Source organism: Gossypium hirsutum, chromosome A01 (assembly GCF_007990345.1).
Source record: "Gossypium hirsutum isolate 1008001.06 chromosome A01, Gossypium_hirsutum_v2.1, whole genome shotgun sequence".
NCBI lineage: Eukaryota > Viridiplantae > Streptophyta > Magnoliopsida > Malvales > Malvaceae > Gossypium > Gossypium hirsutum.
In genome coordinates this window covers 14,922,079-14,994,167 of record NC_053424.1, presented here as the reverse complement: position 1 = coordinate 14,994,167, position 72,089 = coordinate 14,922,079, and the positions used below count along the sequence as shown (strand labels likewise).

The following is a 72,089-nucleotide window of genomic DNA, read 5'->3' as shown; positions in this document are numbered from 1 at the left end:
TATATATTGTACATAGTATCTCAATTTTATTTCTTCGCTTGATCTATTTTATTTGTGTTGATTTCAATTAATCTGAAATAATTGAAAGGCAAGTCTTACGATTTTATAATTCTTTCATTTCATGAAGACATAAGTTAAGCTTAGTGATTGCAGCTTAGTCTTGAATAAAGGAATAAAAATCAAATTGGTAAGGGTCGACATGTCTTTGTTACTAAAAGCATTTAGTCTAAATTTTGCTATTATAAATAAGTTGTTGAATTTAATTTGAACAATATGTATACTTAAGTAGCATAATTATCAGATTTCTTGTTTTTGAGCATAAGTATTTTTCTATCCATAATTTTGTGAAAATTTTTTTCTAAAGGAATTTTTCAAAGGTGTTTCCCAGAAATTCTTTTCAAAATTTGTGTATTACTCGGTATGAGCAATGAATTAAGTTTGGGGGTGTGGAAACACAAAAATTTATATACTTTTTCATACCCAATTTTTCTTAAATTCATGCAAATCCAGTTAAATTCTTGTCAAAAAATAATTAAATATTATAAATCATGTTAAAAATATGAACATGGTGAATTTATTTAATTTTATACTTAATTTTGATTAATTTTGACTATTTTAGACAGATTCGTGCAAAGGGCGAAAATTGGCTCGGCTGACACTGCTGAAAGCACAAAACCGAGAAGCAATTTGAAGTATCGAGGCACTTTAATTTCTAGCCTAAGACGATCCAAAAATGTGTATTAATTCATAATTTAATTAATTTTAATTTATTCCCCAATTAATTTGGGTTAAATAAATTATTTTTAATTAATTATGGAGAAAGGGTCCAGTTGAACCGCACTGGTCGAACCAAATTGAGTGAACCGAACCAGCCACTAAATGGGCAGCCCAGAACCATCCATATGCTGACCCAAATCAGCATTTTGGCTGATTAAATATGCTTGCAAAAAAAAGGCCCTCAAAAGACTTCTAAATTGCATTCAAACCCCACCTTAATTTATGGCTTTGTAGATTTGCCCCAAGCTTAAAATAGCAAAGTTGAAACTCTCAACTTTGCCATGTGTTTGACCAGCCAAGGGAGGGCTCTTTGGCTGCTGGAATTTTCTATTTTTAGCAGCCATAATCAGCTATAAAAGCCACCCCTTGCTGATCATTCAAAGCATCTCTCACTTCACATCATTCTCTCATTCCCTCTCTTACTTTCCTCTCATTTTTTCCATTGCATTCCCTCTTGTTCAAGTGCCGATTTCTTTTCTTAGGAAAGAGGCTCTCATTGGCCATTTAGAGTAGAGATTTAGGTGTTCATAACCACCTTGATAGCCAAGGCCAACGAAGTACGAAGAGTGGAGCAACTAGTCAAGCCATAGAGAAACACCGGATTTGCTTCTTGTTCCCTATCTCTTTAAGGTTTATTGTTGTTTTGACGAACATGGTTATGAATATTTATGCTATTGAAATGGTTATTTTAATCAATTCAGCTTAAATTATGTTTGTGTTGGGTTGATTATATTTTGCCTGCTTGAATTGTTAAAATCATGTTTATGTTGTTATAAGCCTCGGTAAGATGCTTGATTAAGCAAAATCATGCCTAAGTTATTCTTGCATTACGACTGTGAGGTAACTAATGAATTAATTATTTAAACGGATTGCAATTGTAATTAATTGACACAGTACTTAATCAGTGCATGTTTATTCTTCTAAGGTAGCTGAAGGTTAAATTAGCAATGTATCTGGCAATATTATTGCCTTGCATAACTTGCGAGATTATTGTGATTAAATTATTTCAAGGTAGGGATGCCTTGTTACTTTACATAGTCTTTTATATACTTATTAGATTTTATTAATCGGTTGAATTGACATAGGGATATGCAAGAGATTGGTTCAATTTAATGAGTATGTATGTGCAATAACATGTTTGCTTACTAGAATGTGTTTTGTCAGTTGAATTGACATAAGGATATGTCAAGAGATGGATGGATTCTTGTATGTAAATTTGTTCATAAGTTAGCAAATTACCGGGTTGCTGTGAATTTATCCGTAACAATGTAAACATGAGTTTAATAATTCTAAGTTAAAGAAATATAATTAATCTAACACAAGTATGTTACATTGATTAAATCTTATTTGAAATCGTGCACTAGAACTCTTTTGGTTATTTTAATTATTTACTTAGTTTTTAAATAGTTTTTGACCATCTTTCAAAATCAAATTATTTTTACCTCACCAAAGTATTTTACAAATACTTTCATAAGTAATTCTTTTTACAGTCCCTGTGGGTACGATAACTCGACATTTACTTGTAACTTTATTACTTGTTGCGATTGTGTACACTTGCACATTTTTCTGTCGTTCCAGTCTCCATGCTGCTAACTCCAAGTTCCTTCCTAAGTTTAATGAACCTTGACTCATTAAGGGCATTTGTGAAGATATCAGCAATCTGTACCTCTGAATTGCAAACAATCAGCTCCACCTCTTGAGCTTGTTCCAACTCTCTTACCACATGTAGCTTGATGCTAAAGTGCTTAGTTCTACCATGGAAGACAGGATTCTTTGCAATTGCAACAGCAGACATGTTATCACAATAGATCACTGTTGCTTCCTTTTGATGTAGGTTCAAATCAGCTAGGATTTTCCTCAGCCAAATAGCTTGGTTGACTGCTTCAGTAGCAGCCACATACTCAGCTTCTGCTGTTGACTGAGCTACTATCGATTGCTTCTTTGAACTCTAGCAAAACATTGCTGAACCAAGTGTAAATGCATAACCTGAAGTACTTTTCATATCATCTTTTGAACCAGCCCAATCACTGTCAGTATAGCCTATCAGCTTCAGGTTTTCACTTCTACTAAATTGTAATCCATGGCTCAAGGTGCGTTTGATGTACCTGAGCACTCTTCTTGCTGCTTGAAAATGTTACTTGTTGCAGCAATGCATGAACCTTGGTAGTATACTTACAGCAAACATAATATCTTGTCTAGTTGCTGTTAAATACAACAAGCAGCCAATTAGACTCCTATAGGCAGATTCACTGACCTGTTCATGATCCCCTTGACTTGACAGCTTCATTCCAACAGCCATAGGTGTGCTTGCTGGCTTGCAATTATCTATAAAGAACTTGCTTAGGATCTTTGCTGCAAATGTCTTCTATCCTAAGAAGATTCCACTTTGAGTTTGCAGCACCTTCATTCCAAGAAAGTAAGTCATCTGCCTCAAGTCAGACATCTCAAACATGTCTTTCATTTTGGCCTTGAAATCAGCCAATATGATCTGGTCTCCTCCTGTCACCCAAAGGTTATCAACATAAAGGGACACAATGAGCTGTGTTTCAGCTTGTTCCTTCTTGACATATAGTGTTGGCTCACTCATGCTTCTCTCGAATCCCAAGCTTACCAAGTAGCTGTCAATTCTTGCATACCAGGCTCTAGGAGCCTGTTTCAGGCCATACAAGGCCTTTTAAAGCCTGTACACCATGTGTTCTTTACCAGACACGACAAAGCCTTGAGGATGATCAATGTATATTTCTTCTTGCAGGAGGCCATTAAGAAATGCAGACTTCACATCCAGTTGATGAATGATCCACTGCCTTTGTGCAACCAAAGCAACCAGCAATTTGATTGTGTCAAGTCTGGCTACTAGTGCAAAAGTCTCCATATAGTCCAGGCCATATCTTTGACTGAATCCCTTGACAACAAGCCTAGCTTTCAGCTTGTTTAAACTGCCATCAGCATTTTGTTTGGCTCAATAGACCCATTTGACACTAATGGTCTTTCTGTTTGCAGGTCTTTCTACCAACTCCCATGTCTGATTCTTTTGAATCATTTTAATTTCATCAACCATGGCTTGCTTAAAACCTTCATCTGCTTTAGCTTCCTCAAAACTGCTCAGCTCCATTATCACAACTTGTGCTCTTTCAAAAATCTCAACTAAGAGTTTGATCCCTCTGACTGGCTCATAATCATAGTCTATTTCTAGACCAACTTGATTAGGTTCAATTTGGACTGCTATGAATTCTTCAAAAATGGCCTCTGGCTCATTTCTTTCCCAATTCCAGTATGCATTTTCATCAAAGATCACATCTCTACTCACATGGACTTTATTTGTTGAAGGATCTAGGATACTATAGCCTTTCTTGACCATGCTGTAACCTACCAAAATGCCAGCCTGAGCCTTTTTGGACAATTTGTCCCTTTTTACAGTTGGTATATGGCTGTAACATAGGCAACCAAACACCTTTAGATGAGCCAAAGATGGCTTGAACCTGAACCAGGCCTCAAATGGAGTCTTGTGTTCCAGTGCTTTGGTTGGTAGCCTGTTCTGAATATAAACAGCAGTGTTAACTACTTCAGCCCACATTGTCTTTGGCAAATTCTTCTGGAATAGAAGGCATCTAGCCATATCCATCAAACTTCTATTTTTTCTTTCACTAACCCCATTTTGTTAAGGTGTATAGACATTAGTTAGTTAATGTTTGATGTCAGCACCATTACAGAAAGCTTGAAACTAAACTGATGTATACTCAGCTCTATTGTCTGACTTGATGGTCTTGAGTTTGCAACCTGTTTCTATTTCAGTTGCAACTTTAAACTTTAAGAATACTTGAGCCACCTCAGACTTGTGCTTCAAAAAGAAAATCCAGCAATATCTAATATAATCATCAATAAAAAGAATGAAGTACCTGCTTCTATTGAGTGAGTCAGTCTTCATGGGGCCACACACATCAGTGTGCACCAGCTCCAACTTGTTTGGTGCTCTCTATATTGTATTTGTAGAAAATGGGAGCCTAGCTTTCTTTCCCATTTGATAAACTTCAAAAACATCTTCATTTTGTACTGACTTAGTGAAGTTTTCAACCATCTCCTTACTGACCATTCGAGCCATCGATCTGAAGTTGGCATGACGTAGCCTTTGGTGCCAAAGCTTGGATTCTTCAACAGAAGCAACACAAGCAGAATGTGAATCACTTGGCCAATTCACTTCAAAACATTTATTAGTCGTAGTGACTGTCATGAGGCTTGATCCATTTGGATCAGTAATTTGGCACTCCTGGCCCTTGAACACAATTGAGTAGCCCTTTTCAAGAAGCTGAGCAATGCTAAGAAGGTTCCTTTCAATCTCAGGCACCAGCAGCACATTTGTGATGACCTTGTCTCCTGTGGAAGTGCATATTATCATATCCCCTTTTCCTTCGGCCTTTATAAACTAACCATTGCCAACTTTCACTTTGGTTTTGCAGCTTCTGTCCAAAGTCTTAAAAATGGTTGCATCTGGTGACATGTGGTTAGTGCAACCACTGTCCAATAGCCACCCTTTTGAGCATTTGTTCTGACCAGCTAAGCATGTCATAGTAAAGACCTGTTCCTCATGTCACTACTGTCTTCAGCCACTTGAGCTTCAACATTCTTGTGTTGTGCTTGATTCTGCCCAGGTCTACCTTTTTCTTTGCAAACCCTTTCAACATGCTCTTTCTTCTTGCAATGTTGACATAAAGCATCTGGTCTAAACTAGCATTTGGCCTCTGGATGACCAGGCCTTTTACAATATCTGCAGAGTTGGTCTTCTCTTCTTACAGCATCAGGCTTAGGCCTGCTTCTCCAGTTCTTTTTGCCTTTCTAGGTAGAGGAGCACGAGGCAGCTTTGGCCTTGGCTTGAAAAGCACCTTCCTAGTGTTCCACCATCTTGCTAGCTCTCATTTGCTCCTGAGCATAGAGGGCATTAATGAGCTCAGTTAGGGATATGCTTGCAAGATCTCTCAAATCCTCTAGGGATGAGATTTTTGCCTCATACCTTTCAGGCAATGTTGAGAGCACCTTCGCCACAATTCTTGCCTCACTGAACTGTTCTCCTAGCAACCTTATGTTGTTAACCACAACCATAATCCTATCTAAGTACTGCTTCACTATTTCTTCCTCCTTCATCTTCAAATTTTTAAAATCTCTTCTCAAGTTCAACAACTACTACTTTCTTGTCCTCTATGTGCCTTGGAACTCCTTCTTAAGCTTGTCCCGGGCCTACTTTGGAGTTTCACAAGCCATGTTCTGGTGAAGATGATATCAGAGACACAATTTTGGATGCAAAACATGGTTTTATGCCTCTTAGTCCTCTCATCTGCGTGCTGCCTGATTTGAGCCATTGTGGAGTTGGCTCTGAGCGGTATTAGTGTTCACAACTTCCCACAGATCGAAGGCCTGCAAGTAAGTCCTTATCTTGACAACCCATATGTGAAACCCTTCACCATTGAAGACTAGTGGTGCTGCAGGAGAAAAGCCTGATGAAGCCATAGATTTTGTAGGTGTACAATGACAGGTCCACTAAGATAATGACTCTAGATACCAATTGTTGGTTTTTAGAACAAAGCTTAGCAAACAGAACATGAAACTTGATCAACAAGCCTCGTGACTTGGTGAAGAAACAAAAGCAGAAATTTGTTTGAGAACAAGAAAACAATGGAGCATATATGAATAAAATCAGATGGATTTCATTAAGAGAGAATATTGGCATATTGCCATTACATTTATCAGTCATTGACTGAGCAAAACAAGTCAAAATTTTCACCTAATGCTTACTTAATGCCACTAATTACATGGAAAATAGGTAAATAACTTGTATACATGAACAAAGCTGATTAATCATGTAATGACCCAAATTTTTAGGTCATCGGAAAATTGAATTTCTAGGTCTTCGATTCTGAAAATCTGATTCATAAATATTTATTAGAAATATTTACGAAGTTGAGTGAGAGGTTAATTAGACTTTAATTAAGTAAATTTAGCTTAATTAGGGTTAAATTAGTGAAAAGGACTAAATTGAATAAAGTGTGAAGATTTAATTATAGATCATAGAAAAATTAAGGGATTAAATTAGTAAATAAACCTTATGTGACAAGTGTGTGGTATGTATAAGTACATTTGTATTACTATAATTGGTACAAATGTATGTATAAATATGTATTTACTTATTAAATAAGAAATAATAATTATAATTATTAAATAATATAATAAAGTAAAATATAATAGTTAATAATATAATAAAAGAATAAAGAAATAAAAACAAAGAAAAAGAAAAAGAAAGGCACGAATGAGCAGGGAAAGAAAGAAGGAAAAAGAGAAAGAAAAGAGAAAATTAGGGTTTTAAGATTTCAAGCTTGATTGGTAAGTCAATTTGATGCCTTTTCTTGTAATTTTGATGTCTATGGAATCCTAGGAAAGAATATTACTTGAATTATGTTAAAAATTGGGAAGTTAATGAATTTTTAGATGTTGATTAAGTTGAATAAATTGATGAATTATGATATAAAGTGAGAGGAATTCAAGTTAGAAGTGGGAGAAGGATTGAATTGTAAAGATATATATCAGTTTTGTCATAGTAGGGACTAAATTGTCTAAATTGTAGAATTGATGTTTTATATTGAATATTAAGAGTTGAAACTTGTTTAAAGTAGGTATAAAAAATATAAGATTTAATTGACGAGAAAAGAATGGTTATGGTGGAAGGACTTAATTGGAAATATAGTAAAAGTTACATGGAAATAAAAGAATGTGTTAGTAAATAACATGCATTGATAATTTTAAATGTTAAATTTCATGTAGCCAACGTAGCACCAGAAACATCATCGAAAAAGGGAAAGGAGAAAGTGAACGAGGATATCGAGTAAATTCGAGAAATTCAGTTTGTATTTCTGTAAACTATGCTTAATGATTTAATACAATGTAATTGCTATTTTAATAGTTGGAATGTATAATGAATGATATGATAGAAACTGTTACTGCTTTTGTATTGAAATGAAGCGATTTGAATATCCTATTAACAATGTTGGGCTAGTCGGATATAATTGGCATGCCATAGGATTGGAAGTGTTCAGGGATATTCCGATTGTGTGTCGATGATACACTATATGTGTCGACTATTGTGACTATTCCGGATTCATTTCGAAGAGGTACAGAGTACCTGACTGTGACTGTTATTGCTACTGTTACTGTTACCTTACGATTTATTCCGGTTTTGGCCGATGAAACACTATACATTATCCCCGTTGTGTGGGTTGGATTCGTGTATCCGTTCAGGTCCGAGTCATGTTAATAGGGGTAAATAAAGTACTGAAAAATGAATGTTATCATTTATAGGATTGATTTACGATATTGAATGACATTGAATGATATGAAATATTTATGAATTTCTTATCTACATGAAAAAGATACGAAATGAATTTGAAAGACGAAATTAATAAGATTATGAAAGTAAAAAATTAAGTTAGAATGTTTATACAAATTGTATTATTTATTTAAGTATTAGTTTATAGAAATACCACTGAGTGCATACTCAGCGTACGGTTTGTTTCCGTTCGCAGGTTAGGTACAAAGAAAATAAAGTCTCAGCATTCGAGCCAACTCTCGAACTCAATACTTGGTGATGTACCTATCTATGATGAATAGCATGTACCTAGGTTGTTTAATGTTATTTTGGTTATAAGTTATGTTAATGAAGAGTGATAATGGGTAGTTAGTAGTTGTAAGGAAAATACTATAATATGTAATCTTTTGAATTGGATACAATGGTATATGGTGCAACTTTGAATGGTTTAGTTTAAGGCATTATTGAGTATATGTGTTAGATTATGAAATGATAGTTTAATGACTATTAAGTTGTTTAATCATATTTGGATTGGTTGAATGGAGAAATTTTGTAATACTTGTTGTCTACAAATTGTAGGGTTGGTAAACTTTAAGATACAATGTTCATATCGAGTCCACATGGTTTGTCACACGGGTGTGTGACCAAGCCGTGTGAGACACACAGCTTGCACATGGGCGTGTTGTTAGGCCGTGTGTCCCCTACACCTAACTAGTTAAAACCAAGTTAGTCCATGGGCGTGTGCCTTGGTTGCCACGGCCGTGTCTTAAAGTCAGTTTAGTACACGGGCGTGAGTCATGGTCGTGTTTAAAAGACAGTGTTGCACACGAGCTGAGGACATGGGCGTGTCCCAAGCCACACAGGCGTGTTAAGTTGACCACACGGGCGTTTGGTACTGTTCAAAGTAGAAAAATTTGAAATTTGCACGAGAAATTTTCTAAGTTTTCAATCGAGCGCCGATTTATATTAATCATGTTTAATAGGTATTATGGGCCCATTAAAGCTATGATTAGATGTATTAAATTTCATTTATTCATGTCTTTAGTGTAAATGTACTGAAATGACCGGTAACACTCTGTGATCCTGTTCTGGCAACGGGACGGGGTTAGGGGTGTTATATCAGCTCAATCACCACCTAATTACATCAATCATCAATCAAACATAGTTTTAACTGAACTAGAATACATTACATTAACCAAAGTAACAAAATGAAACAAAGATGAACAGCAGCACTTGGCTCGACAGCTTGCAACCTTGGCATGAACTGCTTGGACTGCTTGCTGGTGTAGGAGCTGCATGGAAGGCCACTTTCTAACAGTTCTCATTATGAATATTCTATCAATAAATTTCATCGTCGTGGTCATCGCAGGTAACTATTATCGCAAGCATGTAAAAGCACTAAATTTCATTCAATTCATAACTTGTTTTCCGTTACTTATCTCAATCTGGATGTTATTTCCACTGATTTTTGAAAGCTACCCATCAATCCAAGCTTTATTCTGAGTCTTCAACCCAGATATGAGAATAATCGACAATAATGTTCACAGCAGTTCCCTCAACAAATGTAATAGACATCAACATATGTTTCAAAGGAATAAATCCTCTGCCCATCACCTTGCCTCTCTTTGTGCCCATCAATAGGATTTTGAAAATCATTCTATATTAATATTTTTACTGAAACGTCTTGAATACAGTAATCATTAACTCGTCATCAAACATAAAAAAAGAAAAAGAAAAAGTGTTTTGAAGGGAAAAAGGGATGAATCCGCAAAAACTTTGAAACATTAATCGATATTTTTTTCCCCCTTTCAATAAAGAAAGGGAATTTGGTCATTTTCCATTGATAAATTCTCTTCATAAGCTCTTCCTTAGCCTTTTGTTTATGTTCATTTTTCAAGAGCGCTTCATTCTCGTGCTTCTTTCTTGCAATCGGCAATCCCCTGCAAATTTTCTTCCTTATCGGCTTCATATATGTCTTCATAAGATTCCTTTTCTTTTTTAGCAGTGATTGTCTTCCATTTTTGCACTTGGAGAACTCTTTGTAATCTACCTTTGAGTTTCCTCTTTAACTTGAAAAGTCCAAATTCCCAAATTCAAAAACAAATGATAATTCAAAATCTTCAGTGTTGAACCCAGTTATTTTACATTTTTCATTGATCTTTGTACCATAAAATTTAAGGTGGTGATGTATTTTATTTCCAAGGCATTCCTTGTTCTCTTTCAAAGACTGAGAAATTGCCCAAGTCTAAAGAAGGAACAACAAAAATCCGAATTAAGAAAGAGAATCTAAAAAATATATATAAAAAGAAAAAAAAAAGAAGAAGATCATGGTGGCTTGGATTCCTTCCTTTTCTACAAATCGACAAAAGGAAAAAGGAACAACCATAAGGAATAATGGTTTGCAGAAAATAGAGGACCCGAAGCCACCATGGCACTCTTTTTATTTATATATATATATATTCTCACAACAGTAAAATAGTGTTAACGTGGCCTTCTTTCCAGCTTATAGTGACATTTATAAACACAACTAAAAAACAGAGGCAGACATACAACGACGCTGTACACATAAATGCCACAACATCACCACAAATTCAAGGACCATAATTTACTTTGTCTAGCACTACACAACTCCAAACAGTTTTTAGCCATTTTGGGACCCTTTCCTGTTTTATCCCTTGACAAAAATTATAGTCCATTTTTGTTGACCAATTTTCTAAGTACATTTGGTTATATACTCTAAAGACCAAAAGTGAGGTAAAAGATATTTTCTAAAAGTTTCACCCTTTCATGGAAAACATATTTTAATACTAAAAAAAAACTCTCTTTTTATATTGATGGTGGTGGAGAATACAAAAGCATTGATTTGTATCTTGCTTCTTAAGGTGTTGATTGCAATGGTGGAATCAAGATGTTAACTTTCGGAGGAAGTTAAAATTAAATATGTTTTAAACATATAAATAGTTTATTTAAAAGAAGTAATATTTCAACATAACAATCTATTCAAAAGAAACAATATTTCAATATTACAATCGATTTAAACATAAAAACAATCGATCTAAAAGAAATAATATTTGTAGAAAATTAAAAAAATCTTAAACCTTGAAGCGGCATACATATATTTTTGAGAGAATTATAATATATCTACAAAGAGCTAAATTGTAAAAATTTTAAATATTTAGGAGGCCATGACCCTCCTAAGCCTCTATTAGACACCGTCATTTTCATTGAGCACCTTGTAACACCTCCCTATACACCTCAAAATGTAGCTTTTGCTAAACATCGACATTGACATATAGGAGAAACAACTAAAACTTTATTAATGAAGCTTCTCTCCCATTAAACTTATAATTCTTTGCCTGTCAACATGCAACTTACCTCAATAATCGTCTTCCTACCCTACTTATAAATTTTCAATCCTCATATCAAAAGCTTTTTAACAAAAATACTAATTACAAGTCGTTAAGAAGTTTTGGATGTTTGTGCTACCCTTGGCTTAAGCCATATGCCGATAATGAGCTAAATTCCAAGTCCAAACTATGTGTCTATGTGGGTTTCTTTACCATTGATTATTGCCATCAAATGATATGATCCAATTTCCTAAAAAAATAAAAAAAAATTCATGTCGAATTCTTTGAAACAGTCTTCCCTTTTTAAAATATATTTTGCACATATTAAACAAAATTTAAAATCTTAACAAGGGATATGCATATGTCTAGTTCTTCTTCATATAAAAATATAATTCAGTCAAATCAAGTTTGTAACACCCCGAACCCGAGACCGACACCGGAGTCGGACACGAGATGTTAACAAACTTTGAAAATTTTTCCAGACACTGCCCAGTCTGAGTACTAGTCGCTTCAAAAATCATATCTTGAGTTTCACAACTCGAAAATCAGTTTTGTGATTTTTCCCTGAAACTAGACTCATGTCCCCACCTATGTATTTTTTTCTAGAATTTTTGGTCGGGCCAATTAGTACAGTTTATTAGTCAAAGTCTCCCATGTTACAGGGGTCGACTACACTGACCTTTTCCCATTACGACTGGGATATCTCTCTGCACAGAGCTTCAATACTGATGCCGTTTGTTTCTATGGAAACTAGACTCAGAGAGGAATCCATACATATATGATATGACCCCTAATTATCTCTGGTCAATTTATAGTGAATTTCCAAAGTCGGAACAGGGAATCCAGAAACTGTTCTGGCCCTGTTCCACAAGAACCCGAATATCTCTTACTGTACTGTTCCTATGATTGTTTCGTTACTTCCATATGAAATTAGATTCATCAAGGTTCGATTACATAATTTATTCACTATTTAATTCCACTCCTACGAATTCTTGTGATTTTTCCAATCCACACCACTGCTGCTATCAGCTTCTGTTTTCAAAGTGAACCTTACCTAATTTGGGGTTTCATGGACCAACTAGGGCCTTGTCATACATAAGCCCACATATGATCATACTTAGCCATTCTAGTGGCTGATCATTTGCTCAACACTTCCATTCCAACTATAGTTACATCATGAAACCATCTATACATTCATAAATACGAATGGTCTAATGCCATACTCCACTTCTACAAGCCATTTTCGCATGGCTGTACACTTATACATTTCATAAAGTACTCGAAAGACAACAATGGGTAGTCCTATACATGCCATAACAAAATTCAACCAAAATAGTACCCAAAAGAGCCTTTGATAGTGTGGGCGACTTCGACTTCAAGATCCCGAGGCCGATAGCTGGAGAACCAAAAATCTATAAAACAGAGGAGCAATGTAACGAGTAAGCAATTTATGCTTAGTAAGTTTGAGCAAGGAATTCCAGCATAAACAAAGAATATCACACATTTAGCTAAACGGAATATTTCATAATACGCAATTTATCGATATTAAACTTGCTTCACAACATTAACAACCCTTATGCACATACACAATAGACTAACTTAGCCGAAGGCCGATAGCTCGTTTATCAACTGAGCGAACATTTATTTGTAAGGGCTCGATTAAATTCAACACATACGTAACATATCCCCATATTGGGATGTTTTTCGAGTATTCGCTGGAATTTTACAGCAAGCTCATTCATTACCAAATCACGTACCTTCGGGATTTAACCGGATATAGCTCCTCGTTCAAATGCCTTCGGGACATAGCCCGGTTTTAGTAACTCACACAATGCCTTCGGGACGTAACCCGGATTTAACAACTCGCACGAATGCCTTCGGGACTTAACCCGGCTTTAATAACTCGCACGAATGCCTTCGGGACTTAACCCGGATTTAGTATCTCGCACAAAGGCCTTCGGATCTTAGTCCGGATATATTCGCTTAGCACAAAGCCTTCGGGACTTATCCCGGACAGCATTCAATTAATCATGCACATCTAACAATAATTCATGGTACATTCATATTTCATTTTCGTTTACGAAATTCAAACACAAGGCACATATTGTCCTTGCACATTCGGCTCAATAGCCACACATAGAGCATGATTTAATCACATCGAAATTTAAGCTCTCTTACTCAAGAACTTACCTCGGGTGTTGTCGAACGATTCCGCTAGCTATTCAACCACTTTTTCCTTCCCTTTATCGGTTTTATTTCCCCTTTGCTCTTGAGCTTAGCCTAGCTACATGCATGGCCGAATCTCTTCACCTTTCTTCTTCTTTCCCCCTTAAAATTTTTGGCCAAGGATGAACCAAAGGATGAGAAAATTTTTCTTTGTTTTTCTTTCTAGTTTTGGCAAGCATGAAGATGAGAAAAGGATGAACAAAATTCCCCCTTTCTCTTCTTTAGCTCACGGCAATGGGGGGACAAACACTACACACACATTTTTTTTTCTTTTGTTTTCCATTTCTTTATTACCCATACTCCTTATTTTATTCTTCCACTAACAAAACATGTTTCATGACATGTTTTGCCCATCATTCCTTGTCATGGCCGGCCACTACTCATTAGGGGGGGAAATTTGACATGCAAGTCCCCCCTTTGTCCACATGCACAAATAGGTCCTCACACATTGACCTATCACATTTTAGAATTTTCTCACATAAGTCCTATTAACTAAATTCACATGAAATCAACCAAATTGAAGCTTGAAATTTTCACACATTCATTATTACATATTCTAGACAATAAGTATCACATTCAAACATTTTAGTGACTCGGTTTAGCGGTCCCGAAACCACTTCCCGACTAGGGTCAACTTTGGGCTGTCACAAAGTTTCAAAATTAAGATTGTTTTTTTTAGTTCAGATTATAAAGTCCCATTAATTAACATCAATGACAGTTATCTTTTTTCATTCACAATCAACTCAATGATCCATTAAATCTTACGATAAGTATGCCTTCTTCACTTGCTATTATATGGCAATGTGTTTAATTCACATATTTTTTGTAATTAAATTTATTGAATTTTGGACATAGATGTAATTAAATTTGATATTTATTGGCTACTTTCCATGTAGGTGCAATATATACGTAAAGTCTTTGAAAACAAATTAACATATGGATTGCATGGAAAGTTTAAGCATGTAAGCAAAAAATGGCGCAACTTGGGAGACTTCTATATTTATAGTTATTTTGTAGGACTCCTTTATTTGGAATTTTATTAGGAGTTCCCTTTTTCTTTTAGCAATAAAATGGACAATAAGCTAAAAAGAGAGAAAAGCGTAATTTTAGGATATTTTTATTTAGGCGGTGGGTTTCCTCGGCTTTTAAAGAGGCAGCCGGCTTGAGGTCTTGCTTTTTTTTTTTTTTACAGATCTTACTTTGTGTGGGAACTGGATTGTTAATCTTTTTGAAGTCTTTTATTTCCGCTAAAAATTTTCTTTCAGCAATTTCTTCGCTTGTTCTTTAATAATGTATGAGTAATTCATTAATCTAGCTCAGGGATAAATTAAGCGTGGTGAAAGCTGTTAGTTTAGCCAAGACTTAAATGAAATATAGAGCTAAAGATGAAATGAAAGGATGATTTAATTGATTAACAAAGCAGCCCTTATATACAAGTCCCAAGTAACAACCTCAACAAGAAATAATAAATTCAAATTGCTACTAACAAGCTAACAACTCCTACTCCTACTAACAAGCTAACAAATCCCCCTAAGACTTAGTCTTATTATTTTAAAAATAGTTGTAGCCTTGAGATACTAACATTCTCCTCCTAACTCAAGTGCTGCAGACACCAAATTTATTCTTAAGAAACTCAAAATGACTAACATGAAAAATGTAGTAAAATATCCGTCATCTGATCTCTGAAAACTAGTTTCTTCAATATTCGCCTTTAATGAATTACTTCTCGACTAGTGCAGCTTCAAGAGTTGCCTCTAATTGTTTCCTAGCATGCAATGGCATCTAAATCAAAATTCCATAATTCAAAATCATCACAAGTTGCTCTAGAAAAGTTATGAGAGTGGCCAGAGTGCTTTCCCTTCTTCCAAGATCTTGTGTTGTCACTATACTTGCGATTAATACCATTTATAGTTGATTAACCAATCTTCTCACAGCTCACAATTCCTTTTTCAATTTTTTATTTTGCATTGAAAGCTTAATCAGCTTACCAACTAAATTCTTAAACTCAACAACATCTACAGATGTCAATTCTTTCGCATATGAAGCTTCTTCAGTCGGCTTTTCATTTTGGAAACATAACCCACTATTCTCTTCTAAAAGTTGCACATTACTCTTGATCTTCTGAGATAGATTCTTTTTCCGTGGCTCATCAGCATGTTCTTCAAATATTTCATGTGAAAAAGATGATAGTTTATCAAAGAGAGATGTCACCTGCTGTTCTAAGAGAGTTGTCTTTGCATGCAACTCCTCATTCTCAAAACACTTGATTTGCAGTTGTTCTTGCATGATATAATTATCTGTCGATTTTATCTCAAGCTCAAAACTTTTTTCACTACATTGTGATGTCATTCCTTCTCGACAGTTGGATGCTGCTTGCTCCTCCTCAAATGGATTCAATAAGAACCTTTTCTTCTGCATCTTGATCCTAAACAATTCATTGCCACTAGAGTCAAGGATCAGACACATTCCTTCTTCGAACATCACCTTGAATCTCTTCTCTACCAATTGACCCACACTCAACAAGTTTTGATCAATCTAAGGTACAAATAGAACATCTGAAATCAACTTAGTTCCAGTACAGCTCTCTATTGCTACTGTGCCTCTTCCTTCACTTCTAGGTATTCTCCATTTCCTATCCTGACTTTCGGCTTCAATGACCTGTCAAGGTCTTTAAACAGCTTCTCATCATAATTCATGTGATTGGTACAACCACTATCAACTAACCAACTGTCACATAAAATGCTTGATGAGAAGTAAGAGACGACAAACAAATGATCATCTTCTTCTTCAACTACAGCATGTACTCCACCCTACTGCTGATTTCTCGATTCCTTGCAAAACCTCTCAATGTGCCCCATCAAGTTACACATTCTGCATTTCACATCTGGCCTTCTCCAACACCTAAAATGGGGATGATTCTGTTTTCTACAATACTTACATGAATAATTATTATAATTTTCAGTACTATTACCTTTTGCAACAGTTTCTGAACCACTATTGTAATCACTCTTCTTCCCATTCCACTTACGTTCCTCTTCTTTTTCGCCTTGCTGCATCTTAGCCTTCAATGCTCCTTCTATACTTCTTTATATGCTTCCTTGCTGCCTCATTAGCCTCCTCTGCTCTTGTGCTTGTAAAGCACTGATCAACTCCACTACTTTCAACTGAGTCAAACCCATAGTGTTCTCAAAAAAGGCAATAGTTGCTTTATATTTCTCAGGCACAGAGATAAGTATCTTCTGCACCAGTCTAGAATCAGAGAGCTCAGTCTCAAGAACTCTTACCTTGTTGGCAATACCTATAAGCTTGTCTGAGTATTCTTTGATTGACTCAAACTCCTTCATTTTCAGCCTCTCGAATACTTTGATCTAGTTCAACATCTTCATGCTCTTGATCCTCTCATCTCCTTGATACTTAGCTTTGAGGTAGTCCCATATCTCCTTCGCTGATCCAAAAGCGATAATTCTATTGAATATGGCTGGCGAAACTGAAGCATAAAGACAAGACTTTGCCTTAGCCTTCTTGGTGATTCTCTCCTTGTGCATTTTGATCTGGTTCATAGTTGGATTGTTGGGAAGTGGAGTCACCTCATAGTCTTCCTAGACAGCTTTCCAATAATCACAACCCTCCATGTATGTTTGCATTCTCATGGCCCAGGCTTGATAATTCTCTCCATCAAACACAGGTGGGGCTAAGATGGACAGGTTACTCGATCCCGATTCTATTTTCCTCTAGCAAAACCTCACAAGTGTATCTCTCAAATTTTCTCTTAGAACTCTCACAAAACTTTTCTCACAAGTCCTTCAAGAAAAATGGCTCTTGATACCACTGTTAGTTTAGCAAAGACTTAAATGAAATATAGAACTAAAGATAAAATGAAGGGATGATTTAATTGATTAACAAAACAGCCCTTATATATAAGTCCCAAGTAACAACCTTAACAAGAAATAAATTCAAATTGCTACTAACAAGCTAACAACTCCTACTCCTACTAATAAGCTAACAAATCCCCCTAAGACTTAGTCTTATTATTTTAAAAATAGCTACAGCCTTGAGATACTAACAAAGGGATTGTGAGATTTTTGTTTTTGCTTCAATTTTATCTTCCTATTTATTCATCCTTTGATTTATGAGATAGGTGAAAAATCATCTTTTAATATTATTGACCGAGTAATGGAGTACTCAAGTTATGTTATATGTGTGAATAATCTAATCTAAATAATCATACAGTTAAGTCTGTTGATTAGAGTTGATTTTCTATATCCTAAAATTGTCAATGATTAAATTTTAGAAGCATTTTTCTAGTATTGTTTTTTTTAATGCAACCAAGGATATTTATTAATTGTAAAAAGTAAACATATGACAAATGAATAAAAATAGACTAAAAAAAATAGAATACTCTAGAACTAAAAAAGAAAATGCCTGAAAACTTTGATATCCCCATCAATTGTAAATGGCCTGTCCCCCACCTTCCCTTTTCCAAAATGTTGATTCAGTTTCAACGGAGGTAAAGCCTGAGAGAAAATGAGAACATTTCTGATGAAGGGGCTCTCAACATCTTTATTCTCTGCGATCCGGCGCTTCATGTCAGTCTGGCTCTCTTGGTCATTCTAGTCCCGATTGCTGTGTGGCATACCCAGGAACCGTACAAAACAAGTAAATCTCTTCATACTTTCTGAGACTTGTTGTGGCAATGATATGGGCTAACTGATTAGCCAACCTCTAAGCAAAGAGGAAAGTAATAGTTGAAAACTGCCTGTTTCGCTTTATATGTTACTGATATACGCACTAACCTGCGATTTATCTCTGGATTGTGTAATGCATTTGTTGATAATTATTTTAGAATCCTCTTCGACAAGAGTATCTGTGAATTCCATGTCTTTCCTCGTGAGAACCGCTTCATAGCAGGTGATAGCTTCTGCCTCAAAGACCATAGCTACCGTGGAGTGGAGGTAAGACTTGGTTGCTTTGATTTCCCCTTTATAGTTCCTCACTACTATCGCAGATGCCGACTGATGGTTTTGGTCATCAAAAGCGGCATCAAAATTGATTTTGATAGTTGATTGTACAGGGACCTTCCATTTGTCATTTTGCTGGGTGTCACTGATCTGTCTCTCATTTAGTCCATCAATTTCGCCCAGGTAATGCCTTACATAACTAGCAGCCTGTTTCTTTGAATAAGACTTTCCCTCATGTAAGTTCTTATTCCTATCCATCCAGAGTACCCAAATACCATAGATCACCGGTCGACGTTGTGCTTCAGTATATTTTCTGAAAATCCAGGTAAGCCATGCAATGCATTCATATGACTCGCTTTGCCTAAGCCAACTAAAGTTTAATTCCCACCATAATTCTTCTGACATAAGACACTCCACAAAGACATGCCGAAGGGTTTCAGCTCCAGCTCTACATCTTGGATATATGGCATTTGGATCCACTCTTCTCTTGTGTAGATTAACCATCATAGGAATGAAATTCCACGATGCTTTTTACGCTAATATATTAATTTTATTAGGAAGCTGTAATGCCCACAATTGTTTGTAAAATGGTTGGGTCGTAATATGTGAATTAGTAGGATAAGTATTAGGAATTTAGTTCTGTAGCATTTTGTAAGCACTACGTATTGTGAACTCTCCCGAGTGATCCCTACGCCAGAAGATCATATCCAGGTGTGCTTTGCTCACCACTGAAATACGCAGGATTCTATCCGCATCATCAGGTTCGAAGGTAGTTCGTATCAATTCTTCCCTCCACGTCCTATTATTTCCATCAATTAATACTGCAACCATAGCAATATTAACATTAGAAATACGATGACGAGCTTTAAAATTATCTGCCCCAGGCAGCCACGCATCATCGTTAATGCTAATAGTGTCACTTGTGCCAACTCTCCACCCTAGTCCCTTCTTCCAAATACCCTTCGCTGCCCAGATACTTTTCTACGTATAAGATGGCTGACGACCCAGTTCTGCTTGTAGGAAAGTAGTAGTCAGGTAGCATCTCACTTTTAATACTTGTGCTAGTAAGGAATCTGGTTAATCCATTAACCGTCAGCCCTGTTTAACAATAAGAGCCATATTAAACTTTGACATATTTTGAAAACCCAGCCCACCTACATTTTTAGTTCACATGCTTTCTTCCAACTACACTAGTGTATTCCTTTCCGACCATGTCCTTTTTGCCACCAGTATCTTGCAATAATCGATTTCATTTCATCACACAAAGACTTTGGTAACAAAAAACACTTCATAGAATAAGTCAAAATTGCCTGTAACACTGATTTGATAAAAACTTTTTTCCCTCCATGGGAACTAAAGCTCCAACCATCTATCCACTTTTTAATTTTGTCCTTCAAAATTTGAAAGGAACATGTTTTATTTTTTCTCACCAAATTAGGAAGACCCAGATACTTCTTAATATCATTGGATCTGCGCACTCCTAGCAAGCTAGCAACCATAAGATGATCAGTTTCTGAGGTGTTTGTACTAAAAAATACCATAGACTTTTCAAAATTCATGTACTGCCCAGAACACTTTCATACTCTTTCAAGACTTCTTTGATTTTACAAGCTCCTAAATTCTTTGCCTCTCCAAAGATGATGCAGTTATTAGCAAAAAAGAGGCGTGAAATCTGTGGACCACGTTTAAATGCCTTCAAACCTTTAATGTCCCTTTTCGTGATAGCTGACCGCATAAGTGATGAGAGACCTTCACTACATATAAGAAATAAATATGGACTAAAAGGGTCTCCCTACCGTAGTCCTCTCATTGGTCTAAAACATTCACCTTTTGTTCCATTTAACAGAATGGAGTAAGAAACCGTAGAAATGCATTTCAAAATAAAAGATACCCAAAAAAGTACAAAACCCATTCGCTCCATTATAGCCTTCAGAAACTCCCATTCGACCCCTATCATAGGCTTTACTTATGTCCAATTTGAGAGCCATATGTCCCATTTTCCCTGTTCGCTTCCTCTTAAGTGTATGCATGATCTTATAAGCAACTAACACATTATCAGTAATGAAACGACCTACGACAAAGGCACTCTGTGCTTTATCAATATGTACTTCTAGAACATTTTGATATCTGTTGGCTACTACCTTAGCTATTGTTTTATAAATGACATTACATACACCTAAAGTTTTTCGTATCTATGGGCTGTGAACTTTTGAGAATTAAAACAATATTGGTAGCATTAACACTGTCAATTTCCTGTCCCTGATTTAAGATTTCTAAACAAAAAGACTCATTTCCTACTATGTTCCAGCATTTTTGAAAGAAAATTGCTGGGAATCCATAATCTCCGAGAGCCTTTTTGGGGCCCATTGACTTCAAGGCTATCTTTACTTCATCTGTAGTATATTCTGACGTGAGCTTTGCATTAATGTCATCATTGATACATCTTACCACTCCCTCTAAAATCAGTTCTGGGTTGCTAACTCCTCTTGACCTAAACAAATCCTAAAAATAATTATTTGCAATTGTTGCCATCCCTTCTTCATCACACACGTGTTCCCCAAGGCTATTCTGCAAGCTGTTAATAACATTCGCCTTATGCCGCTGGGTAGCCCACCTGTGAAAGAAAGCGGTATTTCTGTCTCCCATTTTTAACCAATTTGCACGAGCTCTTTGTTCCCAATAAACTTCATCTTTGTCAATTTCCTGATTAAGATGTATTTTTGTATTAATAATTTTAGCTAGGTTATCATCAACCCTATCCTCTCCCAATAATCTGTCCAGTTGCCTATGTAATTGTTGTTTGACCCCCTGTCTCCCTTTCTTTACTTGTTGTACCCATTGACTAAGTTTCTGCTTGAGTTCTTCCAACTTAGCTGGTTTGTGTGTTGTCCGAGGCGTCCTTTACCATCTTATCAAAGGAACTCTCAAGCAGCCACCATGCTTTAAAACGAAATAAAGCCTTTTGAAATTTTTTATTCACCTTCTCAGTAGTCAAAAGGAGAGGACAATGTCTTAGTGTGAGTAAGAAATATGCTAAATTTTTACATGTGGAAAAGTTGAAAACCATGCTTCAATTTCCACCCCTCTATCAAGCCTTTCCCGTATATTTGTTGCAGCTAACTTACCCCTTTCCCATGTGAACTATAAACCTAGAAACCCTACATCCATTAATTGACACTAGTCAAGCGCATCACAAAAAGCCTCCATTCTTTTTTCCTCTCGTGGGACTCCTCATCTCTTCTCAAAAGAATAAATAATTTCATTAAAGTATCCACAGACTAACCAAGGGTGAGATTTAATTCGGCCTAGCTGTCTCATTAAATTTCAAGTATTGTACCAATTATTTGGGAAGGGGTTACCATAGAAACCTGTAAAACGTTATTCTTCACTATCCTGCTTTTCTTCTATTAGGCCGTCTATGTGGTTTTTCGAACTACTAAGAACTATTACCTGAAATCCTGTTTCCATGCCAATGACAACCCACCTCTCGAACCATCAGCTTGTATATCAAAACCATTCGCATACCATTCACTGTTGTCTCCATAATGAAGACCAGTTAGGGATTGTGCTACTTCAGTAAAAACCGAAGCCATCAAATCGATCGAGGACTCTCCAATCCTCGAACATTCCAGCTTAGCGCTTTCATTGGGTCTGGTCAGCATGCCTTTCGGTAGCCGCAGATCCAAAGTAATGAGGGACCATCAGGCAATCTCCTATGCCTTTCGATATAGAAGATTTCGCCTCATTAGACTCTAGTCTACCCTTTTTGTGGGCAGGAATATCATTGTTCAAATTTCTATGCGATTCCTCCTCGATGTAGGATATTTCCTTTTACATGGAATAGTCTCAATTTGAAGTTCATCGACTGGACCTATTCTGCCTTTACGCGTCCATCGTGGTTGCTTGGGATTCCCCCAATTACCCATTGTAGATGTATTAAGAATTATCCCAACAACCATTGTTTCTTCCCTACCATCACTTTCTGCAAAGCAATAAACCATATCAGCTTCTATGGTAACCACACCATGCTGAGACTTTGTCGTCTTTCACTCTTCAGTGAACATTTTTGTCGACAAGTTTGCCTGTAGCGTATCCCCCATCTCCTCCTTCTCTCTTGTATCTTTATCTGTCATTAATGAAGTTGGAGAAGAAATCCGTTAGTTGTCTTCCCCGGTATATAAACATTGTTCCGTAAATTTCTTGTTCGCCATCCCCAATTGCAAACTCTCTCTACCCACTAACTTAGATTCGACTTTTAATGCTATAGAATAGGGTTGTTCACTGTCCCCTATAACTTTCCCTTATCTAATCACCACATCACAATCCTTTGCTATATGACCCATTATTCCACAATCAAAGTAGAAATTCGGCAGAGATTCATACTTAAACGGTAGCCAAACTTTCCTGGTGGGCCCGACAGCAATGAAAAAACCCCTTCGAAAAGGTTTTCTAGCATCCAGTAGAATCTATATTCTACAGGATTCATCTTTTATATCCGATCACAAAATTCCTCCAAACGTGGAACCTATGGCATGCATCAAATCTTTCTTGTCACACTTCGGAGGATACCAATTAATTCTTAGCCAAAACGGAGAATAGATCAGTTTAACCTTACTTCGTTCTATTGCTTCTGGCAGTCTTTCAAAGATAATTAGTTGTTTCCTGAATAACTAAGGTCTGCCATTCATGATCGCCTCCAAATCATCTTCATCCTCAAAAGAAATCTGAAACAAATTCTGCCCAGCCATATGAATGCCGAATTTTCTTTTAGTTTTCCAAATACTCCTGACTTGTGCACGGAAGCCATCTGGGTTGTACGACTTGTTTGTCCATACCGAACATAGTAAAGAAAAGCTACTCCTTGGTGAAACTAGAGAGCTCTTAACCGTCAGTTGAATTAACTCTTCTAGTAGTAGAGATACTTCCTCCCCTGCCATAAAGGCCAAAGGTCACCACCCCACTCTACCCCAACCACAACCGCCCCTATTTCTTTGGAGAATTACGAGAGAGCACTCTTGAGCTAACTTCTAGTTAAATTTTGTTATTTATTTTTCTAGTATTGTTTGATTGGAAAAAATTTTATAATTGAGTTGTTCTCGCAATCAATTTATACATAAGGAAATTTGATGGCTTGCAATTATTTTTCGACTATTTTAATGAACTAACCAAAGATGAAAGATTATCTCAATTTTGTGATCAATTCTAACACTAAAGCCGAAGCACTTCGGAGTTAAAACTATCATTAGATTGGTTTTTTCTTTCTCAAGTAATTAAACCAAGTTCAAATATTAGATTCAGAATTATTGAAAGAACTTTACTTATGGATGAAGATACCTGTGTTTTATTTTGTTTTACACTTTTCTTATTATGTTTAATCCTCCATTTTATTTTTCTTGACAACATTATAAAAATTTTAAGACACCATCAATTACGTAACTCATGAATTTAATTTATCAAGTCATTAATCACAAAACATATAAATTTAATTTATCAAGTATAATTTTAAATTTAATTGAGGGCCTACGATATTTTGGTGATTCAACACCCATCACCATCTCCCATGACAATCATGGTACTTATAACCAAAATTTCTCACCCATTACAACCCAACTTAGCCATGCTTCACAAACTCAAGAACCCAACCAATTCCTTATTGTTTGCTCTCACATAATGCCTACCAATACCTCTCAAAATCCATTTCTTTCGACTTCAGCAATGGCCTCCAGCCAATCTTTATCTCACCTTCCACCAACTATACCTAAACCATTGAAACCAAATCCGCCACCCTACATCAAATCGAATAATATCTCATTCCCAAAATAACATCCATAAGCCAGAAAAAAATATTTCTTGATCTCATGGCTCTTCTTCATCCAAACAACACCCCTCATTCCTTTACCCAAGCCAACACACACTCTGAGTGACGAAATGCAATGAAAGCTGAGTTTAATGCACTGCAACATAACCATATTTGGAAATTGGTTTCTCATGACTCTACAAAGAACATTGTGCAGTGTAAATGGTTGCTTAGAATAAAAAGAAAAGCAAATGGATCCAGCTATAGATATAAAGTCCACCTCATTGCAAAAGGGTTCACTCAACAGCCTAAGGTGGAGTTTCATGCAACATTCGGTCTAATAGTTAAAATCGGTAATAGTTCGACTAACTCTCTCTATTGTGGTTCAACACAACTACGTTTTACGTCAAGTTAACGTCAACAACGCCTTCTTATAAGGCAACTTAGAAGAAGAGGTATATATGTCTCAGCCCTTAGGTTTTGCATGCATATTCTGAATTTTCAAATCATATTTCTAAGTTGCTCAAAGCTATTTGTAGATTTAAATAAGTATTATTGATAGCGGTGAAACTAAATTTTTTTTAAGAGGAACTAAATTAAATTATAATTTTTAGGATAGTAAAAATATAATTTTATTATTTTAATATTTTATATTTTTATATTTTAAAAAAATTAAATTAAATTTTTATAATTTTTAATAAATTAAAAATTATAATTTTATTTTTACTAATTTAAAATTTTAAAAATTTTAAAAATATAATTACTAGCTACCTATAGCCATATGCTTTTGTGAAATAAGAATCTGACCCACCTCTATTCATACGTATTCATCCTCAAGCAGTAGTCACTTACTTGTTTACGTTGATGACATCATCATCACTTGAAATAAGTCATCTATAGTAAACAATGTTATATCTTCTTTTGCTACTAGGTTTCGATCCAAGCCCTGGGTTCATTGACATACTTTCTAGGTGTTGAGGTTCTAAGGTAGCCTAATAGACTCATTTCCTTGAAACAAACAATATCAATACGCTACTAGCTGAAGAAAACATGGAAAATTGCAAACCCACCAGGACTGCCGTAAGCAACACCGAGATTTTTTCAACTACTGATGGTGCACCACCAACCGATGCAACCCGTTTTCTTTGTGTAATTGGTAAACTTTAATACTTATCATTTACACGACCTGACATTGGTTTTTTTTGTCAATAAACTTTCTCAATACATGAATGCACCCTCTGAGTTACATTGGAAGGAAGCTAAAATGGTACTTAGATACCTTCGTGGTACCACTCATTATGGATTTTGTATCACCCGAAGTGATGACGTCAGCCTTTATACATATTTAGATGCTGATTGGGTCGATGAGATTGACGATCGTAGCTCGACCTCTGGCGCTATATTCTATTCTTTGGCATTAACCCGATTGCTTGGTCATCTAAGAAGCAACATATTGTCGGTCGATCTTCAACTAAAGCAGAGTATTGTTCTGTTGCAAATGTTATCAAAAAAAATATTCGGGGTTAAAAACCTATTGCTAGAACTTCGCATTCCTCTGAAAAAATCTCCAACAATCTACTGTGATAAGTTGGAGTAAGTTATGTGGAAATCCAATCATTCAAAGCCGTATGAAACATATTGATGTGGTCTTCAACTTTGTTTGTAATCTGGTCTTGCACAAGCAAATTAATGTTACTCATGTTCATGGCTAGCTGATGCGTTCACCAAGTCACTCTAGAAAACAACATTTGATCCTCATCTATTCAAGCCAGGCATTGTTGCACACTGCGTACCTTGAGGGGGCATATTGGCGTTGAACAAGTCTTGCTTATCACTTCATTTTGACAACTTCTTTAGCTTTTATTTATGGTTATGTTAGCCTTTATGTTAAGTTGATTTTGTTTAAATAAATCTCCTTTATTATAAGAGAATATCATGGAAACTGTTGATACTTCATTACCACACGTAGTATATTTACACCAATCAGCGGTGAATTCTTACGATGCCATACTCTTTCATGTTAAAAGAAAATTCGAAAAGGGTTAGATTTCATAACCTCATAATTTAACTTGCTTCAAATTAAATTTTTTTTTTTTTAAAGTCGACGAGTGTTGAAGTTATGGCTTGATTGTCGTTTGACGTGTTGGTATGGAAGAAACAAAAGCCAAAAAAATTAGAGTCCATTTAAGCCCACGTGTCACGTACGTGAAGCATACGAGGTGGTCCTGAAGGTGGCAATTGTCAATGCATATATGTCAAAATCTTGGCAAAATATAATCCCGGAACATGCATATGTGGCAAAGGAGCAACGTCGTACACTGAAAATTCTAATTGACTGGCAATTCATCACCAAAAAATAAGGATTCTTTAGTGAACACACTGACTTGAATATAGGCCATGAATAAAATCTAACCACCGCTGTTCATGCATGCAAGCAAAAAGACAAAAAAAGAACGTGGTTATCGATGTGTAAATACAAAAGAGTAAGACATTCCGGCTCAGGATTTATCCTTTATCAATGGACTTGCGATTGAGATACCTCAAAACAGACCAAATGTGAGGTATCTATCCTTTCTCATGACTTTTGAGGCCAAGAATAATATTCTTCTACTATTATAGTTTCTTCATTTGACTTTTCCTTTTTAAAAAAAAACATTAATACAAATTTGAAGATTTACTATTATAAATATTCATCGGTCTCACAACTCTTAGCCATCGCATTATACGTCCCTGGAATTAGCAATATGGGATATCATTCGCCTACCTTCTATCTCTTACTTTGTTTCCATTTTATATCAGTTTAATGTTCTTCTCCTTCTTCACCAACACATTTGTGCTCTCCTAACCAAAGTGCCGCCTTGTTCCAGTTCAAAACCCACTTTTCCATTAACCAATCTTCTTCAAAAGATTGTGAATATTCTTATCCTAAGACCACCTCTTGGAAGAAGGGTACAGATTGCTGCTTATGGGATGGAGTGAGTTGCGACAACATCACCGGTGAAGTCATCAGCCTTGACCTGAGTTGCAGTTGCCTTTTTGGCACATTCCCTTCCAACACCACCTTCTTCCTCCTTTCAAGCTTGCAGAGGCTGGACTTATCCTTCAACGATTTCAGGAAATCCGAAATTTCCTTCAACTTCAGTCGCTTTCCAAGCTTAACACACCTTAATCTTTCCAGTTCATGGTTTTTAGGTCCTGTTCCCTACGAAATCTCCTATCTCTCCAATTTAGTTTCATTGCATCTTTCCTACCGTCCATCTATAGATCTCATTGGCTTTCAAGCGCCTGGACCAATTTTGACACTTGAAAAATCCGCTGTAAACGGAATAGTCCGGAACTTGACACAGGTAAGGGAAATTGATTTGGATGGAATAGACATGTCATCCATTGATCCTAATTCCTTCATCAATCTTTCTTACTCTCTCACATCTCTCAGTCTTTTGGGTTGTCATTTGGGGGGAAAATTTCCGGACAACAATTTCAAACTTCCCAATATCGAGTACCTGAGTTTGGATGAAAACCCAAAACTCACTGGTCAGTTTCCAAAATCCAATTGGAGCAGTCCCCTTGTGGTTTTGAGAGCATTCGGTACTTCTTTGCCTGGAGAATTGCCTGAATCCACTACAGGAAAACAGACTTTTAGCGGTGCTTTTTTTAGCCTTTAGCGGCGCTTTTAGGCGCCACTAAAATTTTCGCGGCGCTTTCTAAAACGCCGCAAAAAACACTGCTATAGATAACGCCACAAATTTATTGGAAAAAAGCACCGCTAAAGGTCAAGGTTTTTAGCGGCGTTTCTAGAAAAAGCGCCACTAAAGGTCAAGGCTTTTAGCGGCGTTTGTAGGAAAAATACCCTAAAGGTCAAGGCTTTTAGCGGCGCTTGTGGGAAAACCGCCGCTAAAGGTCAAGGCTTTTGGCGGCGCTTGTGGGAAAACCGCCGCTAAAGGTCAAGGCTTTTAGCGGCGCTTTTTTTACAAACGCCGCTAAATTTGGCAGATTTGTAATATTTTTTTACACCAATATCCAGCCCTTCCTGCATTAAAATCCAACCAAATACAACAAATATAATATAAAATGTAGCCAAAAATAGCAAATTTAACATAAAAAATACAACCAAAAACATTAATTCTAAATGATACTTCAAATTTAACTAAAGATATATGATATAATTAATAAATAAAGTATAATTTAAAATATTTTTATATTAAACATGACAAAACTTAAAAACATTCTTACAATAAGAAAACTAATGTCTAAGACGGCCGCTTTTGCGATTGTTGAAACATATGCATCATCTGCTGAAGCTGTAGTTGGAGGTCATCGTACTTTTTGCTCTGTTCTGCTACCATCGCTCGTGCCTCTGCCTCTCTCGCTGCAGCCGCTGCCTCCCTCTCTGCTGCCTTCGCTCTAAGTTGTTGCTGGAGTTCTTTATATTTTCGTTGAACCTCGGCAATTTGCTCAACCGTGTTCGCTTGCATCTGAGCTATCTGGTCTCTTAACCTCTGAACTTCAGCTTGAGCTTGACTTCCGGAAGGCATGTATTGCTGGGAGCCAGGTCCAAAATATTGGGTCGGGGTAACACTAGATCCTTGAAATTGAACCTGACCGTACCTTTCAAGACCCAAAACTTCAGTGATAATTCTGTTACCAATGTTCTCAAGATTAACAGAACTATCACTCGAAGCAATCGCTTCATATTCCGCCTTCTTCTCCTTTAGTTTCTCCTAAAAAATCAATTAAAGAGTTAGAAACGAAATATATAACAAAAAGAAATGCAACATAACTTAACATTTTTTAAAACTACTAATGATGAATTGAACTAAACAATTATAATTAAAGATTATAAATATTTAGAATAAATCAAATATTATTAAGTGAATATACCATAATTTCTCCAGCTTCGGATGTCATAGGAGATCCATCTTTCTTCCTATGCGTAATCTCAAAAAGCTGAAAGCGTCCAACTTTTTGTCCAGATTTGACTTCCTACAATATAGTAGTAAGAATATTATTTAATAATAGAAAGTTATTAATATTTGAAAGAATTAATAAATTCATAATACCTCGGCCTCAGCTACAGAAGCAAAACTTCTCGACCCTGCCGTGTGCGTGAATTTTTGTTTTTGCCTGCTGCTTGTTCCAACTCGCTCACGGTCCTACATAATAAAATTATTATTACGTATATAGTAAACACTATATATAAGAGTTTGGAAATACGCAATACCTCTCCTTTCTTTGAATTCCAAAATCTAACCGCATCTTCCCATTGATACCTCAGCATTCCTGGCGAAACATTTCTTAGTTTTTCCTCGAGGCTTATGTCTTTCTTAAAATATTGTTTCTTTAAAGTGCTTTTATCGTCTCTCCATCTTTTACCTAATGCCTTCTTGATATAATCATCGGAGACTTCTAAAGAAAATCTCTCCTAAAAAAACATAAGTTTAGAATGTAAATATAAATGAAACTTAAACCAAAGTATTATAAATTGCATTCACATTTTGTTACCTTAATATTAGCGAGAGCCTGGTTTTTGTTGCTATCACGCATGTGATGCCATGATTCGTAGTTGATGGGCAACATATTTGCATTTCGTGCTAAAATGCCCAAATAGCCTGCTAAAAGTCGAGCTTCAGATCCAACAGGCTGACCATGAGTATTTCTACTTACTTTAACACGCTCGACAGGATCTAAGTCGTATAAATCTCTAAGTAGCGTACATCCTCGAACTCTACGCGTCCCACCACTTTCAGCTGAAAAATGATATACTATTATTATATTAAAATTGACAAATAATTCAATAATAAAAGTCAACACATGTAAAATGAACATAATATTACTTTGAAATTCTTCAGGCTCATCAAGTGTCTCCGGAACATTCGAAGATCCAACAACTGTCTGCTGTTCACTATTTCTTTCTTCCGAATTTGGAGTATTCTGGACAATACTTAAATCTCGTACTCTTCTTCTACGCATTTTTCCTGCAATACACATAAAATAATTAAAGTTTTAGTAACAAATTACAACAATAGTAGTACATATAAAATAGTTAAATTATATAACATGACAAAGATTAAAATTATAATATTACATATAATTAAAAATTGTAAAATCTTACTACATCATTATTCGTAAATATCTTCATCCACATCATGTCGAATCCATTGATGTTGTGTATTAGTACTAGGGATATTTTCATCTAAGTTTTGTTTTAGAAAAGGTAATGTTTCTGATCTTTCGACGATGTCATCTCTACTTCCATTACCCATTTCAAACAAGTCTCTAGGGGTGTTCCGGAGTACAACATACCAACCCTCATCAGTTGGATCTTTCGAATAAAAAACTTGTTTCACTTGAGAGGAAAATACATATGGCTCGTCCATCAATTGTTGTCCAGTGTGAATCAAGCGAGAGAAATTCAACATTGTAAAACCAAATTGATATTCTTTAATTCCTCGAGCAGTATTAACATCAGCCCAATCACACCGAAATAAGACAACTTTCCATCTGTCATAGTAATCCAACTCAATAATGTCGGTAATAAGTCCGTAATACTCCACATTACTCTCAACCGGATTACTGTCCCTAGCACTAGCATAACTTGTAATTGAAGAATTAACAACAACTCCACAATTTTGAGTTCTCCTCATTCTCTCACGATACTTTGTATGAAATCTGTATCCATTGATGAGGAAGGCACTATATCTTTTTATTATTCTGTTCGGACCTTGGGAAAGCCATTTAAATTCGTCATTGACGTCCTTTCCACTCCAAACCTATTGAATCGAAAGTAAATTGAATAATTAACTAAATTTCGGGATTATATGTAACTTATTAAATTTAGTTACATACCGTTTGACTTAACCATTCATGAAAAGATTCTGTGAATAACTTATTAATCTCTCGATGTTGCAATCTTCGAGAGCGTGCACGAGATCTCAAAATTTGTTTGTACTCACTATGTTAAAAACAAGTGTATTTGGTTAGAAGATAAACAAATCAAAACAACAAATATGTGAGGAAATTTTAGAACTTACTTGCGTAACGGTTCAACTAAATCGTGGTGAAAAAGTACATATCGATGTGCTTGTATCCACGATATATCATCTAATTCTGCAATTTCAACTTTGCCGATTGGTTCTCCATAACTTTGGAATAAATAAGTTTCGGCCAAGTTATGATCATTGAGCCCAGCATTTCTATTTGGTCTATTCAATCGTGTTTCAACATCTTCTAAATATCTAGAACAGAATGTCATGCACTCCTCTGCCAAGTAGCCTTCAGCAATTGATCCTTCTGGATAACGCTTATTGCGACAATAAGATTTCAATTTGCTTAGGAACCTAAACACGATATACAATATTTATCAAAAGTTGTAACTAAATGTATAGACGCGAATAAATAAATACTTGACAAATAAATTAGCACCTTTCTATTGGATACATCCATCGATAAAAAACCGGTCCACCAAGTATTGCTTCGTGAGGGAGATGGATTACCAAGTGCACCATAATAGTGAAGAAGGAAGGTGGAAAGATCTTCTCCAAATTGCATAAAGTCAAAGCAGTTCGATCCTGTACTTTCTTAAGTTCTTTAACATCCAAAACTTTGCCACAAATAGCTTTCATTATATTGGATAGTTCAATTATACAGGACGTCACATTTTTTGACATGCAGCACCGTAAAGCAACTGGGAGTAAATCTTGCATCAAGATGTGGTAATCATGTGATTTTAATGAATATAATCTTCGATCTTTAAGACTCACACATCGAGATATATTTGACGCATACGCATCTGGGACCTTTATATCCTTCAACATCATACAAAACACCTCTTTCTCTTCCTTTGACATTGAAAAAATAGAAGGCGGCAACCGATATTTCCCATTCGGAAGTTCTTGAGGATGAAGATCACGTCGAATTCTCATGTCAACTAAATCAAGTCGACTCTGAAGATTGTCTTTTGATTTTCCATCAACATTCAAAATTGTCTCAATTATGTTCTCACAGACATTCTTCTCAATATGCATGACATCAAGATTGTGACGTAAAATATTATGCTCCCAATAAGGTAACTAAAAAAAAATACTTCTTTTTTTCCACAAGTCTGCCTCATTAGGATCATCCTCTTCGTCAGATTCATCATCAGATTCATCCCTCGATATTCTCTTTGATCTCGTGTTAGGTGGTTGATTCATCTTCCCATAACTAAAGTTGATATCTTTTAACATAAACAAGATTTCAGATCCAACGGTCTGCTGAGGAGCTCCTCTGTACTCTTCAATACCGTCAAATAGAGTTCTCTGAAATCTAAATTTATGATTTCCATCTAACCACCGACGATGGCCCATGTAAGAGAACTTCTTCCCATTGTACAACCACTTCGAACAAGTTTGCGCAGCACAACAAGGACAAGCATAACGTCCTTTAGTACTCCAACCCGATAAATTAGCATAAGCCGGGAAATCATTAATTGTCCACAATAAAGCGGCACATAAATTAAGTTCTCCTTTCTCAATACATCATATGTCTCAACACCCGACCATAATTGTTTTAACTCTTCAATAAGTGGCTGCAAATAGATGTCAATATCATGTCCGGGACCTTTCTCTCCAGGGATAATCATTGATAAAATAAATGAAGATTACTTCATGCAAATCCATGGAGGCAAATTGTAAGGAACAAGCACTACAGGCCAAGTACTGTACAAAGTACTCATGATTTTAAATGGATTAAAGCCATCAGCTGCTAGCCCAAGCCTCACATTCCGAGGATCGCTTGCAAAGCTTGGAAATTTATTGTCAAATGATTTCCAAGCTAAAGAATCCGCAGGATGTCTTAATAATCCATCATCGGTCCGTTGATCATTATGCCACCTCATAGATTCGGCTGTCTTTGAGGACATGAAAAGCCTTTGAAGTCTTGGTATCAGGGGAAAATATCGCAAGACCTTGACTGGCTTCTTTCTTAACTGTGCCGCACCTTCATCCGTATTCACATCTTCCGTATTACTATTCATCCAACGAGACTTACCGCAAACATGAAAAGATTGTTGGTTTTTCTGATCACCCCAGTACAACATGCAGTCATTTGGGCAACTATGAATTTTATCGTACCCAAGGCCCAAATCTTTTATTAGTCTCTTCATGTCTTGACAAGACTGGGGAATTTTTGCAAACGGAAACATCTCTCTTAGAAACTCTAGCAACATTGTAAAAGAGTTTCCGGTCCACCCTCCCAAACATTTTAAGTGAAATAGAAGAATGCAGAAGGACAATTTCGAATATTTTGATCCCTCGTAAAGTTCTTCATTCATTTCATTAAGTAAATTGTAGAACTTAGCCGCTTCTTCATTTGGCTCCTCATTAGGTGCACTTGTTCCCGTTTCGCAAAAAACATTTCTAGTAATATTACAATCCTCAGATATAATAAAGTCAGGTGGAAACGATTGCTCACCATGACTACGCATATTAAATGCATCCCGCAACATATCTTCCATGTCATCTTGTCTAACATACTGATGGTAATCAGTATCAGGATAAGTCGGATTAATCGTTGAAGAAGTTCCACTAGATGTACACTCTCCATGGAAAATCCATTTTTTATACCCCCGAATAAAGCCATCAACAATTAGATGTTCGTAGACAACTTCACGAAAATGCCAATAGATGTTGCCACACTTCTTACACGGAAAAAGAATCATATTCTCTTGGCTTGCATTTTGAAATGCAAAATTTAGAAAAGTTTGTACTCCATTTTGATAGGCATTGCTTACCCTTGACAATTTCATCCAACTCCTATCCATTTTGTAGTTCTTGAAATCTAAAGTTGACAACATATTACAGTTACTTAAATGTTCTCAATTGATTTAAATCATATTATTATACTAAATATCAAGTCTCTAATGGGTATAAACTAATTTAGGCAAGTTGCAGGATTTTCGACTATAGATTTATGTATTATGTAAGTTAAGTAAATTTCGTAAACTAGTTATGTATGATATGATATATATTTAAGTATTATGTAAGTTATGTAATTTATGATATGATATATATTTATGTAAATTATATATTTATCTAAGTTATATAAGTTATGTAAGTTATGTAAATTATGATATAAAATATATTTAAGTATTATGTAAGTTATATAAGTTATATATTTATCTAAGTTATATAAGTTATATAAGTTATGTATGTTATATAAGTTATGTAAGTTATATATGTTATATAAGTTATGTAAATTATGATATCAAATATATTTATGTATTATGTAAGTTTTTTATTTCACGATGTGGAAAATCACATGGATAATACATATCAAATATCAAGTATCTACAGGTAAGTAGCGGGATTAAATAATATTTAATTAAATAATATTTATAAAAATTATTTTAATTAAATAATATACATGTCGTTCGTTTTTATTTGACAAATCACATGTGCAGTTAAAATAGTCCACACTTAATTTAATTTATGTTTTACAAGTCATCTTTTCTTAAGTACAAATTAAAGCACTGTGTGGACATCCGTATTTAGCTTAAAAGCTATGATTTAGTTTGAATAAAAAGTTTAACTTAAATGGTAAAACGGACGATAATATTTGTGATAAAATGGAGAATAATATTTGTGATAAAACGGACAAGAATATTTCAATAATAATTTAAATTTAAGTTAAAAACTATATAAAATATTTTATTAAATATTTGTATATTAGATGGGACATATTAAATTGAAACATACAAATATTTTAAGATTCATCATACGTGGCGTTGTTACACCTAGGGAGGATCCATTATATCTTGCAGCTCGATATAAGGCAACCCGTCAGGTTTCCAGCCTATATACTTTGAATCTTTAAAATATTTAAAATAAGGTTGGAGAGAAGGTCAGGTATTGTTGTAATTTTGATAAAAAGTAGTTATAACTTTTAAAGAAATTTTAAAATATTAAATATTAAAATAAAACATTATTAATATAAAAAATAGTAATTTGAATATAATAAAATCAAAAAAGAATCGTAGTTTAATTTTTATAAGTAAATTGGAAATAAATTAAGGTTATATAAATATTCAATAGTAAATGAGCTCGATAGAACTTTTTTCAAGTCTTTTTGAATTTTTTAAGATTCATCATACGTGGCGTTGTTACACCTAGGGAGGATCCATTATATCTTGCAGCTCGATATAAGGCAACCCGTCAGGTTTCCAGCTTATATACTTTGAATCTTTAAAATATTTAAAATAAGGTTGGAGAGAAAGTCAGCTATTGTTGTAATTTTAATGGACAAGCAAGCTACACGGTAATAAAATTAATTCATACCTATTCATACTTAAGTTGAATCAAATAATAATTAAGTTCAACCAAATATTTAAAATTAATTTGGAAACAAAATAGTTCTACTGCAAACAGAACTATCAATTAAATCTTTACAAAATCGCAACCCCAAAATATTAATTTTTCCAAAATCATCATGATAAAACTATTATTGATTAGAATTTTGAAATAAAGCCTACCTTAACAAAACGTACCTGGTCTACTCCACTCTCACCAGCAAATAGAGGCTGGAGTCAAAAAAGAATTATGTATTATGTAATTTAAAGTGAAAATGCATAGAAATAACGAAAAATTTTAGCAACGAAACTTGTACGTACCTAGAACAAATGCCAATGGCTATGGTGTATTTAGTTGCACCAAATATTAATTCAGGTGCTCGATAGTACCTAGAACAGATGTAAGATTATAAGAGTAGCACCAAATATATTTCAGTTTAAGCAAATATAAAAACTTTACCTATATCAGTTTTGCAAGTGCCCACTTGTACCAGGATCAAAGACACTGCCAATGAAGCTATACACCTTAGCAAAATATGGCAAAACTGCACAGTAAACACATAAGTTGGATAGAAACATGAAAACAGACCAAAAGAACATCTAAAAAACAAAAATGGAATCACCATTAGTATGTAAACATGAAAATGCACAGCTTTAAACAAACCAACTTTGCATGTGCAGAATCATACTCCACAAAACTCATAAACATTAACTTCTCCTAACCAGAATACCAACTTTATGTTTACAGAGGACTTGATCAAAACTAACATAACTGTTGATTTAAAACTTATCTAATAAGAATCACAGAATATGCAGAAAGTACCTGAGAATTTAGTTTCAAGAGAGCCATGTATTCGAAGGAAAAGAGCCAGAAAATGATCAATGTATGCAAAACCTGGTCTATATTTCAAAACTGGAGTAAAGCTTTCATCTAGTACCAAATACATACATATATAGAGACACAAACACACAGGCATACATCTTCCATTACCTAAATCTGTTTCTTGCAAATAAAAGATAAGTAAGCTTCTACATGATTCATACTAGATTGCTAATCCTAGCAGAAAAAATGTATGATTCAGTTTCTAGAGATGTTGAATCTTTCATCATAAACATAAAAAACATAAAAGGAAAAACATGTTGAAAGAAACATAAATGTTAGGGAAGGCAATGTTTACCTTGATTGAATTGGAAATGTTTTCTTGAGGGTTTATTTGGAGATGCTTGGGATTGATCTCTAATAATGTCGAGAGACTTCCCTACTCATTGCATTTGAAGAACAGAAGTCTGTTTCTGGTCGACAAAACAATCAAATGAGTTCTAAAAATAAACAATATTTAATGATTGGTATAATATTAATTATATTTGCTAATAACAGGTGGGAATAAACAAATAAAATGATAAAAAAAATAGAAGCTACAAGAATTACTAAAAATAAAGCTACGTCAACAATGGTATCATGAGAACGAAAATTAAAAATCCGAATTAAGTAAAAAAACAGAGAAAAATATAAAAGAGAGACAAATAAGGGGACAAAGGGCTGGTTTTGTTGGAATAATCGAAGTTGCAGGATTTTCCACTGAAAATCATAGTTAAAATTCTAGGGAAAGACAGTAAGTAACAGTCACCCTAATGAAGACCATTGTGAGGAGAAATAGGACCAAGCTCAATACCATTAAAAGACAGTAAGTTACATTGTATACATATTATCATTGCAATTTGGTATAAATATTTCCTATTATCCCAGCAATGCTAACTATCACAGCCAGTATTAACATTAACCACGACAAAAAATTTTCTACTCTGCTCAAGCTCATGCTCTCTTCTTGCTGACTTATCCTTAATGCAATTAGAGCAAGGAACGTAAAACCTAAGGAAACAGCTATTGTTGCTCCAGTAAATTTGAAAGTTGTCCATATATTTGGGATCATAGTAGATCCAATAAGCTTAATCAGGGAACGTAAAATCTGGGCTCATCCTTAGAGCCTCTATCTTCCTCTCAATAAGCTTAATGAATGCAACAGCAAAGCAAACCACAACGAAAACAACAGCGAGAGCTACCGAAGCAGCCGAAGTCATGCTCAATGAATCAATCCTATCTAACACGCAAAGTGGAGCAAGAAAAACAACCATAACAACCAAAACCAATAACTTCCTATGATCCCAAAAAACATGTCCTAACCACTTATCGAAACCCCAATATGACAAACCGAACCAGACATAACATCACCCATAATAATCAAATAAACTATCAGGACACCTGCATTGTTGACAATTATGCAAATCTTAGACAAAACCCTAGCAGTTCTCCCCATTGCAATTTGCACAACTTCCCCATAAGATCTAGCTTTACAAGAAACTGCAAACCTAATCAACATCTCGACACTAATTTCAGACAAAATCCCAACCAGGTTTATCCAAAAAATTCCCTAAAACAAGCCCCAGAACCTTCATAGTAGTAGCTAAAGCCATGATTCCAGCACCAATAATTGTGGTGGTTAAGTTAAAAACAGCACTAGAAACACCAGACCCGGTATTGGGTTTACTTAAAACAATGGTATAACCATCCAGATCAAACCCATTTCAAACCAAAAACAAAAGGCAAGTAATACATGAAAAAACAAACAAACAAAGCCACACAAGGAAAATAAAACAAAACAAAACAAACGCCCCAAGTACGAAAGTTGAGTTGCTTTAACACGCAAAAACTGAAGGATTAGATTAATTGGTTTAGACCATAGTTGAACTAAATTCAGTGTTCTATAAGGTGACTTTTGGTTTAAGTAATATTTTCCAATTCAATAGGCTGACCTTACCGCCAGTTCATCATTGACGATATTTTAAGGAAAGAAAAGAAATACTGTTGAAGCTTCAAGGACCCAACGAATAAAGTGAAAGAAAAAAGCGATATGGCTTAGCAGTTACCAGAAAGTTTGGGATCGATCGGTGTATAGTTGACGTATGAAGAGTTGGCTCTTCTGGTTCTGGTTTAGACAAATCGAGTGAGAGAGAAGTGCTTTGCTACTTTTTCATAACATTCAGAAATTGAGCTTTGTACGAATCAACTAACCCTGATTTGTCGATAAAATGAATCGATAGGGCTTTCTTCTTGTATGTTATTCAGTTGATGATCATTGGGCTAAAACCCAAAATATGAAGCATAGCACCGTCGACGAGAGGAAAGGGAAAATAATTAGGGATTTCGGGGATGGAGGAACAGATTAAGGGAAAAGAAGGGGACTAGGGAAAAATGTTAGGGATTTCGGCTTTGGGGAATTAGGGGATGATTTGGGGAAAAAGAAAGAGGGGTTTTCTGTTTTAGGGATTTAGGGAAGGAAGAGACGAAATGGGGGAAAATTACTTAGCAAAAATCGAAACTGATTTCGGGTAAAGGGCATAAACCACAGGAGAGAAAAAACGACGCCGTTTCAAATAAGGAAATTTTGTGGCGTTTTCAGAAACATGCCGGTAATGAGCCCTTTTGCGGCGTTTTCAATAAAGCGCCACTAACGCCCTTTTATCTACACAACAAAACGACACCGTTCTAATACGAGTTGTGGCGTTTATATTAGAAATGCCGCTAAAGCCGCTACTATTCAGAGGAAACGATGCCGTTTTACTCTAATGTATATTGAAGTTTTATGGCGTTTTCTAAAAAAACGCCGCTATTTCCTATCTTTTGCGGCGTTTTATGTATAAACGCCACTAATACGTGAATATTTTATAAAAATTGATCAAAATTTAAATTTATATATATTTAGAATTTCTTTTAAATTATATCTAAATAATGTTACTGTGATGTACAAAATATATATTTCAATCTTCAATATATTAGGTTTAGTACAAATTCGCAAGAATATCATAAAATTCTAAATATTGGTTCAGTCTTCAATTACCTTAAACTTTAAACCTCAAACTATAAACTTACACTCTAATTAAACCCTAACTATAGTTAAATTTTTTTTTTGATTTAATACACATTTTAAAATACATATTATGTATGCATATAAATTAATTAAATAAAAACATGATGCTATTTATTATATCAAAATTAATTAAATATTTTACAAGATCTAGATCAAATTACAGTTCATGTACACAATTGCACACTAAACCACTTTTCATATATATATTTATATATTTTTTAAAATAATGATTTATATATATTTATCTTATATACATTTATCTTCTACATTAAAATCCAAAATTATACTCTAAATTTAAAACCCTAAACTTCAAACTCTAAACCCTAAACCTTGGACCACAAACGCAAAACCCCTAACCCCAAACATTAAACCCCAAAACCATTCGGTAACCCCTAAACCAACCATAACTCCTAGACCATAAAGCCCAAACTATAAAGTGTACTTTAAAAACTGTTAACCCTAAACCATAATATTCATAGACATATTTTTTGGAATTCGTGTGGCCAATGTTAGTGTAGTACAAATTAAAACACACATGTATATATGTTTATATTCTTATATTAAATAATATGAGTATATACAAAATAGCTTGAATCTTAGTAAAATCCAAATGTTCTTCAGTTAATTTCTAGCTAGCTAATAGTATCATTTCCTTAAACCCTTAACCTAAACTTACACCCTAAATATATATTATAATCTTAATATATATTAGAAGTTTAATATATATATAACAAGGGACAAAAGTAATTCAAATAGAATCTTAATGCTTACCAAAACTCTAAAATAAATTAATTTTTTTATCATTAATCATAACCTCTAATCCCTAATAGCATAACCCCTAAAATATATATATGTACCAATTTTTTAAAATAATAATTTATATTTATCTTATTTAGATTTATATTATAAAAAAAATCCAAGATACACAAGTTAAGTAGTTTACCATATTTACCTCTAAATTCTAAACCCCAAATCTCAAATCCTAAACTCTAGGCCCTAAACACTAAACCATAACCCATAAACTAAATTACTTTTTTGCGGCGTTTTTCCATAAGCGCCGCTAAAACATCGGCCTATAGCGGCATTTTTCCAAAAGCGCCGCTAAAACATCGGCCTATAACGGCATTTTTCCATAAGCGCCGCTAAAACCTCGGCCTATAGCAGCGTTTTTCCAAAAGCGCCGCTAAAACCTCGGCCTATAGCGGCATTTTTCTAAAAGCGTCGCTATTGTACAGTTTTTAGCGGCGTTTGGATCAAAAACGCTGCTATTGCTCTGTTTTTTGCGGCATTTTATTGCAAACGCCGCTAATGTAAAATATTTGCAGCGTTTTTTGTTCAAACGCCACTAAAAATGCCGCTAAAGCCCTATTTTCCTGTAGTGATCATTTGGCAATTTAAAGTCTTTAACGGGTTTGGCTCTATTGTTTAGTAACTTCTCTGGATCAATTCCTCGATCACTAGGAAATCTATCTCAGCTAGAATTCTTTTACCTTTCACATAACTATTGTACTGGTAAGATTCCATCTTCACTTGCAAACCTCGAAAAACTGAGAATTCTTGCCCTTGGTTATAACCAATTAGAGGGTTGCATTCCTAATAACCCAAATACATTTCCAAATCTAAGCTATCTTGATTTATCTGATAATTTTCTCAGTGGTACAACACCATCTTGGCTTTATACCATTCCTCTTTTAAGATATTTAAATCTTGGAAACAGTCAATTCAATGGTCATATCAGTGAATTCCAAAACAGACTTTTAATTACAATAATATTGAAAGATAACAGCTTTCGTGGTCTGATTCCAAGCTTAATTTCTAAACTTGTGAACCTCACTTTCCTTGATTTATCGTCAAATTTCATTGAAGGTGGTCTCCCAAAATTACCCCCTAATATCAGACTCCTATCAGTCTCATAGAATAATTTGACTGGAAATTTTCCTCATATATGCATTTCAAAGTTTCTTGAGATTCTCGACCTGTCTCATAATAACTTCAGTGGAGTTATCTCACAATGTATTGGAAGCTTTAGCAAGAATCTTTCATCTTTGAACTTGAAGATGAATAAGCTCCATGGAACCATTCCCTCGACATTTGCAAAACGATGTGCATTAAAGAATCTGAACCTGAATAGCAATCATTTGGAAGGGTCATTGACACCTTCAATCACCAACTGCAAAGACTTGCAAGTTCTAGATGTTGGCAACAACATGATAAACGATAGCTTTCCTCATTGGATCGAGACATTATCAGAGTTGCAAGTTCTTGTACTCCATTCCAATAAATTCCATGGTCCAATAACGGCTCCTACGAGTTCTGGTTCTCTTCCGAAATTGCGAATAGTTGATCTCTCCTGCAACAACTTTTTTGGCCCTCTGCCAACCGGCTACATCAAAAATTTCTAAGGAATGATCAATATTCTTAATGATGGCCAAGGTGTGAGATACATGGGGGAAAGAAATTACTCGTATAACTTTTCTGTTACTATAGCTGTTAAAGGGTTTGAGATTGAATTAATGAAGATTTTAACTATTTTCACAAGCATTGATCTCTCAAGCAACAACTTTGAAGGACAGATTCCAAGAGATATCAGAGAGCTTAGTTCGCTCCGAGGGCTTAATCTTTCTCATAACAATCTCATTGGGCATATACCAACTTCACTTAGAAATATGACTCGGCTTGAGTGGTTGGATCTTTCGTCCAATAAGTTGAGTGGGCAGATTCCAACGGGATTGCTAGATCTGACATTCCTTTCCATCTTTAACGTTTCATATAATCAACTTGTTGGACGCATACCACACGGTAATCAGTTCAACACTTTTGAAAATGCTTCGTACCAAGGAAACGAGGGATTATGTGGCGTTCCACTCTCTAGAGGCTGCAGCAACAAGGTGTTGGGACAACCACTCCCCGCACCATGGACGAATTCCCACGAAGATGGTGGCTCAAAGCTTGAATTTGGGTGGAAAGTAGTTGCGATCGGTTATGGATTTGGATTCATATTTGGAGTGGCAACCGGATGTGGTTGTCTTCGAACGGGTAAGCCCAAATGGTTCGTGACCTTGTTTGGAGCTCGAAGAGGACGAAGGTGAAAATCCTCTAAAGTTAAGGCTGAAGGTTATGATTAACATTTGTTTTCTGAGTTTGGTTACAGAGATTGCAGGTGCATGTTTGTTAGAATTTCAGCAGAGATTAGGTGATTATGGTTTGCCTTTGTGTTGTGAACTGTCTCGGTTGATTAGTGGTTGATCTATTGTATTGAGCTATTAATAAATTTCATCACAATTATCACAAACACTGCCGCAAGCTATAATTTTCATTCAATCCATATTTAGTTTTCAGATTTTGTTTTTCATTAATGGTTTCAATATAGACATTATTTTCACTGATTTTGTTAGGATTAAATTTGTTATTATGCTTTGATTTTTTTTGTTAGAGTAAGAGTAACTAGCTATTGAAGTTAGTTAAGTATAGGTTAGTCTGGTAGTTATTTGTTAAGTAGTTTGTCAATTCACTTGTATTTGTTATATAAGTGTATGTACTATGCACAGTTGAGATAAGTGAAAATTCATTCTTCTTGATGCAAAAAAAAAATCATGAATTAATGGCTATCTGATTCCATGTTAAACTATAGAAAAGGATTTAAAGAAATGATATGCATCAAGAAGAATGAATTTTCACTTATCTCAACTATGCATAGTACATACACTTATATAACAAATACAAGTGAATTAACAAACTGCTTAACAAATAACTACCAGACTAACCGATACTTAACTAACTTCAATAGCTAGTTACTCTTACTCTAACATTCTCCTGGTTCTTTAATTTCTTTTGCTAAAAAAAAAACAGTATCGGACACTATACAAAGATCACGTCAAAAATTGAAAATTGCTTGGGCGTGATAGGTTTAGTAAGAACATCAGCCACCTGTTTGTCAGAGGGAACATAGTTAACCAGTAGTGTACCATTAAGCACTTTCTCACGAACAAAATGATAATCAATCTCAACATGTTTTACGCGAGCATGATGAGTTGGGTTTGCAGCCATGGAAATAGTAGAGGTATTGTCGCACTAGATTACTGGAGGCTAGCGTGGAGGCACACCTAGCTCATCTAACAGCTGCTTAACCCAGAGTAACTCAAACACAGTTAGCAAGGCTACGATACAGTTACCAAGGCTACAATATTCGGCTTCAGAGGATGATTGTGAGACCACAGGTTGTTTTTTGGAGCACCATGCAACAGGATTTGGCCCTAGATAGACAACATACCCTGTGGTGGAGCGCCGATATTCAACCGAAAGTGCCCAATCAGCATCAGAATAGCCAACTAACTCAAGTTGGCCCTTGGAAAGAAACAAGCCATGATCTGAAGTGCCAAGAAGATACCATAAAGCTTGTTTATCTTCCTTCCAATGAGCTTCACTAAGGGAGTTCATGTATTGGCTGAGTTTATTAATACAAAATGAAAAATCAGGACGAGTGATGTACACATATTGAAGCATGCCTACGACGCTACGATACAAGGGACCATTAGCAAATGGCGGACTGTCATCGGCAACAACTAACTTCTGAGTGCTAACCATGGGTGTCGGTGTAGTCGATGCGCCTGTCATACAATTCTTGTGAAGTATGTCCATGATATATTTTTTCTGATTCAAGAATAATCCCTACAAAGTATGCTTAACAGAAATGCCCAAGAAAAAATTAAGTTGCCCCATATCTTTAAGAGCAAATTGATGATAAAGTTGTTGCACCACGGTGTCAATCTCTTTAGTGGAACTACCAGTGATAATAATGTCATCGACACATGCCATAAGCAGTAGGGAGCTCTGTGCATTAGCTCAAATGGAAAGTGAGGGATCAGCTTTTGAAGCTTAAAAACCAAGTTGAGTAACTAGATAGTGCCTAAAAGTCTAAAACCAAGCTCGAGGAGCTTGTCTTAAGCCATAAAGAGCTTTGTTGAGTTTACAGACTAGCTGTTGACCATTGTGCCCGACCACCTCAAACCCCAGTTGTTGAACCATGTAGATCTCCTAAGTTAACACTCCATTAAGGAAAGCATTGTTCGCGTCGACTTGTCGCAGGGACCACCCTTTCATGATTGCAAGTGCAAGAATAGTTCGAATAGTTGCAGCTCGAACAACTAGGCTGAAAGTATCTTGAAAATCAAGTCCAGCATGCTGAGAGAATCCTTTACTACTAAACGAGCTTTATATCTATCCACTGTGCCATCAGCTTTCTTTTTCACCTTGAACAGCTATTTACACCCAATGGCTTGTTGATTTTCAGGTAAAGGACAGAGGCTCCATGTGTGATTGTGAAGAAGTGCTTGCAACTCATGATGAACAGCAACTTTTCAAAACTCATTTCCGATTGCAGCATGTATATCAATAGGAACATCTTCAGAGGTGCTGGGTGTTGTACTCATATGGACTTTAGGTTTGAAAATCCCTGCTTTGTTACGTGTAATCATAGCATGGGAATTATGGGGAATAGGGGGTTATGAAGGTGAGTTGGGTAGATTGGTACAAAGGGAGGGAAGAGAAGAGTTGACTGAAGTAGGGAGGGTTGGACTAGACGCGAAAGAGTGATGTGTATGAGACAAAAAGTTATCTTGGGAAGGTGATGAAATGACAAGTGATGGACTAGTAGTGAAAGGTTGAGCTGGCAACAAGACAAGTAACTTAGAGCTAGACTGTGACTTAGGTGTAGGTGGAACAAATTTGGTAGCAAAAGTTTGAAATGGAAATATGGTTTCATTAAAATTGACATGACGGGAGATATATACTCGGCCATTACCATTTCTACAACGATACCCTTCGTGCGTGGGAGAGTAACCTAATAACGTGTAGGGGGTTGACCGAAATTGTAACTTATGGTGTTGTAGGGTCGAAGGTTAGGAAAACAAAGGCACCCAAAGACACGCAGAAATGACTAAATTGGGGGAACTTTGAACAACTTCTCATATGAGGATACATTATTTAGAGGGTAAGAAGGTAGCCTGTTGATAAAAAACACAGCAGTGCTAAAAGCATCATTCCAGTAGGTTAATGGCATGGTTGCATGAGCCAGCATAGAGAGTCCAGTCTCAATAATCTGCTTGTGCTTGCGTTCAACTAAGCCATTTTGAGCAGATGTATAAGGACAAGTAAATCGATGCAAGATCCCTTGTTGAGCTAAATATGACTTCAACGCATGAAATTCTCCACCCCCATCTGTTTGTAAGGTTTGAAGCCTACAACCAAGAACACGTTCAACTTGTCTATGAAACTGTGGAAAGACAGTGAGCACTTCTGATTTCTATTTTAGAAAATACATCCAAGTATATCGTGTATACGCATCTGTGAATGCAACATAGTAGTGAAAACCATTAGAGGTGACTGGTGCTGGCCCCTAAACATCAGCCACTATCAATTGAAGAGGTGTAGTGTAGTGAGTAAAGGACTGCTGAAACGGTAACTTATGCTCTTTACCCAGATGACAAGCAACACAATGAATTGAGTCTTTATTTGTACCAAGAGAAACATTACAACTCAATAAGACCTTTGTAAATGTAGCATTATAAGGATGGCCTAGCCTAGCGTGCCATACATTTCGAGATACAGTTGAACTCGTAGAAAAACATTGAGCAGAGCTTCAAGTCAAGCTATTTGGAGAAGCATCCTGTAAGTGAAGCTTATACAACCCGTGCTGCACTGACCCTCGAAGAAGCACCTCCTCAGTTTTTATATCACGCACTTGACACTGTGTAGGAAGAAACTCAAAGATCACCTGATTATCTTGTGTAAACTTGGATACAGATAAAAGATTTTTGGTTATACCAGGCACAAAAAGTAAAGATCTCATGTACAAGGGTCTGGTTTGAGCAAGTAAGAAATACTGACCAGTAGACAAAATAGGTAGAGTAGTGCCATTGCCAACATAGACTTTACCTGGACCATTGTGAGAAGTGCTGTCACCCATGGAAGTAGCCGAATGAGTGAGATGATGTGTCGCTCCAGAATCTGGATACCAGGCATTGTCACTGGCCGTCTCAAGAGTGGCAATAAAAGCCTGAGGTTAAGAAACGGATGAAGGAGATGCACTGATTGGTTGAGAAGGATTAACCATAAAAGGGTTGGACAAAGTAGGAGCTAGAACCGATAGAAAGTACCATCCTGGTGGGGACGATGAACCAGTAGCAGGTAGGATCCAAGGTGTCATGGAAGAGCCAGAATCAAACATACATGTATTAGCTTGCAGAGAGGAAGGGGGTTTGTAACCAACACTTTTATAAGATGTATCGAAATGATAGTAGCAGTGATCAACAAGATGACCCTGCTTTCCACATAACTGACATTGGAACCAGGAACCAGAAGTTCGACCATGCCCACGCCCTTGAGCAGTGGAGGATGGACGATAAGCTGGTGCAGGAGTACTGCTATCGACAGACGAATGGGTCACCATGTTGGCCAGACTGGGAGCCTCAAAGGTTAAGACCTGCTAACGTGCTTCCGCATCAAGAAGCATAGTGGTGATAGCCTGAGCATTGTATGGCATTTGGCTAGCTGTGATGATCGTGATCACCGACTCATATTTAAGGGGCAAGCCATTAAGAATGGTAGTAACATGCTCATGATAACTAATGGCTTCACCACAACTAGCAAGATTATCACAAAATCCCTTAATTTTCAGCAAGAAATCCCTCATTGAGAAATCACCTTTGCGCTGAGAGTGTAAGGCTCGACGATAGAACATTAATCTAGAGGTGGTTTTGCTGCCATATAAAGTAACAATAGTATCCCATGTGCGAGCGCTAGTGTCCTTACCAATAAGATGAGGAAGTACAGCCTGGCTGACAGAGGACAGAAACCAAGATGTGAGCGCACTATCTTGCTACTCAAATCGAGCAAATTAAGGATTCTCTTGAAGCATTCCATCAGCATCTGAAAGTAGTGGAGAAGGAGGGACTATGACAGTCCGATTTTGACCCTAGTCAGAATAGTGGTTTCAGGACCACAAATCTGAGTTTGAAAAATATTTTAATATTACTTTCTGTGTCTGTGATATGTGAATTTATATCTGCAAAATTTCTATGATTTAATTTGTCTGTTTCTATGCTTAATTATGAAAAAGGATTAAATCGCGTAAAGTGTAAAAGTTGAGTGCTAAATGTTAAAGCACCTATTTGTTTGGCTTTTAAAATAAAGGTCCTTTCATGTCAATTGGACCATTTTACTAATGCATGGACAAGTATGGACACTAGTGGATGGAATTTTTATTTGTTAATTAAAGGGCAAAATTGGAAAATGGCTTATAATGTATAATTAAATAAAAATAAAACATGAAATGTGTTCATAATAGGGGATGTTTTTCTAAAAATGAAAGGAAAAATAAAAGAAAAAGAGCTTTAGGTTTTCGGCACTTGCAAGCATCAATTAGGTATGTTCTTTTGATCGATTTTTGATAATTTTTACGTTTCTGTGATCGTTGCTTCTTATTCTTCAAAGCCCATGTCTGAATTTCTACTTCTGTCAAATATTTCATGAAGTGCCATTGTTGATATCATGAGTTTTGGGATGTTTTTGGATGAATTATGAAGGCTTGGTAGATGATTTATAAGTTTTGTATTTGAATTTTGATGAAATAGAGTTATTTGGGTTAAATTGTGAAAATTAGGTTTTGAAGGAATAAATTGTGAATTAAATATATTATTTGGGCTAGTATGGAAGCCATGTATATTTGGCCAAGCTATAGTCTTGGTGAATTTTGCATATTTGTGATTTTATGAAAAATTGACTAAATTGTTAAAGTGTGAAAATGTAAGGACTAAAATGCAAAGTGCCCTAAATATGTGTATATGGATTAAATTGAATAAAATTAATTATTGAATGGTTGAGTTTGTATTGTTTTAGATCAAGAACAGAGAAAATCAGACTTAGATCGATGAAAGTCTAAAATAGTCGAATAGTCGACTCGTTCCGTCCGAAATCTGTCCGAGGTAAGTCAAATTACAATTATATGTTAAACTAATTAAATTCTGCATAGATAAATTTCAATTTGTATTAGATGGCCCTGAAAGCCTGATGAACACCTTTGAGTAAATTCTGTTAATATGTTGGTATTCAAAAAGCTCTGTATGCTTCTAAAGGAAGGTTGACATCTATCTGAGATATCGTGTAAGACCGTGTCTGGGACATAGGGTTCGATTGAGATTTACGTATAAGACCATGTCTGGGACATTGACATCGTATCTGATTTCGTGTAAGACCCTGTCTGGGATGAAGGCATTGATATTGAATTACATGTAAGACCACATCAGGGACGTCGGCATTGTACATGTTTATAAGTATCTGTATCGTTTCTAAACCGTCTGATGATAGCGTATGAAATATGAGAATGAGCATATAAAATGTAAAACTATACAGGTACGTTTGTATCATACTAAATTTTTGAATATGAAAGATTCTGTTTTTGTGAAATAAGGAAATATGATGTATGTATGAAATTTGGAAATGAAGCATGATAAGTATGTGAGCAAATGAACATGATTATGCTCATGAATTACTCTGTGTTATGGCTATGAAGTCTTACTTTTGATTTGTACTTTATATGCTATAGTAGTTAGACCAATTGCATTTGACTTACTAAGCTCTTAGTAGCTTACTCTGTGTGATTTCTGTCTGTTTTACACTTATCGTAGCTACTGAAGGCTCAGGGATAGTCAAGGATAGTCACAACACTATCAAACTCATTTTGGTACTTTTGAAAGTGTAAATATTTTAAAGTATGGCATGTATAGGCTAGAGGGTCTATGTATTAAGTTTTGATTTGTAAATATATGTAATACCATGAAAAGTTGGCTAGCAAATGGTATGATTGTGTTAAGTTTTGATATGGTTTTTAAATGGGTTATTGAATGATGATGATTTTTTGTATTTAAGCATGAAATTGGTTGATAATGGTTACATGAATGTTGTAAATACTGATAGTAGAAAAGACCCATGTAGGGATGGCAAGTTGGCTTAAATCAAGCCTGCTTTGTACCACACGGTCAGGGGACACGGGTGTGCCTTGTGGCCGTATAAAAAAAGTAGTATTCTCTTAAAAATCACACGGTCTTGACACACGGGCATGTCATATGGCCGTGGGCTAAAGTCAGTAGCTAGCTAAGTATCACACGGCTATAGCACACGGGCGTGCCTATTGGCCGTGGGTGAAAGTCAGTATGGTTACCCTGATTTGGCACGGCTGGTTCACATGGGTGTGTTTGGTGCCCATGTGAGGCACACGACCTGGTTACACGGGCGTGTGACCTCGACAGAATTGGAAAATATTTCTATGTTCTAAATTTTATGAATGTGTTCGGTTTAGCTCTAACCGTTCTTAAACGTATGTTTTAGGTCTCGTAGACCATATTAAGAGATGATTGCTTATGAAATGATGTTAAATAATATCTATCATTCTGAATTGGTCTGAAATGTTTTGTCTGTCTGGTAATGCCTCGTAATCCTAATCCAACGTCGGTTATGGGTTAGAGGTGTTACAGGGACAGTACGAGAGTCCAAGAAACCTTGAAGTTTATAGGTCTTAATCGCCAGTAGAACTTGCTGCCGCCATAACAAATAATTGTGATCATCAAGAAGAACACTTCCTTTCTTGGTAGAAAAGAACCGAGCATCAACAACTCCATCAGGAATGGAAGAAGCCATGCTGTGTATTAGAGTCAACATCAGATGGACTGGAAGGACGAGACATGAAGAAGAAGAAGAAAAAAATTATCAGGAATCAATGGCTATCTGATACCATGTTAAACTATAGAAAAGGATTTAAAGAAATGATTTGCATTAAGAAGAATGAATTTTCACTTATCTCAACTGTGCATAGTAATGCACTTATATAACAAATACAAGTGAATTAACAAACTGCTTAACAGATAACTACCAGACTAACTGATACTTAACTAACTTCAATAGCTAGTTAATCTTACTCTAACAATTTTAATGTTTAAGGTTAATTTTGTTGACAATCGATAGCATTACCAAGCTTGCACTCGATCAAGGGATCCTTTTGCTAATGGATGATTCGAACATGTGAATATGGGATACTACATCGTCCAATAGCTCTTCTACTTTCCTCTTTATAGCTAGCACTCTAGATGTGCATAAGGAAATACAGAACAACTTGAACAGTACACCTTCAAGTGCCTCAGCCACGAGCCCTTCTCCTCGACCAGAGGGTCCAACACTCCTACACAACCACCGGACATTAAGGAGGACTGTTCTTTCACAAGTTAGCCCATCTTCTAAATCCAAAACTAAATTTTGGTGACAAGGGCGTCACTGGCCCTAAAATAAAAAAATTGTGTTTTAGTCCCTCTAAAATCTGAAACGTTATAATTTAAAATATGGTAAAATTGAATTTTGATACCTCTAAAATAGAAAAATTATGATTTAATCCTTGTAGAAATTATAAAAAGTTCACATTTTGCTTCTTATGAAGTTTTATAATTTAATAATTTAACTTCAGCCCTTTAAAACAAAATTCTTTAGCTTCACTTTGATACTGTGCTTGATACCATGCATGAAATGGGATTATATCTTTTCCAAATGTTAAACGGTATTATTTTAATTTATATTAAAGTTGAAAAAAATAATTAAAAAATAAAATAATCTTTTAAAAATGATAAAAATAAGAAAAGTTAATTAATACATAAAACTATTGAAATAATACAGGAATTTAAAAATATAAGGAAATAAATAAATAAATATATACACGATATTGTATGTTACCTATAGGTAAAGGAGAGAAGGAAAGATGGTGTCTTGAAGAGTAGGGGTCACTGAACCTATCCGTGTTACACTTTTCATCCATAATTTTCCTGATAAAATGCACCAGAGAGGATTGTGGGTAATGTTTTAGACGCTTTTATACCACAGAAAAGGAGTAGAAGTGGAAAACAATGTAGTTTCGTTTGTTATGCATCTATGGTTGATGCTCGTGGAGCGTTGCACAGACTAAACGGTTTCCACTGGCTGGGCAAACACATCCGAGTATCATTAGTCAAGTTTAAAAGTCGTTCTAAGTTCTAGAGGCATGTAAGGAGTAAGAGTGAGCAAGAGGGGATAGAAATGTTTTAGGAGCAGGCAAACTTGATAATGGTGAGTGTCAAGTAACCAATCAACAAAGAAAGTGATGTAGTCCAAGAGGTTGTTGATGAGGAGAACTCGCTCATCCTTCAAAGGTGTATTGTAGACTAATGCAGAGTCAGAGACTTTTATAAGATTGAAACTCTAGCCAAGCAAACGAGCTATCTAGGTTTTAAGGATATTATGCTGTTAAGAATCTCCAGGTCCATGGTTTTGTTGATTTTCAATAATCAAGAGAAAATAGAAATCGTCAAAAGAAACCAATGGGTTACGTTGGATCGCTAGTTTGTGAAGTGCTGTTGCATGATAAGTTTTATATTTATGATTGATCGTACTTGAAAACTAACTATTATCACGATAAAGGCAAGCGAACCTATCGAACAGTAATATAGCTTATAGCAAGGCCGAAATGTCGAACCCATAGGAACTAAAAGTACTAGTATTAACCTTCTTTTTATTATCTAGCCTGAAAATAAGGTGATTTGCTTTATCTAAACTAATTAACTGAACTAAAAATGCACAGAAAGAAAATTGGGGAAATACTTTTGGGAAAACTGATTGATTTAGATAATACCCAAGGAAAAATCCACCTAGACTTCACTTGTTATTTGACTCTGAATTAGACGATTTATTCACTTGACTTGATCTGTAGAAATCCCTAATTTATATTATTATCTCTTTCGAGACTAACAACGTATAACCCTAGGTTGATTAATTGAAATCTCTTTCTAATTAAAACCCCTAATGTTGCATTAACTCGATCTATGGACTCCCTTATTAGGTTTAACCCTAATCCGGTAGATTTATGTTGCCCTATGTCTAGGGGTGCAATCAACTTCGCTTAATTATGCTAGATCTACTTCTAGACAGGGACTTTTGCTCATCTGAATAAGCACATCAATACTTGAACCAATATCCTGGAATATTAAAGCAAGGATTAAGAACACATAATTAAGAGCAAATCAAGTATTCATCATATAATTCAGAAAATAATAACAAGACTCGTCTTAGGTTTCATTCCCCTTAGGTATTTAGGGGATTTAGTTTATGTGTGTAAAAGAAAACATCTCAGAAGAATAATAATAACAAAACATAAAGAAACCCAAAAATCCTTGAAGGAAATTGAAGGGAGATCTTCAGTTTTGAAGGAGAATCTGACTTCTGAGATGGATCAATCGGCTTTCTTCAAGTAATTCCTTGCTTCCCACTCTGTGTGTCCTCTTTAATCCTCCTCTATGGTGTTTATATAGGCTTTAGAATGCCTCAGAACTCTCCAAAGTACCCTTTTCTGAATAGAATTAGACTTGGGCCTGACAGGGACATGCCCGTGTGGGATGCCCGTGTGCAAGTGCTTCAAACCGTGTTACAGTCTGTTAAATAGACACGGGCATGTAGTGTGGCTTAGGCCATGTTAAAGTCTGCTAAATAGACACGGGCGTGTGGTCTACCTGTGTAAGGAAGTCCAGGCCATGTTGATTTCCTACGTTGACCCATTTTCTCCGTTTTTGTCCCGTTTCTCGCTCTTTTTACTCTCCTATGCTCACCTAAGTATAAAACATGAAATTAAAGGATTAGGAGTATAAAATTCCATAAATCTAATGATAATTCATCCAAAAATGTGCTAAGCATGGGATACAAATATGTATAAATTATAACTTATCAAATACCCCCACACTTAAGTGTTTGCTTGTCCTCAAGCAAAATCCTCAACTCACAATCAAAATAAATTCTTCTCAACTTATAATTCTCATCAATAATATTTCAAAATAATCCACAAGTAGTCATGCATTAAAAATTTAACTAAAAGAACATTAAAGTTTCAAATAGTCAAAGTCGAGTGAATCATAAAATTATAGGCATCCCTCTTTATCTAAGTAATTATCTTTGATTCCAAATTAACAATGGTTGACATCCTCACTAAAGGTTTCACTCAAATCATTCGATGTGTTTAAGGTTAAAATTAAGCACTCATTAGTCAAACATGAAGAGTTATTACCATAGGCTTGTATGAAAATCAAATCTCCACCACTATAAATGAAATGATACACAAATCAAAAGGTCTTTGAAAGCTTGTAACAGGGCTTTGGGTTAAAGGTGTGTATAAAGGCTGAAAAAGAAACGGTTAGAATCGAGATTAACTTGATAAATTACCTAACTGGAAAAAACAACTAACATCAATTGAATAAACATAAGCTTCATCTCAGAATATGGAATTAAATACTTAAGCTAAAAAAACAAAGAATTACTACTAATATGTATGTATTTTTTTTAAGAACAAATCATAAATGTGGAAAGTACATAATAAGAAATAATTTAGGGACTAAAAAGAACGAGCCTAGCTAGGTGATAAATTAAATTAAATCTCTATAAAAAGGGAGTCAATAAAAATGAGAAAAAAATTTAATGAATCAAAAAGGGTTAAGTTATAGGTTTTTATTAAGGGGAAAATTAAGGGAAAAAAAAGTTAAGGCCCAAAGGGGTTCACTAGGGGTCAATTATATGGGTAGGCTTTTTATGGGGTAAGAATTGGGTTAAAACCTAAGTGCCTTTATCATTTTGGTATATCAAATCAATGGTGTGGTCTCGACATGTATAATTGATGCAAGTTCTAGAATAACAATTCAATGTTGACACACTCATAACCAATAAAATCAGTGAGCAAGAAAGATATATGCTCTTAAAAGGCTTAAAATCTCACGAAAATTATGGGTATTTGATGTCAAACCTGTAAATTCAGAACTTCAAGATAATACCTCAATTCAGGGAAACAACCTAGTAATTTTAATTCTCAAAAGTTTCAACTTATCATACTCAATTCTCTAATGTCTTAAATTTTAAACAATCAATGCACAGTTACCTGTGATTTAATTTAGAACATATCAATAAGAATCATAAATCAATCAAAATTTACTCCAATCATGATATGAGAAAATTATTTGAGAATAAAATAAAAATTCAGGAATTTTCTGATAAACACATAAATAACCTCCCTACACTTAAGCTGTACATTGTCCTTAATGTACAAAGATAGCAATATAAAGATAATATCAAAAGAGAGGGGGAGAAGTGAAACTGCCCTGAAATTGTGGATGAAATCCTTGGATTAGCGGGAGCGAGAATTGAAGATAATGTCAAATGAAAGGCATGATTCTGAGTTACTAATAAGACAATAAACACCACAGTGGAAGCGAATTAATGCTTAATTTGATATAGTCATAAATATAAGCAGAGTTATAAAACTTAAGCCTTCAAAAATGAATAAGAGAAAAGTAAATGTAAATAAAAATAAAGATAATAGTAAAAATAAAAAATAATAGAATAAGCACGCCTGTGTATTTTGACAGGATTCAACCACGGGTATTGGGCATGGGCGTGTCGCACGCTCGTGTTAATTTCGCAGTGTAGACCACGGGTGGTGAGCATGGACGTGTTGCACTCCTGTGTTAATTTATCAGTTTCTACCACGGCTTATAAACACAGGCGTGTTGCACGCCATGTCCTGCTTCATTTGCTTCTCCCACACCCATGTGTATATGCGCACACTCATGTTATTTTGACAGTTTCGACCACAGGTGGTGGGCACGGGCGTGTCGCACGCTCGTGTTAATTTGGTAGGATTTCCCACGGCCATGTTGAAAGATCGTGGCAACGTATCGAATCCTATGTTTTGGGAAAAAATTACTCTGTTTTTACACGGCCATATCGCACGGTTGTGTTGCCACTCGTAGTGTGAGCACGGCCTAAGGCACGCCTATGTGCCTGGCCGTGTGGATTCGAAAAACCTGTGATCAAGGACTCAGTTAGTAATTTAGATGTTAAAAACTAAAATTTAAAGAAATCAACACTGTTAGTGCTCGGGTTGCCTCCTGAGATGCGCTTATTTAGAGTCTAAGCTTGACTTACCTATCTGTTGCATGGTCATGGCGGTGCGAGGAGTTTACACTCATCATTCCTGCTATCAATTTTATTAAAATAAGGTTTTAGATGAGTACTATTTACCTTAAAAGTGCCGAATTTGGAATGAGTTACCTCGACTGTACCGTATGGGAAAATTTTAAATACCGTAAAAGGGATTGCTCCATTAGGTTCAGAAGTGGTAATACGAGGGTCTGCTGCATCTAGTAGTACTTTGTCTCCAACCTTAAGTTGATTTGGTGAAATAATGAGTCCGTCATGGCGTGGTTTCAGTTTATCGTGTGTTTTCGATTTTTGTGTCCACCATTCATCTAGTTCCTCGATCTGTAGCCTTCGTTCTTCATAGATGGGTCCTTTGTTGTTACTTGAACATGGCTCATTTATGTTCTTCGAACGTGTTTCCTGTAAAGAAGGTTGCACCACATGATCAGTATTAGTAGTATGATTTATACAACCACCCTCAATATTTGATGTGTTACTCAAATTACGAGCTTGAAGAGTGATTGTTTCATCACCCACACGAAGTGTGAGTTCACCTATACCAACATCAATAATAGTTTTGGCAGTTGTTAAAAAAGGCCTTTCTAAAATTACAGGCACGTCACTATCCTTTTCTATGTCAAGAACAAAAAAATCAATTGGGGATATAAATTTATCGATTTTTACAAGTACATCTTCAATAATACCCCTAGGAAATCTGATTGTTTTATCTGCCAATTGAATGCTCATCCTAGTTTGTTTGGGTTTCCCAAGACCTAGTTGTTTAAACATTTTATAGGGCATGACATTAATACTAGCTCCTAAATCAGCCAAAGCATTGTTAACGTTTAAACTACCAATTAAACAAGGAATCGTAAAACTCCCTGGATCTTTCAACTTGTTGGGCAGCTTATTTTGTAGAATGGTTGAGCAAACTGCGTTCAACTCTACATGCGACGCCTCATCCAACTTTCGCTTATTTACTAAAAGCTCCTTTAAAAATTTAACTGCGTTTGGCATCTGCGAAAGAGCTTCAATAAACGATAAGTTAATATGTAATTTCTTTAATAGTTTAAGGAATTTACCAAATTGTTCGTCCGTGTGGTCTTTTCTTGTCGCATTAGGGTATGGCACATGCAGTTTGTACTCTTTACTTACCAGTTTTCGCTCACTGTGGTCCACCTCACCTTTACCTTTACTTACTACAATTACTTGCCTCAGTTCTGGTTCAGGTTCAACTAACCCTTCCTTATCTCAAATAGTACTCACATTGAGTTGTTCCCTTGGGTTTGATTCAGTATTACTCGGCAAGCTACCTTGTGGTCTTTTAGAAATCAGTTTGGCAAGTTGGCCTATCTGAGTTTCGAGCCATTGGATCAACGCTTGTTGATTTTTAAGTGTTGTCTCAGTATTCTGAAAATGAGTTTTTGACACTGAGATAAACTTCGTTAGCATCTCCTCAAGGTTCAGCTTCTTTTCTTGCTGGTAAGGTGGTTGTTGAAAGCCCGGGGGATGTTGTGGCCTTTGATTTCCTTGGCCACCCCACGAGAAGTTGGGATGGTTCCTCCAACCTGCATTATAAGTATTACTGTATGGGTTATTTTGAGGTACTAGAATTATTGTTACCCATATATTGAACTTGTTCCTCCTCGGTGCTAGGGTTGAAGGATTGATATTCTGTGTGTACTCCTCCTCTATTTGAATTGCATCTCCTCACTGGATGTAACTGAGTAGAACCACACAAACCGTCAATCTTTTTATTTAAAAGTTCTACCTGGTTTGATAGCATAGTGACTGCATTGAGGTTGAAAACACCGGCTGCTTTTGTCGGCTTTATTCTCATGACTTGCCACTAATAGTTATTCAGTGACATCTCTTCAATAAATTCGTAAGCCTCTTCAGGTGTCTTGTTGTTCAAAGTTCCACCGGCGGCTGCGTCGATCAGTTGCCTTGTTGAGGGGTAACACCGTTGTAAAAAGCCTGAACTGGCAGCCATAGAGGTAACCCATGGTGAGGGCACCTCTTTAATAGGTCCTTGTATCTCTCTCATGCATCATACAGGGTTTCTAATTCCATCTGCACAAAAGAAGAGATGTCATTCCTCAATTTGGCCGTTTTAGCTGTTGAAAAATATTTAAGTAAAAAATTTTTGATTCGTTCCCAAGTAGTGATTGACCCTTGTGGTAACGAGTTCAACCACTGTTTAGCTTTGTTCCTCAATGAGAATGGGAACAACCAAAGGTGTATGGCATTGTCAGAAATGCCATTGATCTTAAAAGTGTCGCAAAACTCCAGAAAATTCTCCAAATGAGTGTTTGGATCCTCGTCATGCAGACCATCAAACTGAACAAACTGTTGTATCATTTGAATCGTGTTAGGTTTCAGTTTAAAATTATTTGCAGCAATAGTAGGTCTAACTATACTAGATTTGGCTCCTGTTAAAGTAGGTTTAGCATAATCATACATAGTACGAGGAGCAGGATTCTGATTTACTGGATCAGCAGCAATCGCAGGAGGTAGTGAATTTTCTTGATTTTTAGCCATCTCCTTGGTTGTGGTGTGAATATTGTCCTCTCGCTTTTCCTCTATGTATCTTAGGCTTCGCCTTATTTCTTTTCAATTTCTGTGAGCTGTGCTTTCGATCTCACTATCAAAAAGTAATGGTCCTGATGAATTTCTTCTAGTCATAAACTATAAAAAACCTACCAAAAGGAAAAAAATAAAATTTAGTAATATAAACAAAATTAAAATAAAATTTAAATTGCAATAAAATAAATGGCTAAAGTAATAAAAATCAAGCATTCCTAATATCTTAATTCCCCGGCAATGCCGCTAAAAACTTGATGCTGCGTGATAAGTTTTATATTTATGATTGATTGTACTTGAAAACTAACTACTATCACGATAAAGGCAAGCGCACCTATCGAACAGTAGTATAGCTTATAACAAGGCCGGAATGTCGAACCCACAGGAACTAAAAGTACTAGTATTAACCTTCTTTTTATTATCTAGCCTAAAAATAAGGTGATTTTCTTTATCTAAAATAATTAACTAAACTAAGAATGCACAGAAAGAAAATTGGGGAAATACTTTTGGGAAAACTGATTGATTTAGATAATACCCAAGGAAAAATCCACCTAGACTTCAATTGTTATTTGACTCTGAATTAGACGATTTATTCACTTGACTTGATCTGTAGAAATCCCTAATTTATATTATTATCTCTTTCGAGACTAACAGCGTCTAACCCTAGGTTGATTAATTGAAATCTCTTTCTAATTAAAACCCCTAGTGTTGTATTAACTTGATCTATGAATTCCCTTATTAGGTTTAACCTTAATCTGGCAAATTTATGTCACCCTATGTCTAGGGGTGCAATCAACTTTGCTTAATTATGCTAGATCTACTCTTAGACAGGGAGTTTTGCTCCTCTGAATAAGCACATCAATACTTGAATCAATATCCTAAAATATTAAAGCAAGGATTAAGAACACATAATTAAGAACAAATCAAGTATTTATCATATAATTCAGAAAATAATAACAAGGTCCGTCTTATGTTTCATTCCCCTCAGGTATTTAGGGGATTTAATTCATATGTGTAGAAGAAAACATCTCATAAGAATAATAATAACAAAACATAAAGAAACCTAAAAATCCTTGAAGGAAATTGAAGGGAGATCTTCAGTCTTGAAGGAGAATCTGACTTCTGAGATGGATCAATTGGCTTTCTTCGAGTAATTCCTTACTTCCCACTCTGTGTGTCCTCTTTAATCTTCCTCTATGGTGTTTATATAAGCTTTAGAATACCTCAGAACCTTCCAAAGTGCCCTTTTCCGGATAGAATTAGACTTGGGCTCGACAGGGACACGCCCGTGTGGCACGCCCATGTGCAAATGCTTCAAACCGTGTTAGAGTCTATTAAATAGACACGAGCGTTTGGTGTGGCTTAGGACGTGTTAAAGTATGCTAAATAGACACAGGCATGTGGTCTACCCGTGTAAGGAAGTCTAGGCCGTGTTGATTTCCCATGTTGACCTATTTTCTCCATTTTTGGCCCGTTTCTCGCTCTTTTTACTCGCTTATGCTCACCTAAGTATAAAACATGAAATTAAAGGATTAGGAGCATCAAATTTTATAAATCTAATGATAATTCATCCAAAAATATGCTAAGCATGGGATAAAAATATGTATAAATTACGACTTATCATGAAGAAAGAGTTTTGGTCGAAATGAATTAAAGATGACAGTCTAGAACATGGATTTCCTGTTACGGGGTTCCAATCCATGCTTAGAGCATTCGTATTTTCCAAAAAATTAAAAAAAGTTGGGGAACTATATTAGTATCGATGAAGACACGATGAAATTTTGTCGGTGTTATGAACAAGATACAAGCAAGTTCAGCTTTGACTTGAGCAGTAAGGCTCGAGACTTGCAGAAGAAACAAAAACAGAATTCAAGAATAGAATTGAAAGCAAAGGATATAGATGGAGTATATGGAAGAAATCTGATAGATTTTCATTAAGAAAGAACTTTGGCATAATGCCATTCCATATACCAGACATAAGCTGGTCAAAATGAACAAATTTCACCTAAACAATCACCTACTACCACTAAACAACATTGAAACTTGTTAAACATTACTTGTACACTTTGACAAACTGATTTATTAGCTCAATACTACCTAACTACATCAAATAAATCAGCAAAAAAGTTGAAAACAAACTAAATTACATAACAACAACCTAAAGTAAAAAAATGAACTAAAACGAAACAGCTTCTTCAATTGCATCTCCTTTGCTCAGGCTTCATGGTCTGCTTCTTGGCTGCTCTTGATGCTACATGCTAACCAACCTTCAACACTCCTTGGTTAGCATGTTGTAAACTCCCATTTCAACTCTTAAATGTAAGAATCTTGACACACTAAGGGCTTTTGTCAAAATGTCAGCTAGTTGCTTTTTAGAACTGCAATGAACCAGTTTCACTTCCTGTGCTTGTTCCATTTCTCTTACAACATGAATTTAATGTTGAAGTGCTTTTTCCTTCCATGGAAAATCAGATTCTTTGCATTTTAAATTGTAACAGCAGATTGGTTGTCACACATTATCTCTGTTGCTTCCCTTTGGTGAAGATTTAGATCAGCCAAGATCTTCTTTAGCCAAATGGCTTGGTTGACAGCTCCTGTAGCTGCAACATAATCTACCTCAGTAGTTGACTGAGCAACAACATTTTTATTCTTCGATCTCCAACAAAAGATGGCTGAACCAATGGTGGAAATATTCCCTGAGGTGCTTTTCATGTCATCCATCGAACCAGCGCAGTCACTATCAGTATAACCAACCAATTTCAAGCTTTCAGCTTTGCTATATAGCATCCATAGCTTAGAGTACCTTTGATGTACCTGAGAACCCTTTTTGCAGCTTAAAAATGCTTCTTATTGCAGCAATGCATGAATCTTGAGAGCAAACTTATAGCAAACATAATGTCTAGCCTAGTGGCAGTCAAATATAGCAAGCAACCTACCAAGCTTCTGTAGATAGACTCACTAACCTGTTTAAAATCTTCTTGGCTCTATAGTTTCTCTCCAATGGCAGTTGGAGTGCTTGTTACCTTACAATTCTGCATTGAGAACTTGTTTAAAATCTTAATGGCAAAAGCCTTTTGACTTAGAAAGATTCCTTCCTGAGTTTGAGTTACTTCCATGCTTAGGAAGTAGGACATTTGTCCCAAGTTAGACATTTCAAACATTTGTTGCATTTTGGCTTTGAAATCTGCCAGCATTGCTTGGTCTCCTCCTATCACCAGTAGGTCAACAACATATAAGGACACAATGAGCTGAGTTTCAACTCCTTCCTTCTTAACATACAATGTTCGCTCACTAATGCTCCTTTCAAATCCCAAACTGACCAAGTAGCTATCGATTCTGCTATACCAGGCCCTTAGTGCCTGTTTCAAGCAATACAGGGCTTTCTTCAGTTTGTAGACCATGTTCTCATTATCTACTACTTTAAAATCTTGAGGTTGATCAATATATATCTCTTCTTCAAGGAAGCCATTGAGAAAAGTTGATTTAACATCAAACTGGTGGATTTTCCATTTTATTTGAGCTCTAAGGCAATCAACAGCCTTATGGTGTCAAGCCTGGCCACTGGTGCAAAGGTCTCCAGGTAGTCTAATCCATACTTCTGGCTAAACCCTTTCACAACTAGCCTTGCTTTCAACTTGTTCAAACTTCCATCAGCATTCTGTTTAGCTCGATAGACCCATTTCACTCCAATGATCTTCCTATTGGCTGATCTTTCAACTAGTTCCCAAGTTTGATTCTTCCCAATCATCCTGATTTCATTAGACATTGCCTGTTTCTAGCCTTGATGAGCTTCAGCCTCTTCAAAGCAGCTCGGTTCTACTATGGATACTTGAGCTCTTTCATAAATCTCAGCCAATGGTCTAGTGCCCCTGACTAGTTCATCATCAATGTCTATTTTAGGACTATTTTGATCAGCCTCAGTCTTGTCAGCCATAAGGTCTTTAGAAACTGCCTCTAGCTCATTCTTCTCCCAATTCCAACATGATTTTTCATCGAACACTACATCTATTCTAACAAGCACCTTATTTTTTGGAGGATCCAAGATCCTACAGCTCTTCTTGACTGTATTGTAGCCTACTAGAATACCAGGTTGTGCTTTCTTGGCCAATTTATCCCTCTTCGCAGTTGGTACATGTGCATAGCATATGCAGCGAAAGACCTTCAGGTGAGCTAGTGAAAGCTTAAACCCAAACCAGGCCTCAAATAGAGTTTTGTAAGCCAATGCCTTGGTTGGAAGTCTGTTTTGGATGTAGACAGTAGTGTTAACTGCTTTAGCCTACAAAGTTTTGGGCAAATTCTTCTTAAACATTAAGCACTTGGCCATATTCATCAAGCTTCTATTTTTTCTTTCACTAACACTATTCTGTTGAGGTGTATAGGTGTTGGTGAGCTGGTGTTTAATGCCTGGTTCATCACAAAATGCTTGAAATTGAGTTGAGGTGTACTCAGTTCCATTATCAGACCTTAGAGTCTTGAGCTTGCAACCTATTTCAGTCTCTGCAATAACCTTGAACTTCTAAAACAATGAGGTCACCTTTGATTTGTGTTTCAAGAAGTAAATCCAACAAAATCTTGAATGATCATCAATAAACAGAATGAAGTACTTGCTGCCATTCCATGCCTAAGTCTTCATGGGGCTACACACATCAGTGTGCACAAGCTGCAACCTTTCTGAGGCTCTCCAGGCATTGTTTGAAGGAAATGGCAGCCTAGCCTACTTTTCTAGCTTACATAACTCACAAACCTCCTCCTTTTCAACTGAGTTGATGAAGTTCTCAAATAGATCTTCTTTGGTCAGCTGGTCCATCGATTTGTAGTTGGCATGACCAAGCCTTTGGTGCCATAGCTTAGATTTATCTGAAGAAATAGTGTAGACACTGTTTAGGACTTTGTTCCAGTCTATAACAAAGCTTTTGTCAGTCATTGCTACTGACATGAGCTTGGATTCACTTGGATCATTGATTTGGCACTCATTGCTCTTGAACAAAATAGAACAGCTTTTCTCTAGCAGTTGAGCTATGCTGAGTAGGTTTCTGTCAATTTCAGGCACCAATAGAACATTTGAAACTAGCTTGTTACCTGTGGGAGTGCTTATTAGCACATCTTCCTTGCCTTCTGCATTGATAAAGTGGCCATTACCTACTTTCACCTTTGTTTTGAAGCTTCTATCAATTGACATGAAGATTGAAGCATTTGGTGTCATGTGATTTGTGCAGCTACTGTCTATAAGCCATCCCTTTGTGGATTTCTCCTTAGCAGCTGAGCATGAAACTGTAAAAACTTGCTCCTCATGATCACTGCCTTCTTCAGCTATTTGGGCCTCAGCCTTTGGCTGTTGTGGTTGATTCTGCCTTGGTTTGCCTTTACTTTTGCAAACCTTTTCAACAAGACCCATCTTCTTACAGTATTGGCACTGCACATTTGGTCTAAACCAGCAACTGGCTTCTAGATGACCAAGCCTTTTGCAATGTCTACAGGGTTGACCCCTTCTTCTTAGAGCATCTGACTTAGGCTTGTCTTTCTAAGTCTTTTTGCCTTTGTAGGTAGAAGAGCTTGAAGCAGACTTGGTTTTAGCTTAAAAGGCACCTTCTTGGTGCTCCTTCAGTTTGCTGGCCCTTCTTTGCTCTTGTGCATAAAGAGTATTGATCAACTCTATCAATGAGATGATGGTCAGGTCCCTTGAATTTCTAGGGAATATATTTTTGCCTCATACCTCTTAGGTAGGTTGAGATCACCTTCTCCACTATTATTGCTTTGCTAAACTACTCTCCAAGGAGCCTTATGCTGTTTACCACAGCCATAATTCTATCTGAATACTGCTTGACAGTTTCTTCCTCCTTCATCTTTAAATTTTCGAAATCTCTTCTCAAATTCAAAAGCTATTGTTGCCTAGTTCTCTCTGTCCCTTGAAACTCCTCCTTCAATCTGTCCCAGGCCTACTTTGGTGTCTTACAGGCCATGATCCTTGTGAAGATCACATCTGACATACAATTTTGGATGCAAGACATAGTTTTATGCCTCTTTGTCCTCTCACCAGCATGCTGCCTTATTTGAGCCACAGTTAGATTGGATCTAAGAGGTGCTGGCTCAACATCTGAGTTGACCACCTCCCATAGATCGAATGCCTGTAGGTAGGTCTTCATTTTGACCACCCATATATGATAAGCCTCTCCATTGAAGACTGGTGGTGCAGCTGGTGAGAAGCCTGATGAAGCCATCGATTTGAAGTTAGCAAGAAACAGGTCCACTGAGATTAACGACTCTAGATACCAATTTTTGGTGTTATGAACAAGGTGCAAGCAAGTTCAGCTTTGACTTGAGCAGCAAGGCTCAAAACTTGCAGAAGAAACAAAAATAAAATTCAAGAACAGAATTGAAGGAAAAGGAAATAGATGGAGTATATGGATGAAATCTAATAGATTTTCATTAAGAAAGAACTTTGGCATAATGCCATTACATATACCAGACATAAGCTAGTCAGAATGAACAAATTTCACCTAAACAATCACCTACTACTACAAAACAACATTGAAACTTGTTAAACATTACTTGTACACTTTGACAAGTTGATTTATTAGCTCAATACTACCTAACTACATCAAATACATCAGCAACAAAATTGAAAACAAACTAAATTACATAAAAACAACTTAAAGTAACAAAATGAAATAAAATGGAATAGTTTCTTCAATTGTATCTACTTTGCTCGGGCTTCATGGCATGCTTCTTGGCTGCTCCTGGTGCTACATGCTGACTAGCCTTCAACAAATATAGATCCTTTTCCAAGGGAAACTTTGAGTTTATCACTAACTAAATGAATTTAATTGACGAAGTGATTAAATTAAAAGTAGAAGATGTGTTGTATGATGTTTGTGTTTTAGAGATTGATCCTATCCTTATTCTCTATCTGCGATATACTCATGTGAAATGGAATGTCAGTCCTCCAAATATTGAAAAATTATAGTGATAGAACCCATGGCGATTGATTCACGTATGATGGTGTTGGGTTGGAAGCTTCTTTAAAGACGTATCAAATATGGAGAAGAGAAAAATTGCAGCAGACATGAAAGTTGTTGAGCTCGAGATGAACTGTGGAAAGGAGACGTGGTAGACCGAGAAAGGGTCAATCTAAGGGTTCAATAACTGCTTCTCTATAATAGCCCGATTTAGACCCTATTCGGAATGGTGGTTTCGGGACTGTGAATTTGAGTTAGAAAATATTTAAAAATTATTTTTTGTGTTTATTATGTGTGAATTTATATGTGTGAAATTTTTGTGATTTGATTTTGTTATTTGAGTGCTCGATTAAATAAAAGGGCTTAATCACATAAAATAAAAATTTGGTGGTTAATTGAAAAAGGGCTGAAATGAATGTGTCTTTATATGTTGAGGCATTTAAAATGCAATTAGACCATTAATATATGGGATGGACGGTTGTAACCTATTGTTATAATGGTTTCATATTTTATAATAAAGGGTAATTATGTAAATTAACTAATATGTTAATATATGCTATAATATCACATAATTAAAAAGCCATTGTTCATACTTTTCTTTGACCAAATAATAAAAAGAAAATAAAAGAATAAAAGCTTTAGGTATTCGTCTATTCTCAAACTTGATTCAAGGTGAGTTCTAGCTTGGTTTTGATAATTTTTACGTTTTTGAGATCGTTGCTATGTTATCTATAAAGTCCGTGCTCGAATTTTTTATTTTGATGAATATTTTGAGTTATTTCATTGTAGAAAGCTTGTGATTTTTGTTGTTTGATGATGGAAAATAAAAGATATGTGATAGATTAACATGTTTTGTATTGGAATTTTTGATGATTTTGAGTAATTAGGACTAAATTGCAAAAATAATAAATTGAGGGACTACATGTGAAATAAATAAAATGTATGGATTTTTATGAACACTAGGAACATTCGGCCTAAGCATGGTGTGTGCAAATTTTGCATGTTTTTTGTTTTATGCAATTTGGACTAATTTGTAAAAAGTGTCAAATGTTAGGGGTAAAATGGTAATTTTCCATTTATGTGTTTTTGGACTAAATTGAATGAAAATATGTTCGAATGAGTTTAATTTGAATATGTTTAGATCAAGAACCAAAGAAATCGGATTTGGATCGGGAAAAAACTAAAGTTGTCAACTAGTCGTCCCGTTCTGTTTTTCGTCATTCGAGGTAAGCCTATAAGCAAATAGACGTTGTTAATTTTAATTAAATGTGAGTTATATATGCTAAAATGAAATATGTGAATATATATATATGAGTTAGCTGAATGTGTACAAGTTTGGCAGCTATGTTTATGAATTCATTTCGACTGAGTTACGACATCCGAAAGTCCCGTACGAACCTTAGGAATAGCTAGGATACATATGTCATGACATAGGATTTCCTATATGTGTTCTCGAGTAAGACCACATCTGGAATGTTGACATCAATATGTGGTTACGATTAAGACCATGTCTGGGACATCGACATCGTATTTGATTCGTGTAAGACCCTATCTAGGATAGTGACACCGATATGAGATAGCATGTAAGACCACGTCTAGGACATTGGCATTGTATGGTATATGTGATTATCCGAGTATCCTATTCAATTCCAAATGGTTCAACGGGCAATGATAAGTTCTGAACGAAGGTGTAAATCGAGCTAAAACGATCAGGTATGAGTTAGTTAATCACCTATTTGAAAATAAGGTAAGTTGGCCATTTAATATGTGGTCCAAATAATACAAGTTACTAATGTAAAAATATGTGTAATTTGTGGTATATTCGGCCATATAATATAAATATGTATGTGATTGTTATACTCTGATTTATGAATATATGCATATAAGTGTATATGTACTTGTGATGATAAAGATATTTTGGCTTGGAAATTGAGTGATAGTTTGTTAATGTATATATATGTCCATTCGGCCATGAATAATTTATATGTAAAAGTATATATAATACGTGAAATTTTAAGCTTAAGATTTAAAGTGATTATGATGGTATAATTTGGTTTAGTTTAAATGAATTTATTATGTCAATTAGTTGTTTATTTGCTTATGACTTACTAAGCTTAAATAGCTTACTGTGTGTGTTCTTGCTTACCTCTATTTTATAGATTTTGGATTCAAGTTACGATCTCGGGGATCGTCAGCAAAGTCTATCACACTATCGACTATTTTTGGTATTTTTATAAGTGCACTTTCGAATCTATGGCATGTATATGCTGGATTATACTTTTGAGATGTTGGATTTTGGTTTATGTATAATTTAAGCCATGCGAAAATGGCTTAACTTCTATGCTTTAATTCGGTTATGTTTGATTATGGTTAAAGTTCATTTTGGTTATAATGCTATGTGCCATGGATGAATGGTATTTGTGATATGTGTTTTGTGCATTGAAGTTGGTTGACGATTTTGGATGTGGTTTGAGTGAATCAACTAAGATATATATATAATAGTATGAATTATGTTTGGTATGCTACCATTGGTTAATATGTTTTGATTATGTTTTACATGTGTTAATAATGGTTTAAAATTAGTTGATGAGTATATTTGAATAACTGTTGAAATGAGATGATGAATATATTTGATTAATAGTTTGACATTTGTATATATATTTACATTCTTGCTTATGATGCATTAGTTTGACATATACATTATTTCAAAGTATGTATATATATATGTGTGTATATATATATGTATATGTGTATATATATACATATATATATACACACATATATATATATTGAGGTGATTGGTCATATGTTTTGGTAGTAAATTGAATGATGATTATATAGAGACAAAAATATTTCGGTTGTGGTTTGATATTGATGTATTGGGAAGATATGATTTGCATTATAAGTAGTTCAAGTTAATGAGCTCAATACAAAGAACATATGTGTTTGATAGGTTTGTTATATAATTCAATAAAGAAGTTATGTTAGTTATAATGTATATTCGGTTATGGTATTAAATATTTTGATGCGTTTTTTATGGCATATTTTATGAGATAGATTGGTATAATTCTTGTGTATGTGTATATATATATATTTGGTGATTTAAATTATGACCACTTGAATAGTAAAAAGAAATGTAAAGTTAATATTATAATCGAATGGCCATAAGTAAAATTAAGTATATTCATCAATGATTTGAGAATGTATATTTGGTTATATGAGTGTTAATTATGTATGAAATTAGTATGTGAATGGGGTGTATTATGGGTTGTATTTTATGTTTAATTAATGGTTCATAGTGTATTATATATTGTATTAAAAAAATATGTTTGCTATTTATTAATTTAAAGTGGTATGTTAGCATGTATTTGATATATGTATCTAATTTCTTAAGATATGTACATGAAACTATCATATAATAATCTATGTTATAATTTTTTTTAATTATTTAGATGTTAAAGGAAAAGCACATTTGATTTGTATAATTGAAATTGTATTATCTTAAACATGAATTGTAATGTTTAACTTACATAAGCTGTGTACGGTTTGGTAATGCCTCAAAGCCCCACTCCTGCGACGGATACGGGTTAGGGGGTGTTACATTCTCCGCTTAAGAAATTCGGTAATGAATCTCTTTCTGATAGTGATTTCAAGAATCGGAAGAAGGCTACATTAAAAGAGGCAAATGAAGCTTGGGATTTGGGCAAACTATTAGTTTTAAGGGCTGATGGTTACAAAGATGAGGTGATCGAAGAATTATTTCTTAAGAAAAAAAATCTATTAATGAGAAAAAGCATTAAGACAACAAGGATACTAAGGATATGGACAAACCAAAACTCGAGCTAGCAGGTTCATCCTATACACTCGAATTTATCAGTTTTACTTCCCTATAACACTATCTTCAGTTACAGACGAAACATGCACATTAAAAGAAATGATGGAAAGTCATCTCATTACATGTGGTTTGCATATAACAAAGCCGCTTGAGCTAAGGAATGAGCTGCCTTGTTGCCACATCGATGAGTTCAACATAAGGACAAGTGCTGAAACTGATTCTTTATCAAAAAAACAATAACATAACAACACACCTAGTTTAGAAAAATTAGGTGATGGGCGTGACAAAGCCGAAATTACAAGCAGACAATTTTACTCAATTGAAACGTTCTTGAAGGCCAAAAACTTTAACCATAACAAGACATCCTTAATGGAAAAAGATTCAGTGATGGAAGGACTAAACCGAGCATAAATAAATCTTGAAAAACTTTTAAGCACACAGCCCGTAGGGTCCCGAACTATGGTTGCATACCTTATAGTCCCCTCTTACTTGAAACATGCAGAATCTACATTACATTTTAGCAAGCCACCTTTCGAAGGTGTTAAGCTAGCCCTTTTTTGGCCTTAAGTCACTTTGTCCTGGTCACCACGTGCATCAACCATAATAAACATTGCAATCGACTACTGTCAATAGGTCTAAAAAGCATTAGTAGTCCGAACGACTAATGTCACGACCACATCTTTCCCTTTCCAAACAAAATAATTGTGATTAGATCATATCATCCAACAGAGCACCAATACATGTTATAGCTGTTTAGGAGTTGTTAAGTTATGAAGCTTGCAAAATATGTCAATCATTGTTAACTAGTCGAATGAGAAACCAACAACACTCTAAATAGCCTACTCATATAGGCAAAGCAGCAACATGTGATCCATACTTTCAGCCTCACCATAATGATTACATGAGAGAGAGTGTGTGAAATACCCTTCTCAGTCAAACAAACCTGTGTAAGAAAATAATGCCTCAGACAATGCCAAACAAAGTCCTTGACCATATTCTTACCCAACAATGATTGATCTAAACACATATTCAGAGCAACACGATATACTGACCTCACACTATATCTTTCATCTACACTAAAATGTCATATCGGCCAATCTGTTGTCGGAGTGTAGCTAATTAGAATCCAAATAACACGTTTTGCATCGTCAGGAGCTAAAATGCCTTCCACTATGTCCTTATTCCATGCACAACCATCAAAATTAAATAAATCAGCAACCTGCAAATCCTCAAACCTTGTCAATGGAAATGATTTAATAGTAAAATTCATGCTATCAAGCAACCATGGGTCACAAAATATTGAAATATCATTACCATTCCCAACTCGACATTGTATTGTTGGGGATGACCTAATTAAGAAACAAACAAGTAAAAAATAGCGAAAGAAATTGAGAAATTGAATACACAAATTTAATGTGGAAAAACCCCTCCAAAGACGATAAAAAACCACGAGCAAAGATAATTTTACTATTGTAACACCCCTAACCTGTATCCATCGCCAGAATAGGTTAAGAGGGATTACTATACTCACAACACAGTTCAAAACAACCGAACATCAAACATAATCTCATTACAGTAAAAGTCATTCAATCACATTCAGTATTCATATAAAATTTATGTACAATGCTTATGCATACATTCGAAACAAAATTGATATCATATGAAAGTTTTAGAACTAAACAAAATTTCTCAATTCTGTTGAGGTCACACGTCCATGTGACCAGGTCATGTGCCTTACACGGGCACCAAAGACACCTATGTAACCCAACCGTGCCAAAAAAGAGCATAGATACTGATTTTCACCCACGGCCAGCAGACACGCCCGTGTGTTATGGCCGTGTTATACTTAGCTAGCTATTGACTTAAACCCATGGCCATAAGACACGCCCATGTGTCTTAACCGTGTGATCTTAAGAGGTTACTGCTTTACATACATGGCCACAAGGCACGCCCGTGCTCCCTAACTGAATGGAACAATGTAGGTTTGGTTTAAGCCAATTTGCCACCCCTTTTTGGGTCATTCTTACAAGTAATATTAGACAATACTCATACCACAATTTCCAGCCAATTCTATATTTAAAACATGCTTTATCAAACTAAATCTTCATCATTCAATAACATATACAAATCCATACCAAAACACATTAAACATCTTATTACAATAACGTACCAAAATTATTATTTCATAACTCACTTATAGCATTTTCTATCTTATGCTTAATCTTACCATTTTCTCCACTTGGCATATTTCAAAATGACCACCACATACAAGGTCATATAACCATTACAAACATACATAATTTGGCATCACAAACCATTTGCCAAAACTAAGTACAAACATATCATTTGCTAGTCAACTCTCATGGCATAACATATATACATATTAAAGCTTAAATACATAGACATTCTAGCCTATACATGCCATACTTAAATATATTTACACTTTCAAAAGTACCAAAATGAGTTTGATAGCGTGGTGATGATCCTTGATGGTCTCCGAGCTTGTCCTAGCTTTGAAATCTATAAAACAATTCAAACACACACAAAATAAGCTTTCAAAATCTTAGTAAGCTCGTACTAAAATCATCAACAATATATAAAACATAAATCATCAACACTTAAGTAATTACGATTTCTTATTTCATCTATCCGATCTATACCAGTTCAATCCCTAAGTTTTTTCAAATTCAATGAGCTTTATAAACATAATGTCATCTACCACATAGGTATCATACTTACCTGAACATTTTCATATTCATTCATTTTCAATCTCACCTCTTAATCGAATACTTTAACACTTTCCAAAGATCGCCACTACTTTAAACATTCGCACACTTAGTGCTTAAAGGTTAGCCGACACAATAACTATTTTTGCATAATTCGTGCTATCTCAATTAACCGAAACTAAGTCGGTATCGCACACTTAGTGCCTTATATAGCCGAAGCAATGCCAACTCGCACACTTAGTGCCATTTGTAGCCAAAGCT

The 72,089-nt window shown here is 35.5% G+C and overlaps 2 protein-coding genes, 1 long non-coding RNA gene, 1 other non-coding gene and 1 pseudogene across 4 annotated transcripts; 4 read left to right on the top strand and 1 right to left on the bottom strand.

Moving 5' to 3' along the window:
* Window positions 1-18,097: 18,097 nt before the first annotated feature.
* LOC107917685 (uncharacterized) lies at window positions 18,098-19,410 on the top strand. The gene is made up of 4 exons (XR_001689797.2): window positions 18,098-18,354; window positions 18,542-18,650; window positions 18,770-18,839; window positions 18,919-19,410. It is a non-coding gene; the product is annotated as an uncharacterized lncRNA (long non-coding RNA).
* An 18,313-nt stretch (window positions 19,411-37,723) lies between these two features.
* Window positions 37,724-38,606, bottom strand: LOC121209909 (amino acid transporter AVT6E-like; annotated as a pseudogene).
* A 3,153-nt stretch (window positions 38,607-41,759) lies between these two features.
* Window positions 41,760-42,104, top strand: LOC107917315 (receptor-like protein 20). The gene has a single exon (XM_016846678.1). The coding sequence runs from the start codon at window positions 41,760-41,762 to the stop codon at window positions 42,102-42,104; it is 345 nt and encodes a 114-aa protein (XP_016702167.1).
* Window positions 42,105-42,107: 3 nt separating this feature from the next.
* Window positions 42,108-42,948, top strand: LOC107917316 (putative receptor like protein 25). The gene is made up of 2 exons (XM_016846679.1): window positions 42,108-42,738; window positions 42,854-42,948. Exons 1-2 carry the CDS (start codon window positions 42,108-42,110, stop codon window positions 42,946-42,948), a joined length of 726 nt encoding a protein of 241 aa, XP_016702168.1.
* Window positions 42,949-57,727: 14,779 nt separating this feature from the next.
* LOC121207681 (small nucleolar RNA R71) lies at window positions 57,728-57,834 on the top strand. Its single transcript, XR_005902811.1, has one exon. It is a non-coding gene; the product is annotated as a small nucleolar RNA R71 (small nucleolar RNA).
* Window positions 57,835-72,089: the final 14,255 nt, after the last annotated feature.

Bases quoted from the DNA above. Each gene is read 5' to 3' on its own strand.
- LOC107917315 (XM_016846678.1), top strand. From the start codon at position 41,760: ATGAATAAGCTCCATGGAACCATTCCCTCGACATTTGCAAAACGATGT.
- LOC107917316 (XM_016846679.1), top strand. From the start codon at position 42,108: ATGATCAATATTCTTAATGATGGCCAAGGTGTGAGATACATGGGGGAA. The intron at 42,739-42,853 runs GTAAGCCCAAAT...GTTTGGTTACAG, and splicing joins ATGTGGTTGTCTTCGAACGG to AGATTGCAGGTGCATGTTTG.